Source organism: Myodes glareolus, chromosome 12, assembly GCF_982192425.1.
Source record: "Myodes glareolus chromosome 12, mMyoGla1.1, whole genome shotgun sequence".
NCBI lineage: Eukaryota > Metazoa > Chordata > Mammalia > Rodentia > Cricetidae > Myodes > Myodes glareolus.
The window spans coordinates 38,261,172-38,333,260 of record NC_142037.1 but is presented as its reverse complement, the minus strand read 5'-3'; the positions used below and the strand labels follow the sequence as shown (position 1 = coordinate 38,333,260).

The 72,089-nt window shown below is 42.8% G+C and overlaps 1 long non-coding RNA gene across 1 annotated transcript; it reads left to right on the top strand.

Annotated features, from left to right (window-relative positions):
- The first annotated feature begins 22,340 nt into the window (after positions 1-22,340).
- On the top strand, positions 22,341-53,816 carry LOC125392454 (uncharacterized). The gene is made up of 3 exons (XR_007229530.3): positions 22,341-22,449; positions 52,993-53,148; positions 53,556-53,816. It is a non-coding gene; the product is annotated as an uncharacterized LOC125392454 (long non-coding RNA).
- Positions 53,817-72,089: the final 18,273 nt, after the last annotated feature.

Below are 72,089 nucleotides of genomic sequence, written 5' to 3'. Positions count from 1 at the left end.
TGCTGAACTAACATTCAGGAAGCCCCTAGGTCATCAGCAGTTTATATAACTGTAGTAGTAGTGCACGTGCCTATAATTCCAGCGCTTTGTAGGCAGATGCAGGGGGATCGAAGGTTCAAGGTTATCTTCAGCTACATAGAGAGCTTAAAACCTGCCTGGCTCAAAAATAAAACTCCCTTGCTGGGTGGTGGTGGCACATGCATTTAGTCTGAGCACTCTGTAGGCAGAAGCAGATAGACTCCTGAGTTTGAGGCTAGCCTGGTGTACTACACAAGTTCCAAAACAGTCAGGGCTACCCAGAGAAATCCTGTCTCAAAGAAACCAGAACCCAAACCCAAACCAAAAATAACCAACAAACAAAGCAAACCTCCCCAATTTACAGCCACCACTACTTAACAATCCCATACAAAAAAATCACACTACTTAGAATATAATAAAAACTATAAAATTAGTATATTCTCACTATCAGGTAACATGGTTTTCAATATTACAAAAACATATCCTTCCCACAAGGGGTATATACATATATTACTTTTAGGTCCTCGTTCCCCAAGTCACATGTATATGGTGTCAGCAATTATTTATTGACTTGAATTTTTTACTTAGAACTTTAGCCCAAATGCTGGTATCATCTCTCCCATGTTTAACACAAAGAATCAGAAAACACCATTGAAGGCTTCTTGGATTCCCAATGATCCCCACTCAACTCTTCTACAAACAAGATTGACCATTCTGGAAGTCAGAGGGCTTCCTCCTTCCAGTCTAATGGGGACATGGAGACCCAGTGATCCTGTAAGAAACAGGACACTGAAGGTTCTCAATGGAGTATGGATTAGTCTTTTTTAATTGGTACACACATACCACCAGTACCACCCGTACCAGCACCACCAGCACCAGCAGCAGCAGCACCATTGTCACCACCATTACCATCACAATCACCATCACCAGCCCTACCACCAGCACCAGGAGCACCAGAACCAGCACCAGCACCAACACCACCATCGCTATCACCAGCACCAGCACCAGTACCACCAGCACCACCACCACCACCACCAGCACCAGCACCAGCACCAGCACCACCAGCACCACCAGCACCACCACCAGCACCACTACCAGCACCACCACCAGCACCACCAGAACTACCACCAGCACCACCATTACCAGCACCAGCACCAGCACCACCATTACCAGCACCAGCACCACCATTACCAGCACCAGTACCACCACCAGCACCATGAACTGCAGTTTTAACTTTGATGCTTATTATAATTTTGATGGCTAGAAGTCCCAGATCAAGGCACTGTCAGGGTTAATTTCTGGAGCAGCCTCCACCAGGCATGTAGTTGGCTGCCTTCTCCCTGTGTTCTTAGTTTTTTGCAGACAATGGGGGGCAGGATGGCCATGTGTGAGATGCCAGAGAGGTAGCTTCTTCCACCTTGTGTGGCTTTCTCAGGTGGTGACAAGGATCCTCTACCCTGACAAGGTGACAAGGTGACAGAGTGACTCCCGGCCCACTAACATTTTAATGACTCGTAACCCAATGGAGAGGGGCAGGGATATGACCTCGCAGGAGGAGAGGTTGCGGGGGGGGGGGGGGGCGCGTAAGACACCATACAAAGAAAACTTTGTCTAGTCCATCTCTGCTCAAGATCAAAGTGTTTCTGGGATAAGGAGAAGACAGACAGCAGATGGAGCAAAGAAGCCTGAACAAGGCCATTGTCGTGCAGACAGGAGGGGATTGAGAGCTGCAGGGGTTAAGGCTTGCTCACCATCTCTCCCTAGTGCCACAGTAGTGTAGCTCCTGGTGCATTTCAGGTACTCAGACAGCCAGAAGGCACATTTCAGACACACTGTTGGGGGGTGGGGGTGGGGTGACACCAAAGGGAAGCCAGTGGACACCACAGTGTCAAGTGTAGAAGCTACGTAAAAGATGTTATCCATGGGTGAGCAGTCAGACAGCTGTGGGGCCACCCCTGGTTCCAAAGGATTAGCCAGGGGACCCCAGGACAAAAGCACATTCCTCTGTGTCTCACTTTCTCATCTGAGAAAAGTGCATAGAACGCTACTGACTTTTAGATTGCTTTTGAGTTACAGGTAATCTAGTTCAGCATGGCCCTGAGACAGGACATACGGTGCAGAGCAGAGAGGAGGGATGGGGAAGAGGGCTTAGACAGAGAGGTGAGGTACCACAGTTCATCTTCATGGCCTACTTGATGAGACCTTTACTCACCAGGAAGTAAACCACTAGGGGTATCTGTGAGGGGATGAGACGGGATGACACACACTGAATGTCAATGTGGACTGGGATCCTGGATTGAATAAAAAGAAGCAAATAAGGTAAGTAGCCATTCCTTCTTCTCTGCTTCTTCATTGAAGCTGGGTGAATAGAGAGAAAGCAGAGGAGAAATAAGAAAAAATTAAAAAGAGAAGTTAAGAAAAAAGTTAAAAAGAGAAACAGCTTTGTAATAGGGGACAAGGGGTGTGTGTGTGTGTGTGTGTGTGTGTGTGTGTGTGTGTGTGTGAACACCACAGGAGCTAGACTGATAACTAAGGTAATAGAGACGTACTCTAGGCCTTGACAAAGGCCCAGGCCCCAGGACTGAAGGGTTGGCCCCTTGGGCTGGCTCCTAGCTCTCAGCAGAAGGAGGCCCAGGGATGCTCTTATGCTTCCTGATACCCGCAGCTGTGCCCGTCTGGCTCAGGATGGCTCAGCTCCACGGAAACCCTGGTCCCAGTAAGATGCAAGAGTCTGTCAACACAGGGTTCACCAGGCTTGGCTATGGATACATGCTGGGAAGGAGACAGAGGCAGGGTAAACACTTCCCTTCATCTGAGGCAGGGAAGAAATGAAAACAGTTGGGGAGCCACTGAAAGGCAGATTTTATGCTAATTCCAAATAAAGAGTTTGATTAAACAACTGTTCTCTGAGCTGATTTCGGATGTTGTGGGGACTGATACACCTTGGCGAAGCTCATTGTGTCTGCCTCCCCCCAACTGTGCCGTGTCTGATTCACCCCGTTAATGACCTGAATGCCAAGTAGAATCGGTCATCCTCCCAGGCAGATGCCTCCTCAGTAGGCCTTTCTCTTGTGCTACAGGATTTTTTTTTTTTTGCCTAGAAAATCAGGATGAGACGTGCCTGCCGCCTGACCCCAACTTCTCTCGTAAACCCACAGGAAGCTGTGTGATCACGGCTGCTCGTGGAATATCTGGGTCAGGGCTATTTTCATAACGTAGCAAAGCTCTATTTGTGTCTTTTACTCCGATTCCTCCTGGAGGGCGTGCTAGAGTTTTCGAGGGGCTACGTGGCGTGCAGTGTTATCACGGGCCGCGAGCCAAAGCAGATGCGCAGATGCTGCTGTGCTCCGTGTAGCCACACGCTAACTACACTTGTGTTTACTTACTGATTTGTGTGTGTGTGTGTGTGTGTGTGTGTGTGTGTGTGTGTGTGTGAGAGAGAGAGAGAGAGAGAGAGAGAGAGCAAGGGCCACGGTGTGGGGATGGGGTCAAATGACTATGAATAGGAGTTAGCTCTCTCCTGCCACCACGTGGGTACTGGGAATTGAACTTGGAGGCAAATGCTTTTATCTGCTGAGACATCTCATTGACCCAAACAGAAAGACAATAATGTATAAAAATGAAACATGCTGCCACTCTTGCATCTTTTGTTTTGACGACAATTATTTTTTTTAAAGGTGTTTTTTTTTTTTAAAAAAAGTTATTCTTACTATACAGATACAGTTTAAGTGACGTTTTTCCATCAGGGAATGGCAATGCTCTCCCTAAGAGCCATAGATTATCTAATGAAAAACCCTGACACCAGGTTTTAGAAGTCCCTTATGAGTGGTTGACAGGGGAGTTGAAGAGACTCCTCAAATGTTGTAAGCTTTTGCTGTTGCCCTTAGTTATCTTCCAGAGGCTGAAGATAAATTCCTATTGGTAAAGACACCATGCATTTTGGAATCAGGACCTGGAGGATTCCAGCTGGATCTGACCCCAAATTTTTCTCCCTGAGGACTGGCTTTCATGGTACCAGAAGGTCATGCATGCTTTCATGCTTTCTGAACTACAATGGGCACCATGGCACGATTGCCCTATGACATCTGCTTTAGTGAACCAGCATAATTTCTCACTGTACTCTACGCATTTATCTTATGCCCATAGATGAGTGTAGATCTTGTCCCTCAACAAAGAGATCTCTCTTCACACAACAGATAGAGACAAAAACTAACAACAACAACAACAAAATCGGACAACCCACAACTGGTCAAAATGCAGAGGACAAGTGATCATGTGAATGCCAATCTATTTCTCCTGCATCCAGAGGCTCAGGGACCCTTGCAGCTGAAGGGATGGAAAGATTGCCAGAGCCAGAGGACCATGAAGTCTCCTGTGAGATTTTATCTCCTAGAAATGACAGGGATGAATTCTCAGCAGCATGGCTGCCGACATAAAACATGAATAAGGGACACGCTAACAGGGAAGGAGGAAATCTCATGGGGTCCCAACCCCAACAAAGAAGACAGGCAGTAAAGGAAAGCTGAGACGAGGAGAGAATAGTTTTCCCAACTGGTTATCCAATATCAAACGGTCAGCCCTGAAATCATATGCTTCAATTAATATGATATGGACTGAGTAGATTGTATTTATAAATTTAAGAATATATATTTAAATCTGTATATTAGAGAGATGTGCAAATTAGAGAAAGAGGGAGGGAGAATGCAAGGTAGTGTGTGTACATGGGACAGATCAAATTGGGGGGAAGGAAAAGAGGAAAATTATGTAATTATAATTTAATTTTAAAAAATAAAATGTTTTTTTTAAAAAACGAAATAGTTATTTTAATTGGAAATCTGATGAAATAAAATTTAGTTTGCCAAGCTCAAAGAAGTCCTCAATAATTTTAAAAAGTGTGACAAGGTCTATTTTGTGTTTTGAGACAGGGTGTCTTGTGAAGCTCTTCATTGCTTTGGGATTCCTCTGTCAGCAGGTAGGTTTTTGTGTGTGTGTGTGGGGGGGGAAGGATTCGAGACAGGGATTCTCGGTGTAGCCCTGGGTATCCTGGAACTCTCTTTGTAGACCATGCTGGCTTCGGACTCAGAGATCAGCTGGCCTCTGTCCCGTGTGTCCCATCCCGTCCCGTTGTCCGTCCCCCCCCACCACTCCGCCTGTGCTGGAATTGGCAAGCCAGTGGTTTTTAAATGACTACCATGACTACCATGAGGATGTCTTCAACAGCTAGCCCTCCCTGGGAGCTTCACCTGGTTTGCAGCTTCCCTCCATCCCCAACCCCCACTCCCATGCCATTTCCCACTTCCAGAGCTTGGGACTCACTTTAAGACTCACTGGTCCTTGCTCTTGTCATCAGCGGAGGAAAAAAAACCCAGATATGAGCCGAGATTTGCCAGTTTGCCTAGCTTCGAGGCTTGCGTTTTAAAATGGAAATGTCAATATTTGCCTCCAGGATTATCAGGAGCAGAATGAGTTGTGACTGAAGCTCCCGGAACAGGGCTGAAGGGTGCTGGGTTCTGGTTTCCTGCTGTTCTGTGGGCCTCGGGCTTCAAGAAGCCGTCGTCATTATTGCCTGCCATCTTGGGCTGCAAGGGTCCTAACCACCCCCCTGGTTTTCCCTCAACTCTCTCAGTACAGGTGTGGTTCCCCAGACTCCCAAAACTTTTATTTTATTTTATTGCTTCCTTGAGCATTTCAGTGGTGAGATGACTCAGTGGGGAAAGGGGCTTGCAGCTAAATCTGGAAACCCAAGTTCAAGCCCTGGAAGAGAAGAGAACAGATCACCTGAAGGTGGGGTATGTGTGTGCACACATGTACCCACCCAGCCCAAACAAACAAGCAAGCAAGCAAACAACTAATTAAATGCAAAAATAATAAAGACCTTTAGAAAATATTACTCCTTAGAGCACTTCCAGGGCACAGTGTGCTAAGTGCAGAGAATTTCATCTACCTCCTGCTTTCTTCATGATCAAGCTCCTGCACCGCAGTGGCACAGTGTTACCATCGATGAATCTGCTGTAGATCATCACCCGTTTATGAGGAATCTGCCGTGCTGGATCATCACCCGTTTACAAGGAATCTGCCGTACTGGATCATCACCCATTTACAAGGAATCTGCCGTGCTGGGTCATCACCCGTTTCCCAGGGAATCTGCCGTGGTAGATCATCACCCATTTTCCAGAGTTCACACCCCTTAGGGCTTTTCAATTTATTCACACGATTATTCCATGTGCGTGCTTGCTAGGTCCTGCCAAGGCCAGAGGATGTCAGGTGTCTCTCTCAGGAACTCCACCCACCTCCTTGGAGACAGGATCTCTGGTTAACCAATAAGTAGTTCACCAGTTAGAATGAACTGGCTGGCCAGCAAGTCACAGACATCCCTCTTTCTCCACCGCTCCAGCACTGTAAATGAGAACCACCACGCTTGACTTTTTGTATGGGTTCTGGGTATCAACTCAGGTTACTAAAGGAAGCAAGTTCTGCACCAATGGAATTGTCTTCCCTAAACCCTGGAGATAGGATTTCACATTGCAGCCCAGGAAGAACTTGAACCTTTGATTTTCCTGCCTGCCACCCAAGTGTTGAGATTAAAAGCCTGTGCCACCTACTCTGCCTCATTAAGACTCTGGAAATGCTAAACTGGGTTTGTGACCTTGGAGGACACCCAGTTGGCACAGATAAATGCCTCCAGTGGAGAGGGGAGTGTGGTTCGCATACTCTCTTCAGCTTGATGGGACCATCCAGCCTTGTCCCAGGGGCCCCAAGGCCATAGGGCCAGCTCTGAGAGAGCAGACCTGGTATGGGGGCTGAGAAGCAGGAACCCTGCTGGGCACTTTCTGGGCAGTAGGAAGGCCATCACCATTACTTAGGCTGTGGGGCGACACAGGGCACATTTGGCCACTTTGAGTAACTTGATGGCCACATGAGAGGAAGCATAGTCCCAGCAGCCTTGGGCCGGGTAGAAACTTGCAGCTGAGCAGTGGTCAGAGGGAGCCTAGGAACAAAAGAACCAAAGGAGTGGAGGGGCTCCGGAGTCTTTGAGCGAGGGATGGAGAGTGTGAGGGACAGCCTCGGGAGGAAATAGCGTTTCACTGGCTGCTAGTTAAAGGAGGCAGAAACAGTGGCCAAGGTTACCCAGCAAGTGCTGCATGCTGGGAGCTGTGCTGGCCAGTACCTGACTGAGCCTATTTGACTCCATAGTCCTAAGAGGCAGACTCATGTCTTACTCCCGCTCTACTGGACAGGAAACGGATACTGAAGTTCCCATAGGTTAATTTTGTTCCCATCCTCAGAAACTAGCAAATAAGATGTCGTATTTGTTCGTTTGGTTGTGCTGAAGTCTTGTGTATCTCAAGCTGCCCTCAAATTCAGAGCGTGGCTGAGGATGACTTTGAACTCCTGATCTTCCTGCTTCTACCACCCAGGAGGTGGGATTTCAGTCTGTGCCACCATGCCTGGTTTATTCCACGCGCACGCGCAGTAAAGACAAGTATTCTGCTGGGAGACATTCCCAGCTCCAGATCTTGGTGTCTTGGGCAGGTCTGTTCATAATCATCTTTTGTCTTAAGACAACTGTCCTGGAATAAAAGGACTCTCAGCGGTCAGAGTGGGAGGTTCCCGTGGGTGGTGGTGGACTGGGGTTGAAAGGGACAGAATGAGAAGTTTGCTGTTTGCAGGCCACGGCTAGGCTCAGGTGATATACCAGTATCGACCACGAGGGGGACCCCCGGGGCATTCAGGCCCCTCTGTTTTCGCACCCAGCAGCTTCCGGCGGCAGACGCTCCTGAGACAGAAATCCCTTGCTGGATTGTGTTGGAGCCAGAGACTGGGTTGTCGTTGTCACTAATACAGTTTGCTCCATAAAATTGCATTTGTTGTTGGTATTTGGATTCCAGCGCCCTCAGAATGAGGCCCCCGAGGCATGCGGAGGGTTGCTTCCCATACATAAGGGATTATTTATCACATTATCCTTATTTGAAGTGATGATTCTCATTCACCAAATTGATTTTCAAATTCCAAGAGCTTGATAACTGCTAACCATAGCCCCTTTACCAGCAGCTTCTGAAACATGCCATTGTCTTTCCTCTGCCACCCTAAAAGGCTGTACAAACACCCCTCTGGAGTAAACTGATTTGTGTACCAGGCCACCCGGAAGAATCCCCTGGTGGAAGGTGAATCTCTCAGTAGAACACAGCCAGCCTGAGGATTTTGGAGCAGCAGAGAATTCCAAGAACTGATCGAGGAAGATGTTCCAGTCAGATGTCTTTCCCTTCCTTTAGGTTCTGGAAAGTGGTCTGGGATAGACCCTGGGGCAGAAGTAGACACAGCTCACACAGGTTCATCAAGTTGGAGGGCCCTTTGCATAGAGTCTAGCCAGCGCCTCACCTGTGTGTCTATGGAACCTTGCACATGGATTTTCCATGTTTGCTTTGCAGTGTCTTAGAGGCAGTATGTGTCTGAGACTGCTTTCACGCCAGTTCTGGTCCCTTCAGACCTCTTCTCCAGGCTCACATTGCTCACCAGCTGGCTACAACCTCAGGCTGTATTATCTGGGGGTTTGGGCCCTGGCCTAAGGGTTTATAGTTTATAGCTCATTCATCAGTCTATCAACAAGTAGCACTTCTTCCTAGGTTGGCACAAGAGTGGCGTTATAAAATGTTTGAAACAGAAAGACCAAGGCAACTCACTGTAGAGAGTTTGCGCATGCCCAGTGTGTGCCAGATTCAGGCTTCAACTCCCAGCAAAACACACACACACAAACACACACACACACACACACACACACACATAAATGTGCATGCCTACACAAACACACAGAAACATAATATAAACATACACAAATACACACACAACATACACATTTATATACATATACTTCAGAATTTATTTATACATGCACACAGTAACCCAGGCAGGGCCTCAAGTTGCAATATCTTTGTACTTTCAGGGAAATTGTTCAATTAACACCCTATAACCTATAATTAATACTCTGATCAATGATGCTATCATTCTCAATATATAGTACTATTTTTTCCTCAATAGCTACCGAATTGAGTGTTGCTATAAACTCCTCAATTCATAACACAGTCTCATATATATTAACATGTGGCTTACTCTTTACAATGGCCTGGTTTCAGACTGAGGAGTCTCAGGCTCGGATGCTCTGTGAAGGTTGATCATCATTGTCAAGTTTACTGGATTTGGAATCGCCATGGAAACACCTCTGAGGAGGTTTCCAGAAAGGTTTTGCTGAGGAAGAAAGAGCCTCTTTAAATGTGGATGATGCCAGCTCCACTGCAGGGGGAACAAAAGGAGAACGAGCCAAGGAGACCCATTCACCTCCTCCTTCTGGACTGGGTGCAGCATGGCCAGCTACGTCGCTCTCCTGCTGTCATCAGGAGCCATTCTTACTCTCTCCACCACACCTTCCTGCCATAATGTAGGTTATCCTCAAACCATCAGCCCAAAAAAAACTCCTCCCCCATTCCTCCCTCCCTCCCTCTCTCCTTCCCTCCCTTCCTCTCTCCCCCATCCATCCCTTCTTCCTTCCCTTCCTTCCCTCCCTCCCTCCCTCCCTCCTTCCCTTCCTCCCTCCCTCCCTCCCTCCCTCCCTCCCTCCCTCCCTCCCTCCCTCCCTCCCTTCCTCCCTCCCTCCCTTCTCTTACTTTTGTCAGATATTTTGTTAGCACAGTGGGATGAGCAGCTAACACATGGCTCTAGACTATGGAGCTCCTCAGCAGATGGTGCTGCAGCCAACCAGGTCTTCCCGTGGATCATGGGTGTGTCTTCTGCACACTGTATTGCAGGACTGCAAACACTGAGGTGCTGTGGTGATATAAAAGAAATGCTGCTCCTCCCCTCTCCCCCTTCCCTCTCTCTGTTTCTCTTTCTTTCTCTGCCTCTCTCTGCTCTTCCCCCTTCTCTCCTTCTCTGGCTTCCCTTTCTCCTCCATAACCTACTGAATAAACTATATCCAAATCCTCAAAAAAAATTCATACCTTGTGCCAGGCATTGAACTAGGCACTTCCTATGCAATCCTTATGCCCACTTCCTTTAGTGGTAAATAGCCCAATTCTCATTTTGTTGATGGGGAATTTGTGCTCACCGTGGTGATCCGGCAAACTCAGAATTACACAGTCTCATATCTGCTTACTTGAAGCTCTAGCTCAGCTCTCTCCGACTCCTAAGCTCAGCGAGGTTACCTATTAGTCACTTTCCCTCTAGTCAAAATTTAGGACCACTGTGGCTATCTTTGTACGGGTATTGACATTTTATTGTATCTTTACTTATTGAATGAAAGGACCTGTTCCAGGACTAAAGCAAGTTCCAGTCACCGGGAACCTGATGGGACAGAATCTCCAGAGTGGTGGGCAGTCTTCTGGGTTTCTGAAGGATGGATCATAGGATTGACTGGCCCCGTGGCTGCTGGGAGCACCACTTCAATTCTCCAGGGAGAAGGAGGAGCTCATCTGGAGAGAGCTGGTCAGCAGTGCGTTAGAGAAATCAGCAGTTTCAGTGGCCTTGCCCCACAGGAGCTGTGTGACTACGACAGCTTCCTCAGTGTCTCAGGGTCTCTACTTCTGATCTGTTTTAGTTACTGTTCCTGTTGCTGTGAAGAGACGCTATTACCATGGCAACTCTTGTAAGGAAAGCATTTAATTGAGGGAGCTCACTTACAGTCTCAGAGGTTCAGCCCATTATTATTATGGCAGGGAGCATGTTAGCGTGCGGGCAGTTGTGGTGCTGGAGAAGGAGCTGAGAGTCCTACATCCTAGCTTGCAAGCAACAGGAAGTCAACTGATTGCCACATCAAGGGAAGCTTGAGCAAAAGAGACCTCAAAACCTGCCCCCATAGTGACACACTTTCTCCAACCAGGCCACACCTCCTAATAGGGCCACTCCTTTAGAGGGCCATTTGTTTTTCAAATCAGATCACCTTGAAAAACAGGCATTAAATAGATAAAGGTGTGTGAACTGCAGGGAAGAAGCAGGAAGGCCTTGATCTTGTTTCCTAGAGAATCCTTTAGATTCTTCTGCTGCACAATCGTCACTGACGCGTGGAGGGGTGACTACCAAGAAAGATGTGTCACCTTCAGAGGACTTTGCTGGGAGATGCACCTGCTCCCAGCGCCTCACCGCAAAACTTCTTGAGAGGGGAGAACTAGACCAGGTGTGAAGGAACAGGTCCTCAGCAGCTGAGCAGTAAGCAGTGAGCTCTTTCAGGTCCCCAGGAACCGAGGCTCGGCAGACAGCAGCACACATCCATAGTCCAGCTTCGTAGATGCCCAGCTTTCTGGTCAGCCCAAGCCCCCCCCCACCCCCGCAAGCCTCACTGCCCTTATTTGTACGAGGAGGTCACCCAGTTTGCAGAGCTCCCATGAGGATGGCAGACAATGTCCACGAAATGCCTTGTAGAGATCATGTCTGTGGAGCCTGTCTGTCTTTTTTTTAAAATTATATTTATTTATTATGTATACAATATTCTGTAAATTATATTTGTAAATTATATTCTGTAAATTATATTTATTTATTATGTATACAATATTCTGTCTGTGTGTATGCCTGCAGGCCAGAAGAGGGCATTACAGATGGTTGTGAGCCACCATGTGGTTGCTGGGAATTGAACTCAGGACCTTTGGAAGAGCAGGCAATGCTCTTAACCTCTGAGCCATCTCTCCAGCCCGCCTGTCTGTCTTCTTTTCTGCCTCTTTCAGGTTCACATTGAGTGGTGTGTGTCATATCTGTGCCGGCAGAAGTGTATCCCATCTTCAGAAGGCTCTGAATAGGGAGAGGCCATGCCAGCTCCGCAGGATCCTCTGGATCCCTCATCAGACCCTCTGTCCCGCAGCTTCTCCCACTTGGACATTTAGAAAGATGACAAAGGCATGTGACATAAGAAAGAATGGCCAAAGCCACATGCCCAGGGTGTTCAGACACTTGTGAGGTGACCTCTGCAGGATTCTGCCAGCAAACTCCTGTTACTTCCCACAGGGGACTAGAGAGCTGTTCCCATATAAGGTTCCTGCAGAATGTGTTTCTACCACATTCTGTAGACCGCTACCCTGACTGGTGGGTTCCTGCTCACTATTCTACTTGCTCCCAGAGTACTGTTTTCCGAGTCTTCTTTTCTACAGCTGCTCACTGCCCGGTTAACGCCCGAGTGGTTCCCGTAAAAGGCTTTGTATATCCCTTGGCAGTTTGCATCCCCTGGAAGTGTGAGCTCCAGCTTGGCTGTTGCTGGCTTCTCAGACTGGATGGACAAAGCCCCCACTCAGCCACACCCTCCTGCTTCCTTTCGGATGATTCTGGGAAGCATCAGCAGGTCAGCAGGAGTGTTAATCACTTCCTATCCAGGTCGGCGGGAGGATTAATCACTTCCTGTCCAGTTTTCTGTGGTTTGCATATAGGCTACAATGTTAGAGAAAGAATCAAAGGAGATACACTATTTCCACTAGCTGGTGTGCAGGCGTGTGTGTGTGTGTGTGTGTGTGTGTGTGTGTGTGTATGTGTGCATGCATGCATGCACATGTATGTGTGAATTGGTGATAGAGAGAGGGTACTCTCAACAACTCTGGCTGCAGGAAGGACAGCACCAAGTAAGGTGAAATATGCATATGTGTGGTTGTGACCCCATCCCCATGCTCGAGGAATTTATCCTATTTATAGCTCTGTAACGCACATGCACACGTACACACACACACACACACACACACACACGGGAAGGCAGAAATCAAATTTGGACAGCCTTCTCAACAAGCAAAATAGGTAAATCAGTGGCTCTGTGGCTTCAGGGAGGTTACTCACAGCTGAATTGAGGGGCATTGGAGGATCTGCAGGAAAGGAGGAAATAGCAAAGTCAACAGGAAGAATTCTAGGCAGAAGTATCTCACCTAGAGGTGGGAACTGGCCCAGTGTGGGCAAGGCATGAACACCATGCAGCCTATTTGACTTCTATGTTTGGAGTCAGAATAGTAGGCAAGGTTGGAAAGATATAGAGTCTGAGCTTCATCTTTTAGACAGTACAGTCTAAAAGTCCTAAGACAGCTTTTGAACAAACAAAGGGTGCATAGAATGGGGTGTTGCTGGGAAATGACGGTGGCCATGGTATTTGCAGGGAACTCAACAAGAAGTAACAGCAGGATCAGAGAGGAAGTCCCTATAGGACTGTTGCCATGACTCCCCACGAAATCCTAAGACCCTAGACTAGGATACTGGTAGAGTGGAAGAGTCAGGGCATAAGTGGAGAGGCAGCAGACAGTGGACAGCCAGCACTGCCTGGTGGAAAAGCATTAGAGCTTGTTTGCAAGACAGTTAAGCAGGTTAAGCATGAGGTTTAATAAGGGTCCAACCAGTAGCAGTTGGGGAGCTGCAGGACTGTCAAGGAATGTGGCTGAATTAGACCACAAAAGCGGTCTTGGTATCCTTTGCATAGGGCAGACAAGTGAGGTGACTTTTCTTTAGGTCCTGTCTGTGTGAGAGCTGAGACAGAGGAAGAGGCTGCAAGACCTATGGAAAATCCTGAACTAACCAAGCGGTATTGAAGGAGCAGGGTTGAAAAGGTGGGTACGGAAGGAGGACATTTTAGAGAAGCACAGTGGGCCTTTGGTGTCAGGATGGAATTGGGGTACAGAGAAGGGAGGTGTTATGTCCAGAAAAGACAGCTGGGCAGTCTTTTTTTCTGTGAGGCTGGTCTTCTAAGAAGGCAGATGTGACATTGTCAACACTAGTTGGGAATGACATTGATTTGGGCACCCAAGCAGGCCAGAAAGGTCAGGACATGTAGTCAGAAGATTGCAATTCTCCAAGTGTGGTGACCCATTCTAGTAACCTCAGCATTCAAGGAGGCTGAGGCAGGAGGACTGTGAGTCTGAGCCAGCCTGGAACAGGCTGGATTATATGACAGTGGTTTCACAGAAGCTCACAATTGGAACAGGACCCAGGATCTCAGGAAGGATCAGAAGACAGGAAAAAGCTCAGAGCTGGGCCAAGAGAAGCGATGGGACTTCCACTAGGCAGTACAAGGCAAATAAATGGCCATGACTTCTCCTTTGTTTCCTAAGACCTCACGGTTCACAGAGGAAACCTTCAGAACCACTGATGAAGCAGACAGACTTCAAGCACTCCTTCTCCACTTAGCCTGGGCAAGCTCTGGATCTCTATGGGTGGACTGGATCTGAAAATTCCCTTCCTAGAATGAAGTTTCAAAGTCAATGCTGGAAGACTTGGCCTACTACAAATAAAACAGGATTCTGATTGGCAGTCTGAAAAAAACAAACAACCTACAGGTCCATTAACAAGGGAAGAATTGAACAGATTGTGGCTAGCCAAAGTGTGAACTATGTTAGACATGACCAGCAAGAATTCTGCACAGAAATCGACCAGCACAGGGGTGTGCATGCCTCTCTTGTTAAGGACCTGGGGCAAGATTCAGGGTAATGCATCTGACACCATACTTAGAACAAACAAAGTGAAGCCTGTGTTATTTTTGAGTATGTTGATATAAGAGGTAAAATAAGAAGACTGCACACACCAGATCAGATTGGTTTTTTGGGGCCCTTCAATTTAAAAAAAGGTAGATGATGACTATATTTTATCTTTTAGTGTGGGGGTGGCTGGGGATACTTCTGCATTGGGTAAGTAATTATAAGACAGTACCTTTCTTGTTATGCTTTTTTTAAAAAAAATTGAAAATAGCTAGATTAATCAAAAGTTGCAAAGTAGCACAGAGACTTTTTTCCTTCAGTGGCAGCTCTTTCATAACGACAGAGTGGGAATGGGCACCAGCGAGAGAGCTCACTAGCTTCATGGACATGTGTAGCTATCAGTGTGTGCGGTGTTATCACGTGTGGAGATTTATGTAGCTGTTACCATCACACATTCAGGAGACACAATGGCATCACCAACACTTCAGATTCCTGCCCCATCTGCTCTGTTTCTGGCAGCCAGTAATCTCCTTTCCATCTCTATGAATGTATCATTTCAGAAATTATACATGAATGGAATCATAGCGTGTATGACTCAACATATGTATGACTCATAGTATGTAACCTCTTTTAAATAGCTTTTGATTTCATTCGGTGTGGTTTATTTGCAAACCTTTCAAGCTGTTGCATACATCAATACTCCATTTCTTTCTGCATCTGTGTGGTAGCTCATGCTAGGCATGTATTCTTGTTTGTTTAAGCATTTGCCCCATGAGGGACACATCGGTTATTTCCATTTGTGGAAGTTTGGTTATTACAAATAATGCAGATTGGAATACTTGTGTGCACATTTTAATGTGCACATAATTTTTCATTTCTCTGGTACAGATGCCCAAGAATGAGACTGCTGGTTTAATAAGACAATTGTGTGCTTTGCTATTTTTAATGATGTTTTTAGTGATTCTTTGACAAGTTCAAGTGTGCATGTAATATATTCTGGTCACATTCATGTTCACTTACACATCCCTACCAAATTGCTGCCCTCCTTCTATGGTACCCATCCCGATTTCTTTTTGTTTTGTTTATGGTTTATCGTTGTGACTCACTGGTTTAACTAGAGCTGGTTTTGTGGGCATGGGTGTGAACCTATCTCCTATGAACATGAATAACTCACCAGTGGCTGCTTCTCCACCTGAAGTCCTTGACTGCCATCAGCTCCCAGGGAGAGTGAAGCCCCATGAGTCCATCCCCATCCATGACTAAATGTTCACAGTTCAGCCTTGTGCAGGCAACTGCTAATGTTGTGACTTCATGAGTGCTATGCCATCAAGACAGCATTTCCCGGCCCTCCTTCCTGTCCACTGCCCTCATTCACTTCTAATAGCCTCTCGCTCTCTTTTTTCTTTGATGTTCCTTTGGAGGGGGTGATAGTGGTGTTCGGTTTAATGCTAAGACCCAAATGTCAATTGCTCTCAGCACCTTAAACAGTCAGTACCTACACTAAGTACCATTTGCTGAAAAGGGAAGTTTGATTCAGGCTGAGAACAGCACTGGTCTATAATTAGCATAAATATTTAAGAGAAAGTTTGACAACATGACCTACAAACATAGTAGGTCACCCTTAGTGCCTGTGAATTTCCCAGCCACGAGCCCTTGGCCAAGTCCACAATATCAGACAGACATAGTTTCTTCTAAACAAGTGGGTTTCAGATTCTATATTAAGTCAGTTGGTTACCCTCATGGTAGTCATGGTACTAGGGCACCAGGGAGGCCTTCTTGCCTGCTAAGTTGATAGTGGAGCCTTTCTTCCTCAGCTGTCTACACAGCAAGTCCTGGGCTAAAGCCTCCTTCATCATGGTGGATGATCTTTTGGATGTGTTTTTAGATCCAGTTGGCAAGGGTTTTATTGAGAATTTTTTGTATCTGTGCTCATAAGAGAAACTGGTGCGTAGTTCTTTCCTTGTTAGTTCTTCATACCGTCTCATAAAAAAATTGGGTGAGGTTCCTTCTGTTTCTGTTTTGTGGAGTAATTTGAAGAGTACTGGGGTTAACTTTTCTTTCAAAGCCTGTTAGGATTCTGTGCTAAAGCCAACTGACTGTTTCTTGGCTTTTATTGGTTGGGAGACTTTTAATTACGCTTTTAACTAACTAGGAGTTATAGGTCTGTTTAAATTGCTTCTAATCTTGACTTTGGCAGGTGATGTATATGGAGAAAAGTATCCATTTCTTTTGGAGTTTCTCTAAAGTATGTATGATTCTCGGGATTTCCTTGGTATCTGTTGTTATATCCCACTGTTCATTCCCAAGTTTGTTAATTTGAATCTTCTCTCTCTACCTTTTAGTTATTTAGCTAAGGTTTTCTCAATCTTATCAATTTTCTCAAAGAACTAACTCTTTGTTTCATTGATTCTTTGAATTATTTTGTTTGTTTCTATTTTATTGGTTTAAGCCATGAGTTTAATTATTTCTTGCTATCCACTCCTTTTGGGTATTATTTCTTCTTTTTGTTTGAGAGTTTTCAGGTGTGCTGTTAAGTTACTAGTATGAGATATCTCTGATATTTTTATATAGGCTATAAAATTACCTCTTTGAACAGCCTTAATCATGTCCCATAAGTTTGGGGATGTTGCATTTTCATTTTCATTCAATTTCAAAAAGATTTTAATTTCTTTCCTAATTTCTGCCTTAACTCCTTGTTTACCCAGTAGCTAGTTGTTTGATTTCCATGAGTTTGTAAGCTTTCTGTTGTTGTTAATAGCTAGCTTTAATCTTTGGTGGTCAGACATGATGTTATTTCAATATTCTTGGATATGTCGAGACTTGTTTTGTGTCTGAGTATGTGGCCAATTTTGGAAAAATTCATAAGGTGCTGAGAAAAAGGTACACTCTTTTATATTCAGGTAAAATAGTCTGTAAATATTTGTTATGCCCATGTGGTTTATGATGTCAGTTAGCTCCAGCACTAATACTACTACCTCCTCCTCCTCTTCCTTCTTCTTCCTCCTCTTCCTCCTCCTCCTCCTTCTTCCCCAGCACTTTTTTTTTTGGTCTGGATGACCTGCTTATTGGTGAGAATGGAGTAATGAATTCACCCATTATCAGTGTGTGAGGGGTGATAAATGATTTAAGCTGTAGTAGTGTTTCCATTATGAACTTGGATACACTTGTGTTTGGTGCATAGATGTTAAGAATTGCAATATCCTCTTGGTGTATTTTTCCTTTGATGAGTATGTAGTGTCCTTCCATATCTCTTCTGATTAGTTTTGGTTTGGAGTCTATTTTGTCAGATATTAAAATGGCTATACCAGTTTTCTTGGAATATAATTTTCCATCCTTTTATTCTGAGGTGATGGCTGTTATTGACGTTAAACTGTGTTTCTTAGATGCAACAGAAGGATGGATCCTGTTTTTTAACCCATTGTATTATTTCACATCTTTTTATTGATTAATTGAGACAATTGTTGAGAGTTATTAACGAGCAGTATTTTTTTACTCCTATATTTGTTGTTATTGTGATGTGATGTTTTTCCTCCACTTGTTCAATTTACTGATCAGATATTATTTAGTCCTTTGGGTTTCTTGGGTGTGGTTAGTCTCTTCAGGTTGAAGCTTTCCTTCTAGAGCCTTCTGTAGGGCTGGATTTGTAGATACATGCTGATTGAGTTTGGTTTTATTGTGGAATGTTTTTCTTTCTCCATCTATTGTGATTGAGTGTCTTTTCTGGGTATAGTAGCCAAAGCCAGTGTCTGTGTTCTCTCTGAGTTTATAGACTATTCATGCAGGCCCTCTGGCTTTTAGAGACTCCACTGAAAAGTCAACTATTAGTCTAATAGGTTTGTCTTTATATGTTATTTGGTTGTGCTGGCTGATTTTGTGTGTCAACTTAACACAAACTAGAGTCATCAGAGAGGAAGGAGCCTCAGTTGAGGAAATGCCTCCATAAGATACAGCTGTAAGGCCTTTTCTCAATTAGTGATCAATGAGGAAGAGCCCAGTCCATTGTGGGTGGTGCCATCCCTGGGTTGATGGTACTGGGTTCTATAAGAAAGCAGACTGAGCAAACCAGAGCAAGCAAGCCAGTTAGTAGCAACCCTCCATGGCCTTTGCATCAGCTCCTGCCTCTAGGTTCCTGCCCTGCTTGAGTTCCTGTCTTGACTTCCTTCAGTGATGAACAGCAATGCTAACGTGTAAGCCAAATAAACCTGTTCCTCCCCGACTTGCTTTTTGGTCCTGGTGTTTTGTTGCAGCAATAGAAACTCTGACTAAGACATTGGTCTTCTTTCCTCGCAGACCTTAATATTCCTTCTTCGTTCTGTACATGTAGTATTTTGGTATTATGTGCTATGGGGATTTTTTTCTGTTCTAGTCTATTTGGTGCTCCATATGCTTCTTGTATCTTGATAGGCATCTTCTTCTCTAGGTTAGGGAAGCAGTCGTCCATGATTTTGTTGAAAATATTTTCTGTGCCTTTGACCTGGGTGTCTTGATTTGATCTTTTCATCATGTGCCAGATTTTCTGGATGTTTCATGCTTTGATTTATTTTAGATTTAACATTCTCTTTGACCAAAGTATCCATTTCTTTTACCTTGTCTTTAATCCCCGAAATTCTCTTTTCTGTCACTTGTATTATGTTAGTGAGGTTTGCTTCTGAGTTTCCTATTTGAGTTCCAAAATTTTCTATTTCCAGTTTTCCCTCAGTTTTATTGTTATTTTTTTTTTTGGTTTTTCTTACTGATTCTTTTTCCACTTACAAGGTCTGAAGTGTTTCCTACATTTCATTCCACTCATTCTCATAGATTTCTTTAATTGGTTTATTCAGTCCCTGCTTAAGGACCTTGAACATATTCATAAAGGCTGTTTTGAAATCCTTGCCTTGTGCTTCAGCCATATCACATTTCACAGGGCCTACTGTGGTAGGGTTGCTGGGTTTTAGTGGAGACGAATTGTCCTGGCTGTTATTGACTTTATTTTTATGCAGGTAATCTGCTACAGAACTGGGGATGAGACTTGGGGATTGGATTTGGAGGAGGGGAGGGACAAACTAGTCTGTTTTATCTTTTTTTTTTTCTAGTCAAGGTCTCTCTGTGTTGCTCTAGCTTGCCTAGAGCTCACTGTGTAGACCAGGCTGGCTTTGAACTCACAGAGATCCACCTGTCTCTGGATTCAGAGAGGTTTTTAAGTGAGACCAGGTCCCACACCAATGTTTGTCCTGGCTGATTGATCTATAAAATTTTAAATTAAAAGGGATATATATATATATATATATACACACACACATACATATATCCATATAATATATGAGAGAGAGAGAGAGAGAGAGAGAGAGAGAGAGAGAGAGAGAGAGCATTTTCTATTTGACTGTGGAAGGGTAATGGGTTTGAAGTTGAAGTTTATCACCCACTAGAGAGATTCGGTTTTAGAAAAGTACACTCATGCTCAGATGTCATATCTGCTTTGTCAACAGGCTCCACATGGTTCTCTTCGCTGCCAAAGAAGCATGGTGTGAACAAAGATGGAAAGAGAATCCAACCCTTCCCCAGCATCCACGTGAGTGTGAGATGTCTCCCTTGTGAGCCCTCTGTGTCCTTTCACCAACTAGGTAGAGCCATGGGTGCTAACATCAGCCAAAGTCATTTCATCTCTTACGATTTTTTTTTTCATATATAAAAGCAGAGCAGAACTGAAATATTTCATATTGGGTTCTCGTCTTCCCCATAATATAACTGTATCAGAACTCAGACAAAATGAAGATGGAAGTATTAATATCCATGAAGATAAAACCAACAGAATTATGTTATATTTGACAGAAATAACTTTTGTTTTTAAGGCAAACAAGCTCTTTCTCCAGCAGGAGAAGTCACTGGCTCTTCTGTCACAAGCGAAAGACTAAGGCAGCAGGATTTTATTACTTTGCAAAGCTGCTCCTTATGGCAAGAGAGCGATGGGCCCGAACTTGCTGTGTCAGGTGTTTGTTCAGGTTCATGACGAGCATTGAAAGACGCCAAGGCAGACAGTTACCCCAACCCAATTCGGAGACCCACAAGCAGGCTCTAAGACCAAAAAGCATAGATGAGAACACAGCAGAAGATTGCTTTCCATGAGCACGTATAACCCATTTCTAAAGGGAGATACCGTGTGTAATCAGTTACACCTACAGCCGGAGATTAATGGAGAAGATTCATGACTCATATGGGAGGAAATGGCACCAGCGCTAGAACTGTCACGATCTGGGTGATTGGAATAAGGCCCCTGAGACTCAGCAGGATGTTTGGCGTGGGAGGGGTGAGCTGAGAGGCGGGTAGGTATACCCCGGTCCTTTCTGTTATGTATATTTTTAACCCTTTCTAGAGTTGCCTTACTGTGTAGGCAGTCAATCACTGGAAAGGGCTCCTGAAGTCCAGTCAAAGTGAGGAAGGAGAGATTATATAAGTAAGGGAGAGGTCAAGATCAAGATGGAAAGACCCACAGACACAGCTGACCTGAGCTAGTGGAAGCTCATGGGCCCTGGACTGACAGCTGGGGAGCCTGCAGGGACCAAACTAGGCCCTCTGCATGTGGGTGACAGTTGTTGTGGCTTGATCTGTTTGTGGGGCCCCTGACATGCAAGGTCTGAAAAAAGCCCCTTTCTTCTCGGACCTGCCTAATTTCCATTTATCTCATAGCGATAATTGGTCCCCTCTCCAGGGGACCCTGCTTGCTGCTGCTCCTCTAGTTCAATCCAGTTAACATTGATGTACACACAATTTCTTGCTCTGCTTTTCTTTGTCTTCCCCTGGAGTATATAACTACTCACAAAGGAAGGCGGTCTGCACAGATCCTGGCTGACCAATGGGATCCATCCTGGGCCTTCACGGATATTTGAGAGGTGAGCGGATTCCGGAATCCCGAAGGAACTCGGAAATAAAGAGCATCCTTCAGGAAGGCGTGGTCAAGACCATGGCTGATGTTAGAACTCCAGTTCTGTCTCTTTGGCTGTTAAATGGCATTTGAATATGCTAAACTTTAATTATTCCACTTGCAAAATAACAACCCTGGCAACGATAACAACCTAGGAAGATAATTATTTGATATTATTGCAGATACGTCAGTACTAAAATAGAGAGTGAGACAGTATAATTATTTAAACTAGAATTTGGCACATTCTAAAGGCTGAGCTAATATTAACAATACTCTCACCCCCTTGGTGCCAGCCTAATTCTCTCTCTGCTGGGGTACATTCTGAAGAAGAAAGTCATTACTACGTTTAGAAAACCCCACAATTCTCATTTGATAAGGATAAAACGGAATTTTTCCTAAAGCAGCCTCCAACATCCCCGGAGCATGTAGATTCATTTACAGAGATGACTAAATATTTATCACGCTGCCGTTGGCATGAGTCCCAGCGCCTGAGGGTCTCATTACCAGAAATGCTTATGAATGGTTTCTGGGGAGCCACGATTTTACCGTCATTAAACTCACCACTAGGTGGCTGCCGTGCGAGGGTCCCCCGGAAGTGAAGGCAAACACACCCTTTTGGCAGCAGCACCAAAGGGCTTTTTGCTGTTCATACCCAAACATCTGACTCACTCAGTGAGTGTCATCCTGGAAAATGACAAGCACCGACTTTGGCAGTCAGTGAAATATAGCATCCCTGGGGCCAGAGTAGTAAAACGGGTCTGGAAGCCTGAGAGCAACATCCACGGAAATAGGAGAATCAGGGCTGCTGACAAATGAGATACACACTCTTCTAAACAACTTAAGTCTTTATGATAAATCAGGTCCCAAGATAAAGAAGCCTCATACAGTCACGCGTCTCCCTTGCGCAAAAGCCTGCAATGACCATCACGCGGTTCTCAATTAGTATGGGGGTGGGGGAGTATCACGTGGCGTCAGAATCTCTAGCGAGAAGTAGAAAAAGGACATCCGGTAAATCTCTGTTCACAATACCAACGGAGAAAAGCAGCTCTTGGTGGAATCTGTTGGTGATATACAGAGGGGCAGAGGGCAAAAGCATCGAAGGAGATTTTCAAACAGGTAGCGGAAACACGGCTGTTAAGGCAAGGACCATGAAAGTAACATTTACTAAGCGCTGACTGTACACAGCAGCACCGGCCTTATATGCGGTCTCACTCGCCCTTTCTACCCCACGGTGAGGCGGCAGTGATTCTGACCCCCATTCGACAACTAGGGAGTCCGAGGCTCTGGAGAGATTAATTCGTTTTAAGACGCAACTTGATTCCATAGCCAAGGTTCCGATCTCAGCGATCCGGCTCCAGGGCTATGGTAACAGAAATGCGAGGTGGCCGGTGGTATTCATGCGCGGCGTTTCGGGGACTCTTTGCTTCATCTCCTCCCAGACCTCTTGATATTCTATCAGGCTGCAGTGGAGAAGCTCTATGGGCTTCCCAGGAGGCTACAAGCGCTGAGGTTGGGCTGCAGACGGGGCCACCCAAAAGATAAACAACAGCTCCATTTTATTATTTTGAGGGTGTGTGTGCGGGGTGGGGGGAGTCACCACAGTTTCTTGCACCCCAAGGATTTGTGTGCATCTCCTTCGCCACTAGTCATAAGGAACGTTTGTCCTTTCAACTCAGCCCAGACGCTGGCTCTTTCACAGAACCAGACCTGACCACCATCAGAGGTCCATTGTTTTTCTTCACACACAGAGGAACCAGAGAAATCACCAAGTGCTTCTCTTCCAGTGCACAGCCAGTTCGTAGGTCTGTCATTCGTAAAGGATCCGAGCTGGCCCCTTTTGTCTCTGGCTCCTTGGTCCTGCCCAGTGCCAGGCGCAGACGGGTTCTCAGGGGCTCTTCGTTGAGTGGAAGGACTCTTAGCTCCCCTGTTTGCTCCCAAGGTGAAGAAACAAAGCCACACAATTTGTACTTAAAGCAGGAGCAGGCTCTTCAAGTTCTGGCTTCAGGTCACAGCCCTCGGTAGCTGAGGTAGCTGACCCCTGAGCAGCTACCTCCGAGACTGGACAAAAGTCTAGGATACACCTACTTTTGTTTCGGTTCCTCGTCAAAGGGAAGTGTGGGGATAGCACCCTCTCAGCTTCCTTGGGAGCCTGTGACCATTCTCCTGGAGGTCCCTGTTTATAGCAAGGTGACATGAAGACAGACCTTTCCCCCACCCCCAGCTGCCATGGTGGTTCTTCCTCCAGTGCTAAGCAATAGCCGGAATTCTTCCTAAGAAGGTGACAGCCCACACAGGTTCGTATTGGTCACGATGAACTCTCGGGTCATTTGTTTTCCTGTGGTGGCGTACTCAAACTTGTTCCTGCTCTTCTAAACCCTCACAGATGTGGATGCACACATTCCCAAACCTATCCAGATGCAGGGTTATTGTGTCAACGTGTGATGCTCAGAGTATCAGTTTAGAGTTGTCTATAGACCCAAACCGCTGCTCGAAGCTCATCTAGCCGCAATCAGCCTCTGCCCTCTGCCGAGACCCCCCTCCCCGCGGTCGAGCGCAGAGCTAGTTACTAAGATGCTTCCTCCAAAGGCAAAGCAAACACACATTTTCAGTCCTGGGCGTCAAGGGACAACTGTCGACAGACTTTCTGCCTTTAGAAAGCCAGAGAGAACAGCACCATGAATGCCTGCTCCCTATCCCCGAGTGTTGTCACATCTTAAGCTTATGTTATATCATCCCACAATGATTTCCAAAGAAATCATTGTAATCTCTGTAAATCAGAGACACAGTTGAGGATTCCTAGGAGGAGGAGCTCTACAGCCCCCTCCCACCTGCCGCTCTCTCTCCCCCTCTATTATTACTGACTGCCAGAGCCTCTACCCACTGTTTAAATGTTGATTTCTGTTGCGCCTCCCAATGTTTTAAAACACTGGCTACCTAGCTGTGGAATCCTAAATAGAAATATTTCATTAAACTACTCTAATATAGAAATAGATCCTCCTACACTCGTAATTCTGTAAATTTTGTTCACTTAATAATATTACTTTGGAGAATGGAAAATATTGATGTGGGTGTTCAGGAGACACCTCAGTAGGCAATGCGCCTGTTGTGAGGCCTGGGGTTTGAATTCAGACCCCCCCCCCCCCCGCAAGAACCCACCTACAGAAGCCAGCTGCTGTGTGTACATCTGTAACACCAGCTCCGGAGAGGCAGAGACAGGACGTGTTCATCCCCGAAACTGGAGCAGATGATTTCTCACCTGCTCTGTGGTTAGCGACATCTGATTATTCTCCATTGCTTTCTCTGTAATTTCGTTTCTTAAGCATTTATTTATGTTTATTTTATGTGCATTGGTGTTTCGCCTACATGGTCGTCTGTGTGAGGGTGCCAGATCTCCTGGAACTGGAGTTACAGACGGGTGTGAGCTGCCATGTGGGTGCTGGAAGTGGAACCTGCATCCTCTGGAAGAGCAGCCAGTGCTCCTAACCTCTGAGCTGTCTCTCCAGCCCCTTTCTCTGTAATTTCTTCAGTGTTTTTATCACGAAGGCTTATCAGACTTCGTCCAAGGTGGCTTTTTAACATCTCTTGAGATGATTATGCGATCTCTGTTCTTGAATCTGTTTATATGCTGTGTAACTCTTATTGGTTTTTCAAGTGTTGAAGCATATTTTCATAACTGGAATGAAACCATCTCTTTTTGTGTGTTAAATGATCCCAGTGTGCTATTGAATTTGATTTGCAAGTATTTTATCGAGAATTTTAACATCCACACTCCTCAGGGAGAGTGGCTCACATAGTGGTGTTAATGAGTTTGTCCCCCACTGCCCCATAGGCTCAGGCATTTGAACACTTGGTTCCCAGTTGGTGGCCTTGTTTGGGAAGGTTTCGGAGGTTTGGCCTCGTTGGAGGGAGTGCGTCCCAGGAGGTAGACTTTGAGATGAAAAGCTTTGTATCCATTGTGCTTCCCTCTCTGATTTGTGTTTGGGTCTGGAAACATGAGCTCTTAGCTCTTCATTCCTGCAGCCATACCTCCCCACCATGATGGTCTCTCATCTCCTTGGAACCATAAGCCCAAATGACTTCTCTTTTTTCCTGCAAGTTGTCTTGGTTGTGGTGTTTTTATTACAAGAACAGAAAAGTAACTAACATAGCCTATTCTTTTCTTTTCTTTTCTTTTGCCTTGTTCTTGTCCAGTTGTTTCCATGGTAATAGTGGCAATGCCAACTGAATGTGATAGCATTTATTCCCTCCAGTTTTACGGAACAGCTTGAGGAGAATTGATGTTAGTTCTTTCCCCGGGTGGTCTTTCTGTCCCCCAGGTCTCAGTTGGCAAGTTTTCTACTGGCATTGTAAAGCTCGTGGCACTGCTAGTCCCTCAAATGAATACATGGATCGTTGCATTTCCGATTCAAAGAGGCCACCTCTAGCTGGAGACAGATGGCTTCCATAAGCCTGTCCTGAGAGTACAGCCCTCCTACTACCACAACACACAGTATGATGGTTTGAGGAACAGGTCCTAAAGGCTCATATGTTGGGATGCTTGATCCCCAGTTAGTGGAGTTATTTGGGAAGGATTAGGAGTTGTTGCCTTGTTGAAGGAGGCGTGGCCTTGTTAGAGGAGGTGTGTCGCTCAGGGTAAGTTTTGTGGTTTCAAAAGCCCATGCCAAGCCAAGTGTCTCTCTCTGCCTGCTACCTGCAGATTGGGATGTAGCTCTCAATGACTACTCCAGTATTTTATCTGCCTGCATGCGGCTGTGTTGATCATGGACCAACCACCTAAACATGTTAAGCAAGCCCCCAATTAAATGCTTTATTTTTGCCATGGTCACGGTGTCACATAACAGTAACTAAGTAACAGGACAGTGATTAAGACACACACTCTGCACTCCTAGGGCCCTTGTAAAAAGGAAATCTTTGCCTCTGGCTCAGTAGTGCCACCTAGACATTGGCTCAGCACAGGTCCTTAAAAAATGGCTTTTCATTACTGCTAATGGGGAGAGAGGATTTTCTTAAGTCCTGTATATTTTGAATCCTCAAGAATCCTGTCTTTTGAACTGTAATTCTGCTCAGTGATAGGTCCAGTGTGCTAATTGTATTTTTGACTCTTTGAGTGCCCCCTATGTTCCTCCCCCATCCCTCTGCTGTATGATCTCTCTCTTCCTCTCTCTCTCTCTCTCTCTCTCTCTCTCTCTCTCTCTCTCTCTCTCCTCCCTCTACTCTCTTCTCTTCTCTTTCTCTCTGCTCTCTAGATGTGTCTAGATCCTGAAAGGACACTGTGTATTTCCTGCCATTCTCTCTTCATTTTAGGCCATGGTTCTCACTCTCTGCAGCTGTCCTCACTACACATGTGGAGCCGAGCCCTCTGGAACAGACTCCATATTCTCTCATTCACTTCAACTTTCTAAAGTTTTCTTTCTTTCTTAGCTGATAAACACTCCTCACCCCTCCCAGAGGATGAAACTCTTCCACTATGCTGGGTTCATCCCCCGGAGATTTCAGCATTGACACATGGTTTTTCTTTACAATCCTGCCTTGCTCTTGAGTCCATGGCCTTTAAGAAAATCTTCTATCTAGATTTTTGATTTCTTGCCAACTTGATAGTATCAGACTTTTCAACTGTGACTGAACTGGCCATGGTGAACTAACATCTCACTGTGGTTTAATTTGATACTCCTTGATCATCAGTGAAGTTGATAACTTATCATTTTATGTTTAATGTTTGCACATGCATGTTCAGGCCACCATTTGCATATGGAAGTCAAATGATCAGTATGCTTGCTTCTTCCACCATGTATGTCCCAGGAATTGAACTCAGGCAGTCAGAGTTGGTGGCAGGTGCCTTTACCCACTGAGTCGTCTTGCTGGACCTGAGAAAGTGTTTTGCACATATATGACAAAAATTTCTCGTGTTTTGATTTGCTTCTCAATATCATCTACCCATTTCACCTGACTTTATCGGTTACCATTCTTTACAGGTTTCTAAGAGTTCTAGATACATTCTGGATGCACACTGTTGCCAATTGAAGGTGGTTCGAGTTGTGGTGTTCAACTTTGCTATTGAGCAGAACCTCGAATTTTAATATGCAAATATTTTATGCCCATGGTCTTTGTAAGAAATCCATTTTCAAGATCATAAGAGATTATCATAAAAATAATATTAGACTCAGTCCCCCTAAAATCTCGTTGATCTGCCTGTAACCTGTATTTCACGCTAGTACGTGGTCAGAATCTAATGTCACTCACTATTCCCAGTGCCATTTGCTGAGGACCCGTTATTCCTTCAGTGATTCATAATGACATCCTTCTCTTATGGAATTGCCATTTATAGTGCTCTGCTCATTCCAGGATGGAGTGGAATTGGTGAGTCATAGGGCACAGGCTTTGAAACTTTAGTAACTGTTGCCAAATTGCTCTCTAAAGTTCTTGCATTGATTTATTTTGTCACGACCAGTGGCAGAATTTCTATCTCTTCATGCCTTATCTAACTTTTTAAACACAATTCCATTGATTGACTGCTCTATCCTAGAGCTGATATCTTTTCCTTAGGTCAGCTATACCTTTACACTGTTGGGTAGGGAGACCCATCCCATAAAGGAAGAAACAGACGTGTGGGACAGAGCCAGGCCTCCTCGGCTGTGCCTCCTCCAGCCCCTCCCAACGCTGGCTAGAGAAAGGAGTGTTGTTAAGTGCTTTGGGGATTTTTGTGGCTTTTACTATGTAGCATGATCAGGTCACTGGGAAACTTAAATAAGCAAATCCTTGTGAAATACTTGTTGTGAAATAGGTGCTGGATGAAGGGCTGTTATCACAGTTATCACATTAACTGCTAATGACTGGTAATGGGCTGAGTCGGTCAAGTCAGAAGCCTGGGACTCATCATGACTCCTTTACAGCCCAGAACATGCCCTCACAGAGGATGCTTGTTCTCTCCGACCCAGCCATAATAGCCTGCCTCTGCCGCTTTGAGCTTAGCCTCTCACTGTCTTCGCGCTAATCATACTGAGCTATATCCACTGTTACCATGAACCGTGTTACTCCCCTCTCACTCCTCTGGCCTCACCTTGTCCTCAGACACACACACACACACACACACACACACACACACACACACACGTGCAGGAAACATGGCTGAATTAAGCTGGATAAGACAATACATGCCTGTCATCGAAGAACTTGGGAGGGAGACTGGGTTCAAGGATGGCTTGGGTTATATTGTGAGACTGCATGTTCCATCAAAACAAAACAAAAGATCTGACATTAAACCCCACTTTCCCACTCACTAGGTGCACTAATTAGCTTTATGTCAACTGGACACAAGCTAGAGTCATCAGAGTGGAGCGAGCCTTAATTTGAAAATGTCTCCATCAGATTTGGTTATAGGCAAGCCCGTAGAGAGTTCTCTTAATTAGTGTTCGATGGGAGGGAGCCCAGAGCAGGTTAAGCAAGTCATGGAGAGAAAGCCGGCAAGCTGCATTCCTCCATGGGCTCTTCCATCAGCTCCCGCTCCAGGCTCCTGTCTTCTTTGAGTTCTTGTCCTGACTTTTTTAAATAATGAACAGTGATATGGAAGTATAAGCCAAACAAACCCTTTCCTTCCCAAGTTGCTTTTGGTCATAGTGTTTTATCATCGCAATCATAACCCCAACTAAGACACTAGGTGTGTCTTTAGATGAGCTATGTGCCATCTCTTATCTGTTTTTCTGTTCTGCAAAATGGAATTCATGATAGTATCTTTCAGAGTGTTGCGAATATATTTAGTGTACAGTACAGAGCACACATGGACATTCCTTTAGCCGTATCTCTTCTTCATTTTATATTTATTTTCTTCATTCATAGCTAGGTTCTGCTAGGCTGCCTGCATGTTCAACCTCACCGCATTTTCTCTTAACAGTATCGTGAGTATCAGACATGTGATCTAGATTGGATTGGTCCCATCTCAGCTCTCAGACTCTATAAGGATGAGTCTCAATTCATTTAAGACTACCGTGTATTCTGTTCCTTTAGTTTATTTAGACATGGAGACTTGCCTTTCTTCCAGTCTGAGATTAAGAATGCTGCAGGCTGGCTCTGTGGGACTTCAATGCATGCAACAGCATTAAACAGGAAACAGTTTAGTGTAGGGTTTCCTGTATCTAGACTTGAGTCGATTTGCTGCAGTGTTAAGGTCAATATTCGATGGGTTTCTGCTATTCACCACAGAGTCTTCTATAGTACCTGAAAGGATTTGTGTGTACATCTGCTTCTTTGGGCCCTATGGCTTTGAATGAAGCTCATCCTGAGTCCTGAGCTGCCATGGTGGCTTCAACAGTGGCTCCACAGAAAATTGGACTCTCAGGATTCCACGAATGTGAACTTATCTGGGGAAAAGACACACACAAGAGAAGGGCTTGTGAATATTGGTGTAGGTATTGGAGTTATGCAGTGGTGAACCAAGGAATGTCTTGAGCTGCCGGAAACCATCTGAGGAAAGGAAACACTCTCTCCTTGACCCTACGGTGACTTAAGTGATACTTTGATTGTTGACATCTAGAGTCTGTAGTATTTTAGCCATCAAGTCCTAGGGAACTAAGACACCTATGTTAGGTAGGTAATTTGCCTTTCTGCCAGGATGAAGAGATGCTCATCTTTTAAGAATTTCTAGCCTGTCCCCAAGTTGTCTGCGCACCCTTCTGTGCAACCTTTTCTTCGCTATGATTCTCTCTGTAATACATGGTTCCCTTTCATATGATAGCTGCCCTGGTTAGGTGGTGGGGGTTTTGTTTGTTTGTTTGGTTCTGTTTGTTTGTTTTGTCAACTTGAAACAAGCTAGAGTTATCTGGGAAGGGGAACCTCAGTTGAGAAAAGGTCTCCATCAGATTTCCCACAAGCAATTTTTTAAAGGGCATTCCTTCATTAATGATTGATGTGGGATTAGTGTGCTTATTCCGCGGTCCTGGACTGTATAAGAATGCAGGATGAGCTAGTTACAAAGAGTGAGCCAGTAAGCCACATTCCTCCAGAGTCTCTGCTTCAACTCTTGCTTCCAAGTTCTTGCTCTGCTTGAGTTTCTGCACTAATTTCCCTGTAACATGAAGGGGCCTATTTGTTTGGGGGTTTTTCTGTCCTCCCACCAGGTCCCCACAATTGTTTAGTTCCAGAGGAAAATCACACAAGATCTCTATAAGTTATAAAGCTGATTGGCCCGTTAGGTCAGGCTTCTTATTGGCTAACTCTCACATCTTGATTAACCCATTATTTTGATCTTTTTTAGCCATGTGGCTCAGTACCTTTTTCAGTGGGGCAGCTTACATCCTGCTGTTTCCGTGATCTGGGCAGGAGTGGGTGGAATCAACTTCCTCCTCCCCAGAATTCTCCTGCTCTCCTTGCATCATTTCCACTTCCTGTCTGGTTTTCCCACCTACACCTCCTGCCTGGCCAATCAGCGTTTATTCAAAACATGATTGACAGAATACAGACAATTCTCCCACACTATTTCCCTTTCTAATGGACTGTAAGCTGTGAGATGAGACAAACCGTTTCCTTCTTAAGTTGTTTCTGGTCATAGTGTTTATCATAGCAAAAAAGCAAACCAGGATATTAGGTTTTGAAATTTTATCTCGGCCCCTCCTCTTTTCTTTGGTTAAATGTCAATCTAAACCAGGTGGCCCTATGTGCCACTTGGTCTTCAGTGTTCCTGTGTACACCTGTGGTCTCTGTGTCATTAGGACAGTGCCCCTTCTATTCTCAGAAGGGTTCTGATTTTAGACTGTTAATTTTGATCATCCTTACTAATAGTATTTATTGGCTTCCACCAAGCACAGCAATTGAGATGCCAGCTATTGATTCTGAATCACACTTTCTGGGTGGGGGGACACAGCATATTCAGAGCTCTGCTTCTTCCATGGCCAAGGTCACATGTCCCTTTTATCATGGTGACCTGGACTGGTCACTTGTCTTATTCACAGACTGGTCAGTAGCAAGTAGTTTCTGTCATATGTTTCAAGAGGAAGAGCTTGGTCTGTCACGTTCTTCTCTGAGAGATCTGTAGACTTGGGTGGCTTAGGGATATACAGCCATAATGAAAGCGCATGAGGCAACAGTCAGGACTTGAAGCACAATTCATTCACTCCCCCACTGAATGGGATGGAGAGAGTGGCAGATTCCTTCATAGGCTTGTGCACTTTGATTTATGGTCTTGTGAGCACATTTCACACAGTACCTTCTGACTGGAGCTCCCGAGTGGTGCTGTATGGCAGCTCTAATTGTCTTGCATCCTCTGTCTTTCTTTTTCAATTCTAGTACCTACAGGTATCCATCAGTGTTTCTTAAACTTTGCAAAACATTGAACTTACAAGGGAAGGATGATTTTAAAAATCTGATCCTGTGGTGTTGTAGGATATTTGTTTAACTGGGCAAAGGTGTGTTACTTTTTTTTATGTTGCTAAGTATTCACATTAACAATGTGACGTGTGTTACAATTGTTTCCGTTGCCCTTGTGAATGATGTAAAGATGTTTGACATTTGTTTATGCTACATTTGTTTAATTATATAAAGCTGTGTTGCTGTTTCACCTTGCCTGCCTAAAGTACCTGATTGGTCTAAAAAGCAGAATAGCCAATAGCTAGGCAGAAGAGAAATGGGTGGGGTTGATGGGCAGAGAGAGTAATAAATGGGAGAGATTGAGAAGAGAAGAAGAAAATGATGGAGAAAAGGAGGGACACCCCTGGGGCCAGAAGCCAGGAAGCTGCCGTAGAGACAGCAAAAGAGTAAGATACATAGAAAGAAAATAAAAGCCCAAGGCCAAATGTAGAAGAAGAGAAGCAGATGAAAATAAGAGCTAAGATAAGGCTGAGCATTCATAACTAGTAACAAGTCTTCCTGTTTGGGAGCAGGTTGGTGGACCAAAAAAAAAAAGCCTACCACACTAGGGGCTGGAGAGATGGCTCAGCGGTTAAAAGTGCTTGCTGTTCTGTGGAGGGTGCAAGTTTAATTCCCAGCACCTGCCAAGGGCATCTAACAACTGCCTCCAGCTCCTGCTTGAGACTCACTGCTCAGCCCCTCACTGCTCTTTTCAAAGTCGTTCCAGGGATGCAGTCAGCACATCCTTAGATACGGCCCATCTTTTTGTGAGTCGGCGCCATGCTCCTGGTGCCTTGGATGGTATGGTATAGTCCTTGACATCCTCTTCATTCCCCAGCTGTGTAGCGCTTATCTAGACAAGCTCCATGCACTTTGCCTGACATCTGAACGCTGTGCTACTTCTATCATTGGCTAATTTCATGAGCCTTTGCATAGCCCTTTGCCTGAGAATGAGAATTATGCAAAACAATCTTTCTTGTTTTTGTTCATCCATCCCTTCTGTATAATTCCTCTCGTTTCCAAATACAGATTGAGTCATGCTTAGTACCAACTGGACTGGAGTGCTTTTAAAATATGTAGCTGGAGTCGATTGTTGATTGTTATTGTGCCTTTTTTTTTAATCTTCTGGTATTCTTTCTATTGGTTCAGCCGGCTCATTTTCTCCCTTGGTTTTGTCCCTCTGCCTGTATATAAACATGCCAGTCCCAGCAGCTGCAGATGCCTGTGATTCATAAAAGAACACAAAGGACAGAAGAACCACATTTGGGAATGGCTGCTTCTACGACCAACTGCCTCATCCCCTGGAATTTTCTCTCTCCCAGTGCTGGAATTGAACTAGCACCTCACATGGGCTACACAGGTGTCACCACTGAGCTGTATTCCCAGCCCTCACTTCTCTCTATTTTGAGATAGACTCTTACTACGTTGCCCGACATGGCCTTGAACTCACTGGGCAATCTAGGCAGGATTTGAAACTTGAAATCTTTCTTTCTGCCTGGGTTTCCTAAGTAGTCAGTGTTACTAGCCACCAGACCCAGCTGGACCTTTCTTTAGTTAAATGGACACAAAAGGCAGACTTTTCTGCTCACAAGGTCATGTACTCTATAGGATAGAAGAATTATTATTTATTATAGTTATTATAGTTAATAACAACCACCCATCCAGCACCTGAGCACAACTTTTAAAAATGGTATCAAGTGATGTGACTCCCGAGAGGAAAATCTCCTACGAGCAAGAGTGACAGGTGGGATTCATTCTCCACCAGACACCATCGCTGTCGTCCCCATAATCCCCCTGCCCCAATGTAACACAGGGGAAAAAAGTAGGAATTAAACATGCTTGGTGGGTAGACTTGGATACCTGCTTCATCTATGGTACCCTGATTTCCACTGCACAGTAGGCGCCGGTAACTCTTGGCCTCTTTGATGGGCCCAGTGTTCTAAGCATTGAATACAGACGTCATCAAAACAAGAGGCTGTGAAACCGCCCTGCCTGGCATCCAGAAGCAAAGAGTTGTACCCATGTGTACTGAAACGCAGCACATCCGTCTTTCTTGTTCATCCTCTCTTTCCCTGCCTGGTGAACTCAGTTTCATTCTTTGAAACCCAGTGACACCTGTGTGGTGTTCCCAGGTTGAGAGGTAGGCCCTGGATGTGATGTTAGAGTTGCCTGCTTTGTTTTGAACCTGGTATATTTCTTGTCTTTTTTGTTTTTGTTTTTGTTTTGTTGTTGTTTGAAATCAGCATACAAAGTAATGACTTCATCATGGCATCCTCATACCTGTATGTAATTATGCTTTGTTCTCATTTGTTCGCCTTCTTCATGCATCTCTCTCTTCCTACTCCTGATGTTTTCCTCTCTTACCCCACTTTGTTCTCCTTTCTGCTTTCCTATCATATGTACCCCATTACCCTACCTATTTTCCATGTCCTTTGAGATCTCTTTCTCCCTACTTGTGATCACTTTTCTAGTTTTGTGACCTACACACACACCTCAAAATAAGAAATACGAATGACCAGTACATGCTTGATAAACCCTTCACTGTCTTTAGTCATCAGTTAAATGCAAATTAAAATTGCTTCAAGATTTTATCACATCCTAGTCAGAATGACTGTCATCAAGAACTCAAATGACGACAAAGGTCAGTGAGAACGTGTGGAACAAGGAGCCCTTTTTCACTGCTGGTGGGATTATAACTTTTGTAGCCACTGTAGCCGAGGTTCCTCAAAATAAAATGAAAACCAGACTATTACATGATCCAACTATATCACCCTAGTATAACCTCAGTATGGAGGTTCCTTAAAATGAAATGGAAACCAAACTATCACATGATCCAACTATATCACTCTAGTATAAACCAAAAGGTTCTAAGTCAGCATATGTATTTATATGTCTGTGTTTATAGCCACGCTGTTCACGATAACAAGAGATGGAAACAGCTTAGATGTCCATCAACAGATGAATGGGTAAAGAAAGCAAGATGTATATACATATGGGACTTTATGTGCCTCTAAAGACATTTGCGGAAAAATGAGTGCAACTGGAAATCATTTTCTTAAACAAAATAAGCCAGGATCAAAAAAGCAAACACACTATGTTTTCTCTCAGGTGTGGAACTTAAATTTAAAATCATTCATGTGTATGAATTTGGGATTCATTAAATCTGTTAGGTTTTGGTAGGATGACCATTTTCACACTACTGAAATCTTTTGATTCTTGAGCAGGAGTCTTTTCATCTTCTGGTGTCTTCCTCAATTTTTTTACTTCTGTGTTTTTATTTTCATTTCCTTGATTAGATTTGTACATGTTTCTGTGCATCTATTGTAAACAGGGTTGTTTCCTTGATTTTCTTTTCAGAATGCTTGTCATGAGTATATAGGAAGGATAACGATTTTTTGTGTGTTAATTTCATGTCTTGATACTTTTCTAAGAGTATTTATTAGCTCTAAGAGGTTTTTGGTTGTGTCTTTAGGATCACTTATGCATAGAATCATACCAGGGAATAGGGATACTTGTTGACCGAGACTGTCATTTATTTCCCGGAAGCCCTGACCTGAATAATCACACAGAAACTATATTAATTAAAATACTGCTTGGCCAATGACTCAGTCATATTTCTTGCTAGCCCTTATATCTTAAATTAACCCATTTCTACTAATTCTGTGTATCACCTACAGGTAAGTTCTGGTAAAGTGGGATTCTCCTCTGTATGCTGTGATTACCATTAATGAATAAAGAAAACTGGCTTGGCCTGATTGGGTAGAACAGAGCTAGGTGGGAAAAACTAAACTGAATGCTGGTAGAAAGGAGGCAGAGTCAGGGAGAGGACATGTACCCTGCCGGATACAGACACTAGAACTTTACCCAGTAAGCCATAGCCTCGTGGTGATACACAGATTACTAGAAATGGGTTAAATTAAGATATAAGAGTTAGCCAATAAGAAGCTAGAGTTAATGGTCCAAGTAGTAATTTAAATAATATAGTTTTTGTGTGATTATTTCACAAGTCTGGGCAGCTGAGAAATGAACAAGCAGCCTCCTCACAACATTCTGGCATCTGTCTCCTTCAGCAGTTACATGGCATCTCTTTGACTCTGCCTACTTTCTCTCTGTATCTTTTTTAAGGTTTTCTGCCTGGCTTTACTCTACTAAACCATTGGATGAAATAGCTTTTTTAATAACCAATGATAATAAAACATATTCATAGCATACAGAGGGGAATCCCACATCAGATACCTTAACACCATCATCTCCTATTTGTATTCTTTTCTTATCTTTTTGCTCTAGTTAAGACTCAAGCACTATATTGAACAGATGTGGAGAGAGTGAACAGCCTTGTCTTGTTCCTAATCTTAGAGGTAACATTTCACATTTCCCCCTATTTAGTGTGGTGTTGGCTGCAGGGCTTTTTTTAAAATTTTTTTTTTAATGTGAGGTATATTCCCTCTAATCTCAGCTCCTTTATGACTTTTATCATGAGGGAATGTTAGATTTTTATTAAAGATATTTTTGAACTAATTACAATGATCTCATGACTTCTGTCATTGTCTCTAAGTGCTGTATTACATTTATTGATTTGTGAATGCTGAATCACCATCATATCCATGGAATGTAGCCCTCTTGGTCATAGTGTATTTGTTTTTTACTTTAATTTACAAGAATTTTATGAGTATCACTGCCTCTATGTTCACCAGGGAAATTGGTATATAGCTGGGTTTCCATTTTTTCTTTGTTGCATTCTTATTTAATTTTGGTGCCAGGGTAATACTGGCATTGTACAGTGACTTTGGTAGTATCTCAATTTTTTCAATTTTATGGAACAATTTCAGGAGCATTGGTGTTACTTATTCTTGAAAGGTTTGGCTGAATTTGGCAGTAAATTAGTCTGAATATGAACTTTTCTTCACTTTTTGTTACTGCTTTAATCTCATAATTGTTATAATTCTGTTGAAGTTGTTTGTATATTATAGGTTTAATTTCAATGGGGCATATGCATCTAAAAATTATTCATTTTTTGTGGATTTTTCAGTTTTGGGGAGTCTAAGTTTTCAAAGTCTTCCCTGACGACTGTCTGGATTTTGTCTGAACCTATGGTATCCTCCCTTTTTATATCTAGTTTTATTGATTTGAATCTTCTTTTTCTTTTGGGTAGTTAGCCTAATGGCTTGTTACTCATATTTATTTTTGAGATAAAGACAAAGAACTAACCCTTTGCCTACATGTTATCCTTTCTGCCTCCATTTCATTAATTTTTGTTCTCATATTAATTGTTGTTAATATTGTTTCTCAATGTGGATTGCTGTTGGTTCCATAGGACCTCAATGTGAAGTGCTGGGATCCTGGTTTTAGATCATTCTAACTTTTTATAACTGTTCATAACTATAAAATTTCTTCTTAGAATTCTCATAGCTATGTCCAAAAGGTATCAGTAACTTGTACTTTAATTTTCTTCTGAATCTAGGCCTATCTTAATTTTCTTCTTGATTTCTTCAATAACACACTAATCATTTAAGAGAAGGTTCTTCAGTCTCCTTGTATTTATGTGGTTTCTCTAGCTATTTTGGGCTGTCGATGTCTAGTTTTATTGCACTATGACCTGGTGTTTCCAGAGATTATTTTGATTCTTTTGTATTTGCAAGGCTTCATGAGTGACCTAAACTGTGGTTGATTTCTAGAAAAGATTTTATAGGTTGCTAAACAAACATATGTGTTCTGTTTCTGTTAGTTGGAATATTCTGCAAATATCCATCACTTCCATTTGATCTATGTTGCAATTGACTCTGACACTTCTTTCAGTTTGCGTAACTTACCTAAAGATGAACTGGAGTATTGAAATCACCTACCATTATTTTATCAGGATATATATTAATTTGTTAATCAATATTTGTTTTATGAAGCTCCAATGACTGGTGCATACTGTTGTTGTGTCTTTTTTTTAAGATGTTACATAAAAAGATAGATTATAAATTTAATTCATTCCAATGAATTGCTTCTATTTTTTTATTTTTTTAAATTTATTTATTTATTTTTTTGTTGTGTCTTTTTGATGTATTTTTTTCTACTTTCATTAATGTCTTGGCCTTCTTAATTGCTTGAGAATAATTTTGGTTTAAAGGTTATTTTATCAAATATCAGAATATATATGACAACTTGTTTTATATTTCTATTTTATGGGTTGATTGTTTTGCACCCTTTGACTTTCAGTCCTTAGTTGTCTTTACCAGTATAGTATATGCCTTCAAGATGGCATAAGGTTGAATCTACATTTTCAATCTCTCCAGTCTGTCTGTCTGTTTTTTATTGATGAATTCTAGCCACTTACACTTAAGGTTATTATTGATATGTATCAATAATATTTATTAATTCTTATAGTTTGGATTGTTTTCTGGTTGGTGGATTATTGTGTTCCTTTCTTCCCTACTCCTATCAGTGATCTGATGGATCACTGTACTGGGTATGATGGATTCCTTCCTGGACCTCTTTGTTTAACCCTCCCTCTCATGAAATCTATCCATTCTTGTGCCCTTGGGACTGCAGCAGCCTTGCTCCCCCTCCTCCTGCCACCCTGTGCCTAGTTCCTCTAAATACCTTCTGTACTCCTTGTCTGGTAGTCATGAGTTTTTCATTTGTTCTGAAATATCCTTAGTTCTCTGCCAATTCTGAAAGACTTACAAAGGAAACACTTCCCTTGTATATTGTCTTTCACGTTTGCTTGCCTTCTGTTTTTCTGCCATGTTGTGATGCTGTATGAGGCCCCGCTAGGTTCAGCTGCCCCATCTCAGATTTCAAATCTCCAGAACTTTGAATGCAACAAACTTCTTCTTCTTCTTCTTCTTCTTCTTCTTCTTCTTCTTCTTCTTCTTCTTCTTCTTCTTCTTCTTCTTCTTCTTCTTCTTCTTCTTCTTCTTCTTCTTCTTCTTCTTCTTCTTCTCCTTCTCCTTCTTTTCTTCTTCTTCTTCTTCTTCTTCTTCTTCTTCTTCTTCTTCTTCTTCTTCTTTTCTTCTTCTCTTCTTCTTCTTCTTCTTCTTCTTCTTCTTCTTCTTCTTCTTCTTCTTCTTCTTCTTCTTTTCTTTTTTTTTTGAAACTACCCAGTTTCATGATGTTTTCTGTTTTGGCAACAGAAGAAGGGATTCAAACATCATATTTCTTACTAAACTAAAACTATTTGGAGCTGAGACTATGTTTTCTTTTCAAGTCTTACTACATTGTCCATAAAAACACCTGTTGGCACAGAACTAGTAATAAATGGCATATTCAGAAGGCTGGGTAAGATACACTAAGACTAGACAGGAGTAAACATTTGTTTGTGACCCTATGTGACCAGAACTTATACATATTTTAATGATGCTTTCTGAAAACATTGTTAGGAAAATATAACCAAGACACTAAGCTTTCAAAGCATTAAGGATCTTTCAAGCTAATGAAAGGCAGGTTTGGCAATCCTAATGGGGTCTCTGACACCAATCACATTCTCTTTTCTTTCGGTGACAGCCAGAGTTACCTTAAAAGCTTATTGAAGTGGAAATCCATCTCAACGCTATGTTATTGATAGATGTTGGTCTACATGTTGAGCTTATTAGTGTACACAATAATATCCTGTGTAGTGAGATTTAGCCAAATTGTCGAATAAAATCCAACTGAAAAGATGTAATTGTGACTCATATGGATTATTTTGCTTAATTCTGTAGTCTACGGAGTCAGCTATAGCCTGAACAGAGATAGCATAAATGCAAACTAAAGATCCCATGCTAAAGGTTTTCATCCCTTAGGAACTCTGACATTGCTGGTACCCTCCCCGAACTGTTGCTTCTTTATCCACCTGCTGAAAGACAGCAAACAGATAAAGGCATCTTTTTGGTGTTATTGTAAATGGAATCCTTGGCATAATTTACTTTTTATATTGTTCATTGTTTGTGTAAAAAATAACCAGGTTTTTATCTGTGAGTTTTATTTTCTTTACTGCTGGTATAGCTGTGTCATGTGGGAGTTCTGTCTGTAGTTTCATGAAGAACCCTCCTGATTATCTGAGAGCAGTTGGGTCCAGTTCATATGTCCACCAGCGGTGTATAAGGGTTCCTTTGCTCCTGAGTCATCAGATGCATTTATTCTTATTTCGCTTTTAATGCTAGCCATGCCGACTGGGCTAAGAGGAAATCTTGTTGTAGCTTTGACTTGCGTTTAGCTGGTGGATAAGAATGTTGAACATTTTTGCCTATGTTTATTGGCCCATTTATAGTTGATCTTTGGAGAACTCTCTGTTCATTTCATTGGCCTATTTTGAGATTACTTTGTTTATTTTATTACTTAGTTTGGGGAGTTCTTTATAGATTTCAGATATTAGCCTATGTCAGGCATACACCTTTAACAGATTTTACCCTGTTCTGTAATGTGTCACTTCATTAAATTCTTTCTTTTGCTGTACAGAGATCTTTTAATGTCATGCAACCTGGGATTATTTCCTGAAACATTTGAGTCTTTTTCAGAAAGTCTCTTCCTATTCCTATATCTTAAGTATTGCCCCTTGCTTTCCTGTGCTGATTTCAGATCTCACATGAAAGGGCTTTGATCCACTTTGAATTAATCTTTGTGGAGTGGAAGATAAGGATCTAGTTTAATTCTTCTACATGCAGACATCCAATATTCTCAACCGTTTGCAGAATAGGCTCACTTTTCTCCAGTGTGTGTTTTGGCATACATATCACGTTTGGTGAACATGCCTTTGGCCGTATGAATTTAATTCTGGGTGCTTCATTGATTAGTAAATCTGTGCCAGGACATAGCAAGCTTAATTACTGTGGTTTTACAGCATCTAAAACTTTTCTCTAGAAACTTTTATTTATTTATATGTGGGTGGATGTTTTGCCTTCATGTCTGAGTACCACTTGTGTGCCTGGTGCCTGTGGAGACCAGAAAAGGAGATCTGATCAACTGGCCCTGGAGTCAGACTTTGTGAGCTGCCGTACGGATACTGGAGGTCACACAATGGTCCTCCGTTTTTTTGTTGTTGTTGTTGTTGTTGTTGTTGTTGTTTTGTTTTGTTTTTTTGGTGTGTGTGTGTGTTTGCAAATTTTATTTTATTTAATTAGCATTTTTCATTTATTTTACATACTAATGACAGTTTTCCCTCCCTCCTCTCCTCCCATCATCCCCTCATCTACCATCCTCCCTGTCCACTCCTCCTCCATCTCCATTTAGAAAGGGGCGGGTCTTCCATGGTTCTGAACAAAGCAGAACACATCAAGTTGAAATAGGACTCAGCTCCTCCCCCTGCATCAAGGCTGGGCGAAGTCATTCAGCATGGGAAACAGGTTCCTAAAAGCCAGCTAAGTGCCAGAGATAGGTACTGATCTCACTGCTAGGAGCCGTACAAACAGACTAAGTTACACAACTGTCACATACATGCAGAGGCCCTAGGTTGGTCCCATGCAGGCTCTCTACTAGTTGGTCCAGAGTCCATGTGCTTCTGTGAGCTCAGGTCTACTGTCTCTGTGGGTTCCTCTGTCATGACCTTGACCCATCTGACTTACACAATCCCTCCCCCATTTCTTCAGGAGGACTCCAGGAGCTCGGCCCAATGCTCAGCTGTGGATCTTTTTACCTATTTCTACCAGTTACTGGCTATAGGTTCTCTGATGACAATTACGGTAATCACCAATGTGATCATAGCTTATGACTAGTTCAGGCACCCTCTCCACTACTGCTAGGATTCTTAGTTGCAGTCATCCTTGTGGATTCCTGGGAGTTTCCCTGGTATCAAGTTTCCCCCAACCCTGAATTCTCCCCCACCCCCACACTGCTCTCACCCCCTCTGTCCCACCCCAACCTGCTTCCCACACCCAGTCTTCCCAACACACTCCCTCAAGTTTCCATTCCTCCATCCTCTCCATCCCTGCCCCCAGTTAACCAGGGAGATCTATTCTATTTCCCCTTCCCAGGAAAATCCACACATCCATCTGTGGTCTATCTTTGTCATCTAGCCTCTCTGGGGCTATGGATTGTAGGCTGGCTATCCTGTACTTTACTCCTAATATCCACTTATAAGTGAACACATACCAGTTTTTTCTTTCTGGGTCTGGGTGACCTCACTCAGAGTGTTTGTTTTCTAGTTCCATCCATTTGCTTGCAAATTTCATGAGGTCATTGTTTTTTACAGCTGGGCAATACTCCATTGTGTGAATGTACCACATTTTTCTCATCCATTTTTCAGTTGGGGACATCTAGGTTGTGTCTAGGTTCTGGGTATTATGAATAATGCTGTAATGAGCATAGTTGAGCAAGTAAGTGTCCTTGTGGTATGACTGAGCGTCCTTTGGGTATTTGCCTAAGAGTGGTATTGCTGGGTCTTAAGGTAGATTCAGTTCTCTTTTTCTGAGAAACCGCCATTCTGATTTCACAGTGACTGTACCAGTTTGCATTCCCACCAGTAATGGAGGGGTGTTTTCTTTACCCCACATCCTTTCTAGCATAAGCTGTCATCAGTGTTTTGATCTTAGCCATTCTGACAGTTGATATCTCAGAGTCATTTTGATTTGCATTTCCTTGATGGCTAAGGATGACGAGCAATTTCTTAAGTGTCTTTTGGCCATTTGAGATTCTTCTGTTGAGAATTCTATGTTTAGAACTCAATCCCATTTTAAAAAATTGAATCGTTTGCTATTTTGATGTCTAGTTTCCTGAATTCTTTATATATTTTGGAGATCAGTCCTCTGCCAGATGTAGTGTTGGTGAAGATCTTTCCCCATTCTGTAGGCTGCCATTTTGTCTTATTGACCATGTCCTTTGCTTCTCAGATGTTTTTCAGTTTCAGGAGGTCCCATTTATAAATTGTCAATCTCAGTTTCTGTGCTACTGGTGTTATATTCAGGAAGTAGTTTGCTGTGCCAATGTGTTCAAAACTACCTCCCATGTTCTCTTCTATCAGGTTCAGTGTAACTGGATTTATGTTGAGGTCAAGTTCACTTGGACTTGAGTTTTGTGCAGGGTGATAGATATGGATCTATTTGCATTCTTCTACACGTCAACAGCCACTTATGCCAGCACCATTTGGTGAAGATGCTTCCTTTTTTCCCGTTGTATAATTTTGGCTTCCTTGTAAAAACTCAAGTGTTCATAGGTGTGTGGATTTATGTCAGGGTCTTCAATTCAATTCCATTGATCCTTGTGTCTGTTTTGAATGCCAATACCAAGCTGTTTTTATTACTATAGTTCTATAGTAGAGCTTAAAGTCAGGAATGGTGATGCCCCCAGAAGTTCCATTATTGTACAGGATTGTTTTAGCTATCCTGGATTTTTTGTTTTTCCATATGAAGTTGAGTATTGTTCTTTCAAGGTCTGTGAAGAATTGTGTTGGGATTTTGATGGGGATTGCCTTGAATCTGAGGATTGTTTTTGGTAAGATTGCCATTTTTGCTATGTTAATCCTACCTATCCATGACCATGGGAGATCTTTCCATTTTCTGAAGTTTTCTTCAGTTTTTTTCTTCAGAGACTTAAAGTTCTTGTCATACAGATCATGTCACTTGTTTGGGTAGAGTTATCCCAAGATATTTTATATTATTTGTGGCTATTGTAGAGAGTGTTGTTTCTCTGATTTCTTGTTCAGACTGTTTATCGTTTGTATGTGGGATGGTTACTGATTTTATTGAGCTAATAGTGTTTTCTGTTATATGACTGAAGCTTCTTTTCAGCTGTAGGGGTTCCTCAAGAGAATTTTTGGGGTCGCTTATGTGTACAATCAGATCATTGGCAAATAGTGAAAGTTTGACTTTTTCCTCCCTTTGTTTGTATCCCCTTGATCTCCTTTTGTTGTCCTACTGCTTTAGCCAGAACTTCTAGAATTAAATTGAATAGTTATGTAGAGATTGGACAGCCTTGTCTTGTTCCTGACTTTAGTTCCTGATCTTCAGTGATTTTAGGAATTGCTTTGAGTTTCTCTCCATTTAATTTGGTGTCGACCGTCAGTTTGCAGCAAGTACTCTAAACCTCTGAGAGTTCTCTCCAACTCCTCTAAGCAGTTTTCTTTGGGTCTTATAAGTATAGGATTGTGCCATCTGCAATGGGGAGACTGACTTCTTCCGCTTCTATTCGCACTCCTTTTGTTTACTGTTCTGTTTCACAGCTTTAGCTAAAGCCTCAAACACTGTACTGAAGAGAGGAGAGGCTGAGCACCCTTTTCTCATTCAGACTTTAGGGGAAATACATGCTCTTCAGTTTTCCTCCATTTGGTATAATGTTGGCTATTGCTGTCATATATCCTCTGTTATGTTGGGGTATGGGCTTTATATTTATAGATCTTTATAAACTTTTATGACAAAGGGAATTTGGACTTTATCACAGGCTTTTTTTTAAAAAAAATCTCTTGAGAAGATCATTTGATTTCTGACCTTGAGTCTATTTATGTGCTGTATTATACTTATTGATTTGAGAATGCCAAATCATCTGTGCATCCCTGGATTAAAGCCTTCTTAGTCATGATGAGACCTTTAATGCATTGCTTAACTCAGTTTGTCTCCTATTGAGAACTTTTGCCTCCATGTTCATCACAGAGGTTAGTCTGCTTCTTGTTTCTTTATCCAATTCTAGAGTCAGGCCAATGCTAACTTGGTAAAAGAGTTTGGTAGCATCCCCTCTGTTTCTTTTTTCTTTCTCCAGCTGTTGATTTCTAATTTTAGTCCGTTGTGATCAGGCGGGATATAAGAAAATGACTCACTTCCTTGTATGCTAAGATTTGCTGGCCAGTGAGCCCCAGGCATCTGTCTATTTCTATGTCCTTGCAGATGGGCTTACAAATACATACCACTAATACCTTGCTTTTCAGTGTTAGTGCTGGGAATAGAACTCAGACCGCAGGCTTGCATGCAAACACTTTATTAACTGAGCTTTCTCCTGATCTATGCATTTTGATTGGGGAATTGAGAGTATTACATTCATAATCATTATTTAAAGGCAGCTATTAAATCCCATCATTTTTCTGTTTTGTAATATTTGATACTTTTCTAATCTCCATTTGCTTATCTAGTATTTTAGAAGAAATAATTTTTTACTTAGGACCTTATGGATATGTTGTCTCCTTGGAATGTTAGTCTTCCTTCAAGTATGTTCAGGAGTACTGTCCTAAAAGTCATATATGTGTTTAATCATGAAAAGCTTTTCTTCTTTAACTAGGAAGGACAACTTTGCATGGTAAAATAACCATAGTTGATGATTATTGTCATTCAGATTTTGAAATATAAATTTCCATTGGGTTTCATTTTGAGAACTACTTAACTTGAGTGGGTTTGTCTCATAGTCTTCTCGCCTGCAGATTTCAGCCAGCTTTCTTGGTTCCTTATGCTTCTTGTTTTAACTAAAATATGATAGGGAGGGGTTCTTTCCTGATCTTCTCTGTGGCTTTCTAAATAGTGCTAGGGAAGTGGCTCAGTTGGTAAGATAGCACCTATCTTGCTAGCTTGACAACTTGAGTTTGGATTCCTGGAACTTACTTAAAAAAAAGAAAAAGAAAAAGAAAAACCAAAGCAGGTACAGTAACTTGTTTCTGTAATCCCAGCACTTCTATGGTGAGATGGGAAACAAAGACAGGAGGTTCAGCCAGAAGAACATGGGTCAGTCAGCCTGGAGTATGCAGGGTATGGTCAGTTACAAGAGAGATCCTGCCTTGAAACCAGATGGGAGATGAAATCCAATGCCCCAACATTGCGTTTTGACTTCCACACATGCACCTGCACATGTGTGTTCTTGCACACACACATGCATGCACATGACTAATTAAATATCTCTTGTAGCTGGATGACAACCTCTTTCCCTAGATTGAGGAAATTTTCTATGGTTTTATTGAATATATTTTCTATGCCTTTATCTTCTTCTGTGCCCATGCTTTGTAAATTTGATCTTTTCCTTTGATCTATACTTCTGGCATATTTGTTCATACTTATTATTTTATCTTTGTCATTACTTAATGTTCTAATTCATCTATTTTGCCTTCGTGTTCTCATATTTTGTCTTCTACTTGATACATTTTATTGGTGGTTTCCTGTTGATTTTTTTCAAGCAACTTGTTTTCATTTTCAAAATTTCAATTTAACTTTCTCAGAATTTTATTTTTTTTTGTTGAATCCACTGTATTCATATTCTGTATTGTTTCCTATATTTCACTCAGCTATTTGTATCCTCTCTTCATTCATTCATTCATTCATCCATCCTGGAAATTATGTTCTCTTTTATTTTGTTTAACACCACACTCATTATTTTGAATTATTCATTTATGATTTTGCATCGTTTCTCTTATTGGAATATATTACTGTTGAATCAATAATTTTGGGAGAAAACATTTTCTTGGTTTCTTACCTGGCTTGTGCTGCAGTGTTTTGGCTTGTGAATCTGGGATTAAGTCATTAGTAAGGCTTTCTTTCTTTTTTTCTTTTACTGCCTACATCATTTTGGTTGAATTATTCTCAATATTCAGGTGGGGCTTGCATTGGGGTGTATTCCTTCTCTCAGCCCACATGATTAGGCCATCAAACATCATCTCTAGAGCCACTTTAAACACAGAATACTAATGGAGAAAGCAAGCACAAAGATTGGGTAAGCCGTCTGTGAGAATATGGAAATAATCCATTAGAGTAATTGCCCTGGTGTGTGACAAAACTATCCCTGGGGAGATGCCACACACACCTCTGCTCAGTCCAGATAGGGAGCCCATGACAGACCAAAGTATGGATACCACCAAAGTTCAATTTGGTGAACCAATGAATTTTATTGGGATTACTTACAGGCATATGGGTGAGGGGTTACTTACAGGAACAGAAATGACTCAAGGACAGCCGCCATGACCCTAGCATGGATGGCAGCTCACAAAGTCGGGAACCTGGGCACACTACACAGTCTGCAAGCAGCTCAACAGGTTGGAGAGTGTCCCTTTCAAGCGACTCAGTTGGTCTAAACCTCTTCCAGGCAGTTTGGCTTGTTTCTGCTTCTTTAGGCATATGATCTGGTCTCAGAGTCTTTGCCACTTGGCTTGTCTGAGTGCTTGCTATTTTGAGTTGTTAACTTCCTGTTTTAAGGAGCTTACCTGAAGGATGGGATGTTTTAACCTCAGAAGAAACTGTTACACACACAGTCTTCACATAAAGTCTTTATGACTGAGTAAAGACACAGAGTTAATACACTGTGTACTGAATGATAAGATACTAAGGGTTAAAATATAGTGAAACAATCATTATAAGTTTCACAACTACTGTTAGAGGATCAGATAACATGGAGAGGGTAAAGGGATAGAAGAGTAGAAGAGTAAAGACAAAGGGAGAAATTATCTCCAAATAAAGGTAGAACATAAAGAGAACAAGATATAAAACACAGTGAGACTACACCAAATCATCCCAGATCTTGGGGTTCAGAAGCAGAGAGAATTCCAGCTCCAGGCCAACCTGGACTCTTTGGAAGAGCCTATCTTAGATAATAAGTAAAAAAGTGAACAGGATAACTACATTGAAATTAGATATTGAACAGAGAAAGTACCAATGAGAAACAGAACTGGGTGGGGTTATGGTGCAGAAGTGTCCTAGTCACTAACAGAATTGCAGATGCAGAATCTTGTCCAGTCCTTCATGTGGGTGAAGATCCAGCATTCCCCCTGCCCCCGTGACCCTTGTGTAGGTGTGAGTGCCGGACATGCTCTGTGCTGCATCTTGCCCGGGTGCAGCTGCAGGGCCTGCCTCTGTGACCTCCTCAAGTCTAACAACCAGATGTCCACCCAGAGGAGCATGAGGTGATTTTGGCTCCTTCCTATCCAGAGGTGTTCTGCAGGTCGTGTCTCAGAGGAGAGTTCTATGATGTCGGCTCTGGTCTCCCAGAGCAAGCCATCCATAGAAAGACCTTTGCTTCTAGTACCCTGTGTCCTTTGACTTACTTAGCCTGGGTCTTTAAAAAATGGCTTCTTGCCACTGATTCAATCCACAGATGAGAAGAAAGAATGTTTCCAGACTCAATATGACCCCGAGATCCTTACCTAGTTGGACTGAAAATATGTGGAATTATTGCATTTATTAATTCCCATGAATTGAACCATCCTTGCTTTTCAGGTACAAGGTCCACTTGGCCATCACATTGGTGTTGGTGTAACACTAGCCTTACACAATGAGTTTGGGAGTCTTTCAGGGTTTGAGAATGATTGGGATTCCTTGTCTTTTCAATGTTTCTGGTCATTTGTATGTATGTGACATCAGTTGTAATGTCTCCCTCTTCATTACTAACTTTAGAAATGAAAATTTCTCTCCTTTTTTTATTTAATCGAGGTCTTGTCAATTTTTCTCTTTTGGTCCTTCTTTAAAAAAAAAAAACTTGCCTGCTCAGGATCTACAGGCACCTTCCATGCCACACCCAAGAGCTCTACCCAGCCCCCGCACATCCTGCCTGCAGAGACCATTACAGAAAACTACAACCAATCAGAATGCAGAAAACAAGTGGCCATGTAGTGGTACACCCAGCTAGTACATCTACAACATAATTCTTGCACCTAAGGCTCAGGGAACATGGAGGAGAGGTGACCAAAAGATTTTAAGAGCCAGAGGGATAAGAAGTCTGCTGTGAGGTTGAATCTCCTAGAGATACAGGGAAGCTGCATACTTGAGCTCCCACAACATGGGTGTTAAAACAAGACACGAACAAGGAAGACATCAACAGACACCTGACCTGAAGGACAGAAAGCTCACAGGAATCCATCCCATACATTTTTTCTTAAATGTATGGCCACCCCCACTCACTCTCCATTATTTAAAATCTTTTCATCTTTTATATTCATAGCCTCTAACATGAACGTATTACATAGAACATGTATTTGGCTCTTGTTATCTGTAATTCATTATTCAAATTTATTTCTTTTATTTGGAGCATTAATGTTCTTAGTTACAGTTTTCTGGTAGGAAGGGATTTATGGTTGTCATTGCAAATTGTTTTCTATTCCGCAGATCCTTGTTCTGTCTTACTGTATTTATTTATGTTTTGTTGAAAGTTTCCGAGTGAGACTTTATTTCGTGCTTGTTTCTGTTTGACTATATTCTATGGATTTTCTTTGTAGTTACCAATGCATTTTACATAAATTACATCTTTGAGTCTTATTGCTTCCACTTGAAGCTAATAACATCAACTGAGCATTCAATTATGTTTAAAAATTCTAATTCCATATCTTTCTTCCCCCTTTTAGTTATTGTTGATGACAAAAATTCCCTTTTTAAGTTGTGTACCAACACGAGTCTACACATACATTTTGGTTTAAAAAATATTCTATATCAGATTTGCTAGTGATTCACTCACCAATACTATAGGACTATACAACTCATTTTCTGAGAGTTTTAGATTTTGACCTGGTTTTGTGTTGGTCTATGTAACTTTTGTTTCAAATTTTTTGACTCCCTTCAGCTTTCTTTAGGGCAGGGAAGTGAGAGGAACTCCCTCAGTTTCTGTTTAAAAGGAAAATCTTCAGTTCTTCCATATTCTTGAAAGAGGACTTAGCCAGCCTTGATTCTCTTAATCAGGAGGGACTTTTTATCTTTCAGAGCTTTGAATATATAACTTTATCCCCTCCTCGCAAGGGGAACTTCTGGGAACTGACAGTTTAACAGGAGCTCCATTACATAGTGAGTCACTTTTCTCTGGCTGTTTTCAAAGCTTCTCATTGTCTGTGGCTTCTGACAATTTAATTATGACATGCCTTGCGAGTCCCATTAGATTTACGCTCTTTAGACTGGAATTCGTTAGGCTTCCCAAATTTGTGTATTCAATCCCTCATCAGGTTTGGGGAAATGTCTACGATGATTTTTTTTGAATGTGTTGCCTGCTCCTTTTTTCTTTCCTCATCCTGGAAAGGCCATTCACAGCACTGTTGTCCTCAGTGCTGCCCGGAAGTCCCCCTGGAAGTGGGCTCTGTTATTTTCCCTGCAGATCTGTTCCCCCTCTTTGACCCTTTAAGACATCCTCTTCTCTAGCTCGGTGATTGTTTTTGAAGTCTGCCATGGAGACCATCAAGTGAGCTTTTCTTGTCTGTTCCTGCACTCTTCAGATCAGAACTTTCCTCTTGTTCTTTTCATAGCTGTTCTGAATTGGGAATTTTACTTTGTTCATGAGTTAGTTTCTGGATCTCATTGACTTACATATCTATGTTTTCCTTTACTGAACATGTTTAGGGTTGTTATTGTTCACTATTCATCTGGCAACTTACAGCTCTCTCTCTCACGTGCTCTTTCTCTCTCCCTTAAAAAAGTACATTTTCAGAAATTTAACTTGTTCCTTAAAATGTGTCACTGTTTCCTATTTCTTTGCGTGTCTCAGCATTTTTGTTATTGTGATTTTGACAATTAAAAATTACACATGTCTCCCGGACTTTGTGATTCTTTTTAAATAAGAGGAATTTTCCCTACTCAGCTAGACATTCTGGAAATCTCTCAGGATTTTTCTGTACTCATTTCTTCTCTGAGCTGCGGGTATAGTCTATTTGGGGAGGTTTCCCTGTTTCTACCAGGAATTCCCTCTGATGTCTGTGATTCCGTAGCCCACCTGGCACTGTGGTAAGCCATGATCCAGGTGTCCCATGTATTTCTGCCACACGGTAGAATCTGGCTGACCACCCTCATTCTCTCTGACATCCCAGATCTGGTGGGCTGTTTCTACTGGTGTGGTCCTGTGACACATGACAGAATCCAGCCCTGGTTCGGAAAGTCTGACATCTAGGAGTTGGAGGTTTCTTCTCTATTACCTGGTACTGTATGCAGGGTGTCCTAGGGAGAAACAACTGAGGACATCACAGATTTTCCACAGGGCTTCATCATCATCTGGGGTGTAGGAATATTTACTTGGTTTCTGGAATTTTCACAGGTATCTTTAGAACGTTGTTATTAAATTCATGTTCTGGTGGGGGGAGGAGATGCAGGCACTCTCTGCTCATCATCTTGCTGATGTAATTCTTCTGACTTTTATAGACAGAAATACAGCGATTTGTAGCAGTTTTCCCAAAATAAGAGCACACAACATGAGGATTTTTTTTTTTTATGATTCATATCGTCCACTACCTTTGCTGACAATGGTACTGAGCCTGATGTCTTTAAAATGACCGCTTTGAGACAGGAAACTGTTCGCCCTGTTTCTATCTTGCTCCCTCTATCTAAAATCATTTGTTTCAACTGAGAGCAGATTCCCCCTTTCCAATGGACAGCTAGTCTAAGCACAAGGCCGTTACATCCTGTCTAAGCAGGTAGGGGAATGGCAGGAAGAGGAGCCATGTTAGATCCCTACAGGCTATAGCAACCTCTAGGAGGCTCTTCTCCAGATGGAAAGAGCAGGAGGAGTGGAACACCAATGAGCAAGAGATGACAGTTTGTAAGCAAAATGACACAAGGCCCTGAGCCCTGCCAAGGAGCCATTTGTAAAGCATGAACTGCCAAATGCACTCGTATGGGCCCCGTGGCACAGAGGAGCAAGACTCTCGGCTGTCTGCAGCATTTCTTAGCCATGACTAAGTCCCTGAATTGGCTGCCAGTTAGTTCTACAAGTTGGTGAGACTCCGGAAACTTAGGTCACAGAAAAGCATGTCAGGGAAAGAAACAAGTGAAACCGATCTTCCGACGAGCTTTCTGGAATAGTCAGTTCTGAGGCCTGGCAGCCTTAATATCCTCTGTCAGCGAGACAGGCCACTCTCTAGCAGCTGGTGGGGTGGACAGGAACCACTGAGCCCAGGGTGCTCCACTTGCTATAAAGAGGGCTGCTGCAGTGGAGCTGGAGCCGCGCAACAGGGCACTTGCTGGTTCTTCCCTGGGTCATTCAATAGCACACGCTCCCTCACAAGTTTGTTAGGAATTGTCGAGAAAGGTAATCCAATCCCTGCTCTGGAATAGAGGAGTCTGTAGACTCTATACTGTGATTCCAACGTCCAGGAAAGAAGGGGCTGTTTAGTTTGTCACTGTATCTATGGTCCCACAGGTGCCAGAATATAATTTTGTATAGAGGCAAAGCCCAGTGGAATGACCAACTATGGGATAGTCTGTAAGTGGGTGTGGACCTTTCTTGCATCTATTTCATGTGGTCTAGATGACAATCCTTTCTGATTATATGCCTCTAGACAATTTGCAATTTCTCAAAACTCTCTCTCTCTCTCTCCTTCCCTTCTTTCCTCCCTCCCTTCTTCCCCCCTGTTTTGTTTAGCTCTATTTCCATCCGTAAGGCAGAAATCCTACGTGCAGGGCTCTTGGAAGGATGTTGAGGTGATTTGTCAAGGTTTTAATAGGCTGAGTGTTGCTGTTTTTGCGGTGACCGTTGGAACAGAGCTAATAATGAGGGCAGGGAGATGGCGCTCTGTTTTAGGTTGGATGGAAATGGTACAAAATGGCCAAGTGAGAGTCTGAGGAGCACAGCCATGAAACAAGATGAGATGGAAGGTACGTAGACACCCAAAGCCCCAGGCCTTTTTCTCCTGTGATCTGTGTAACTACCCTTTGTGCCTTGAGCCCCACACGAGGGAAGTTCTCCTGAGGTGTAGAGTGTCTTGCTTCTGTCTGATCCCTGTGCACTTTATATTGTATATTGCCCACAGCAAGCAGTAAACATTTGTTGGAGTTCTTTTTTTTTTAAATGAAGGAATGATTTGATGAAGGGTGACATCAGTGCAGTGGCCGGAGAGGAACGAAGAGCAGAAATTGCTCTCTGAATGTAATTTGTCCAGGCAGAATCCAAACCCTTCTTGTCATTTCCTGATTTAAAAACTCTGCTGGCTCATTACTGCTCAAGAAATAAAGTTCCAACGTATTAGAAAGGAGCAGAAAGGTCCTTTAACAAACCAGATCCAACCTAAGTCGCTAATCTTATCTCTCATTGTGGTACTTCTCTGACCTCTGGCACGGCCATGGTCCAAGGATTCCGAGTGCGAGCGTGTTAGTCTCTTTCCGGGCCTTTTCCTTACCCCGCAAAACTCCCGTGTCCTTTAGAGCGTCAGCATCAATCCTTCGAGCGCTGTAACATGCTCCCTCATGTTTCATTGCATACAGTCATTCATTTTTTTTCATTCTTTTGTTCTTTCATTCAGCAACGTTTTCCTCAGTGAGTCAAACACTGGCAGGAGTCCTGTCCTCATGACACACTCATTCTGAGGGGGGTATTTACAAAGGAGAGGCATGTCAGTGGTGTTAGGAGGGGGTAGAAGTGAGGGTTAAGGATGAATCGAAGAAGGTTACGAGTCTTTTTATTTATATAAAATATGATCCATCAGTCAGAATTGGCTGGATATGTTGCAATAACAAACAATCCCTAAAATCTTAGTGGTTTGTAACAAGATTTTGCTTCCAGTTCATACTTTATGTCCACCGAAGAGGATCTGGGATTTGGATTCCTGACTCCTCACTCTGAAGACAGACTCTAGGGGAAATTTCTAGCTGCCCTCCTGGAGGAGAAAGAAACAATGAGACATACCACCAACTCTTAAAAGTTTTACCCGGAAATGGCGTAAGTTGGATATCCTCACATTTCCTTAGCCTAAACAGAACCTATGATCAACCTGAGTTAAATAGGACATAGAACATTTCTCCCACCCCCATGAAAGGAGAATGAACAAGACGTGTGAACAACCCTAATGCTTGGTACACGTGGGCAGTGAAAACCTCCCTGAAAAGGAGATGTTTGAGCCAAATATCATGAAAGTAGGGAGTTAGCTAGCAGGTTGGAGTAATTGTCAAGCCCCACTTCTCAGACTAAGCAGCCTGGGGTTTTCTTTGAGTCCTTTGTCTATTTGTGGCCCACAGCCAGTCCATCTCAGTAGCTGGTATCAGAACAACTGGAACTGCCTTTGTTACTGGCTCAACATCTTCTGGGGAAACAGCTGCCTTCTAGTTTCTGTTTGCTTCTCTCTGCAGCCTGGCCTCCTCACATCGCCACAGGGATCCTTCTCGAATCCACATTGTCATGATGGATGTTTCCTGCCCAGAGCCTGTGGATTTCTGCCCCGATTTGAGTGAAAGTTGAAGTTTTTCTAGGGTCTCACACAATCCATGCCCCACCTACCCTGGTATCTCTGCAGCCTTCACCATTGCTTTCATTCCCAGTCACTTTGTGCCAGACACTGACCATGCTATGCTTTGTCTGCTCCGCCTTTGAGATACAGTTAAAAAAACGTCTATGCTATTGTTCTATTTGTTTTTCCCAAGGACTTATTTTGTTCTCATGTTATTCATTTGTGACTCTTAGTAAAAACATCATGTATGGCACAGTGATTATCTTTGTATATTGGAGTGGAGAATGGAAGACTGGCTGGCTGGATAGGGAGATGATAGACAAAAACATGGATGGATTGGATAAAAGTGTAGTTGTATGGAGGGATGGATTAAGTAGATAAAGAGGCAACCTTCCCTCCTTGGAGCTGTGGTGTTCACTGTGGGATTCTCTGACTTGTTATTAACCAGCCTCTCAGAATTATGAGGACAGCCTGACTGCAGAGGGCCCAGTCTGAATTTAATCTGCATTTTAAGGAGATCAAAAATACTCAAAATATTTTCTTTCCTTCTGAAACAGATTCAAATTTTGAAGTCATTTTATTTTCTTGTAAGATGAGTCAACCCTAAGAGAGAAACAGACTCTGCTGGTCAACTTTAGGTCATTTCTGAACCCTGTCCTTTGTCTCCCTTAACTCAGGAGGCAGGAAAGAAGACATAAGTAGCCTATTAATGCATGGCATTGGAGTCAAACATGTTAGAGTCTTTCCAGACTTTGTTTAAACTAATACATTTTATGCTCAAGGCTTGCGGTTAGCTTCCTCAGAGATGAATATGAAATCTGCCCACTTCCGCCCATGTGGCTGGCCCTCAGGGACCTAAAGCAATGGAGTGTGTCCCAGAAACGCATACACCTGAAGCATAGGTTGTGACGTTTGCTGTGAAGACAAATGGTAATATTTAGCGTAAGTCTAGAAAAACAAGACAGAGAAGATACCAGAACAAACCCCGGCTGCACCTGTTTACACAGACGACAATTCCTTTCCTTCTTGGAGAGAAGAACATGATTCCTCTCCAGTCAGAAGCAAAGCAGTCATTTGGTTTTGCTACATTTCATGGAGATGGGTTTCTGTGGTTTGTTCTTCTGCTGTGTTTTAAAGTTCCCCCTCCTAGTGCTAATTGAAAGGAAGTGAGAGACCCGTGAGCAGGGATATAGAGAGGTTACCCGGCGAGTACAGAAGCCTTATGTCTTATAGGATCTTCAGGCTGGCTGATGGAAGACTCAAGGCCACACCAGATGATGTGTAGATCCTTCCACCATACATAAGGACATTTTCTATGACTGTCTTAGAGTCATCTTTCATAGCCCAACTAGATGGTAAGCTTCTGTTCAGAAGGGTTTATAGTACCTACTTTTAAAACACACCAATGCATCATATGCTTGAGTATTTATGTAGGCCGAAGTACTTAGAAAAAGCATGGAACAACTGAAAGAGGGACAAACGGGAAGCAAGGGCAGAGGGGCCAAGCAGCTGCTGGAATGCTGTGATTTGTTCTTTCGAGAGGACAAATGGAACTTATGATTCATACACACCCATTTAGTCTGTTTTTGAAATATCAACAACGTACACAAGCCTAGATGATTTTTCACTTGTTGTGAAAAGAACAAACAAAAGAAAGAGATATTTGGGGTTCCAGCTTCCTGAAAGAACAGCCTAGAGAGTAGGGTCTGCCAGTAAACTAGGTGAGGTCACCGTGTAAATGAAGGGGTGATTTCAGTTTAAAGAACTCGGGACACAGTCGTAGAGCAGGAGTTAAAGAAGCTTTACAAGGGATGGAACACCCATGTGCACAAGGCTACGAGGTCCGGGCTCATTTTCTCTCTAGTTATAGAAGATTTTCAATGCGATCTCTGTTGTGCTGGCGGTTTTGTGTCAACTTGACATGAGCTAGAGTTATTTTAGAAAAGAAACCTCAATTAAGAAAATATTCCTACCTTGTGAGCATGCGAGAGCTGTCCCCATTTCTCATTTGTCTCATAGTGGCATGGAATAGGAGAGATGCCCCCCCCCACCCGTTCCAATCAACTCCTGAGGCAGGTGGGGGTGCTGGCCATGAGGTCATAAGAGTGGAACAGCTGTCCCTGCCCTGCACTAACTGCAGCACTTAGGAACGGGCCCCTGCGCCTTGCCAGGGCAACACAGTAGAACTGACCCTGTTCGTGGAGGTATGAGTGAGCCAGCCCTGAGGTGAACATGGGAGAGCTGTCCCCACCTGTGGCAGCATGGATGGAAGAGAGCTGGCCCCGAAGAGGTAGGTGTGGGAGAACCAACCCTGAAGACATGAAATAGCCCCACCCCTTGCTCATGGCTGCAAGGGGTGAACTAGCCAGGGCAATGCTGGAGACTTCACCCTGGTGGTGCAGACAGGGGAGAGCTGGTGGGCTGGCCAACCCTGCAACTACGCAGGCCCAGAACCAAGGCCCACCCCAATATCCTGCCCATCTGTGATCTCCTGGAGCCTGGGAAGGGGCCTGGGTCAGTCCTGCGGACTCAGGGCTGCAAGATCTCCCGGGACAGGACAACAGCGGGCTGTCCAGGAAGAGTCCCAGTGAGGACCCAGCATCAATGATACAGCAGAGACATGGGGACTCGAACCAGAGCAATGATCTTAGGGATAAACGCCTGCATGTGAAAATCTTTGAATAAACAGCTGCTTGGCTCTATCACACTGCAGCTTCCATGATGAAATTCTCCCTTTCCTCTTGTCCCTTTCTCCTCTTAAATGATTTTATTTTGTGGGGAAGGGATATGGGTGAGATTCAGAGACATGTGGAGACATGATATGGAAGACACAAAGAATAAATAAAAAGAAAGTTAAAAAACAAAGAAGGAAATATTCCCACCAGACTGCCAGTGGGCAAGCCTGAGCTGTACTTTCTTGATTGATGATTGATGTCAGAGGGTCCAGTTCATTCTGGGAAGGGCTCCCCACATGGGCTGGTGATCCTGGGCATATAAGAAGGCAAACTGAGTAAGGAAGAAGGAGCAAGCCAACAAACAGTATTCCTACAAGGCCTTTGCTTCAGTTCCTGCCTTGGGGTTCCTGTGCTGAATTCCCTTTTGGTTCTTGTGTTTATCACGGCAATATAAACTCTAACTCAGATATCTGTTCTCCTGAGAGCTCTGTTTTCGTGGCAGTCTGTAGTTTGCTAACATCTTCCTGACCATTAATCATCTGAGAACCAATCTGAGAGCCTCTCATTAGCAGACAGCCCACTGACCCAGCCTGCCTTGTTGTTCCTTGTTGTTCTATTTCTGAAAAAGATTTGAAATCGCTCATATTTCACCTGGGCCCACTGTGAAGTACACATTCTCATTTGTCTGACCCTGCTCTGGGCAACTCTAAAGTTACGTGGAACTGGGAATTACAGATACCTGACATTATAACAAAAACAACTTAGGAGACTAAACATAAAATACAAGCACAAAAGATCACCACGGCTAGTCTGGACTATGTGAATAAGGACAGAAGGCTCTTCAGTAGGTTAATCAGGGAATCCAACAGACCCAAATATGTATCAGAACCAGGTTCAGATCCTTTTTTTTTTTCCTACTGGTTTGTTAAATGTAGCATCTCTTCGGCTCATTTATCCCTAAACTGAAGTTGAATACACTTGCCATGCCAGATTTCCTGTGCTGAGGTAATAAATGTTTTTGAAAATATGTGAACATGATACATCAGGGTGAGGTCTGTGACAATGGCCATAATTTTTTCTGAGCAAAAGAGAGAAGAGTTAGAGGGTCAGAAGTGATCAATGTTATTCACAGCAGAGGACTTCCCAAGGGGCTATCACAAAGCTGCCACGTTTTATTAGTTTGTCTAGAGATGAGGGAGGCTGCTGGTAACACCGGACATAAACACCTGAATAAAGGCGTTATAAAGAAATAACGGAGGCCATTGTGTTTCTATGGAGAAGAAAAAGCAAAGAGTCATCTCAAGTTTACCTTGGAGAACCGATGAATTGATCATAGCTAGTTACAGGAGCAAAGGCAAGAAGTTGCTTCTAGAGGGCTAGTTAACCTAAAGGCAGCTGTACCACCGAGAAGGCTGTCCCAGCAGAAGTGATGGCTTAGCTTGTTGACATCTCCAGAACTGTGAGGAAGGCATTTCTCTTGCTGATGCTGCCCAGTCTGGGATACCTCGTTAAGGAGGCCCAAGACATCAAAGGTAGAGCATTGCTCCTGACTTCCTTCTCTGGTGGAAGAGGGCAAGAACCCAGGAAGTGGACTCTAAGAACCTCTGAACAAGTCTATTCTCACGTGCATGCTCACAATGTATAAGAAACTAGGGCAATAACAATGGGGTGGGTCTGGGCTCTCACTGAGTTTCCTGTGTGTGGAACTCAAGAGGAATTTGTTGGGCTTAGGACTCTCATAACCCGTTCCAGAGAATGAGAGCTAAACTCGGTGCGTGGACATTAGTGTTGCCTAGGGACAGGGTTTAATGTCCTGAATAAGTTAGCTGTTTCTTTTCTCTTAGCAAATAGCCACCAGGTCCCTTGAGAAGCCACAGACTGATCTATACAGTACAAATGTGATAATTACATGCTCTTGCTTAAGTAACACAACCTACCTAACTCTTTTTTCAAGGCCTGGTAGGCTTTAAGTTGGTTCCCTCTTTTTAAAAAAATGTATATATAATTTTTGATGCCTCAAGTACAGCCTTTGTTCATAATACTTAATGCTTGAGAGTTTGGCCAATGATATAGAAGTGTTTTTTAAAAATGTGGTCTTTTTTTAAGATTTATTTATTTATTATGTATACAACATTCCTTCCATGTATGCTTGCATGCCAGAAGAGGGCACCAGATCTCATTATAGATGGCTGTGAGCCACAATGTGGCTGCTGGGAACTGAACTCAGGACCTCTGGAAGAACAGTCAGCACTCTTAACCTCTGAGCCATCTCTCCAGTCCTAAAATGCAGTCTTTATTTTTGTTCTTAGGTTGGTATTTTTCAGTGTGTCTCTGGATTCTGGTATCATTATAACCTGGGGAGTTATTTGAAATGCTAATCTTTGGTTCCCACCCACATTTACTGAGTCCTGAACTTTAGGGATGGGGCCCAGGCATCTATCCTGTTTTTATTTATCTCTTGTGCCTTAATAAACTTCCTGGTGTTTATAATGGTCTCAGAACCACTGAATTGCTACTCAAACAGCTCATATATCCCCACATCCTCCTGGCCCTACTGATCTTGATGCCTGTAATGTTGGCCATATCTGCTCTGCCTCTGCCTCGCATGGCTATTGTTCTGCTTGCCTTCTCCACCCCATGATCCTAAGCACTCCATGTAGAGATGGAGACTTCATTTCAGTTGGGGCATTTCTTATTAGAATCTCTGGCCTATAATACTTTCCAAATACTGATAACATTTTCTTTACCAAGCATCCCATTTCTCAAAGCGGGTGAATGAGTGCAAGCTGAGACTTCATGGAACATTGTTGGCCTGTGGGTAAATACTATCAGTCCCTCCAAGGTGTCTACTTCCCAAACCTTCACTTCCATGCTCAGTATAACACTAAAGAATTTCCATCCACTAACTTTCAACAAATGAAGACCTGCTAACCCGAGGCGCTAGTGAACCAATAAAAGGAATATTTAGAAACACTCCCAGTGCTTTAGCTCATCGACTGAATCTACAGCCTTTCATAAATGACATATCTTAATCTGTTTCCGTTGCTATGGAAACAGTTATTTATAAATTACTATTTATAAAGAAACAGCCTATTACTGGTGGCTCTTGTTTCTGTGTTCTCACATGACAGAAGAGATGGAAAGGTGGGGTAGCTGTCCAGAGAGTCTCTCATGGGAAGTTAAGCACTTCCTGAAAGGCCCTGGTCTCTTGGTAGCGCCACCCTGGGGCTTTGAAGGCCCCCATCCAATCTCACAACTAATCCCAGTTGTCAGCCCTGAAGAGGTAGAAACAGGTGGGACCTTGAAGCGATAACTGGGCCCTGCATGCTCCCTCACTAATGGATAAATCTGTTAACAGGTTAATGGGCTGGGGGATGAATGGATTATCATGGGAATGGCTGTTTTACAGGACTGAGCTGCCTCTGGTTGGCTTGCCTGCTCTGGCCATATGATTCCCCCCCTCCCCCCGACCAAACCATGACTCGGCAGGAAGACTCCCACTGGGTGCCCAATGGATATTGCCACACTCTTAAACTTCCAAAACCACAAGTGAAATAACTCCTTTTTTTTCTTTATAAATGACCCACCATGTGGTTTGCAGTCACAGCAACAGAAAACAGACTTAAGCAAGGTTTCAGTTCCAGCATTTGAATTTTGCAGGGATACGTAATTGTCTAACATGTAAGAGAAATCTAGCTTGATCTAAAATTGTATTCTTTGTTCCTTAGTCTAGCACTCCCACACCCACTTCCACAGGTATTCACAGTATTTGCCAACAAACTGACAGATGTTCTGACTGCTTAGTCATCCCTTTCTTCCCAGCCTGATTGTGTACTGGATCCCTGGTGGTGCTGGGTGGGTTCTGACCCCCGTTGGAAGCCTAAAACGTCATGAGGAAGAGGGAAGATGAGGTTTGAGAACTGGCAGATACTTTCCAGGTGACTGATGCCGACAGGATCAGTTTTAAACTGTGAAAGCGAGGTAGGAATACCTTCTCACCCTGGCAAGGAAGAGTTGGTTCCAGGGGACACATACTCACATCTGCGTGTCCTTCAGACTGGCCCCTCCCTCACGGTCCTCCACAGCTTTCCTCCTTATGCAGGATTCTTCCAATGCATGACACATGACTCCAGTGGCAAACGTTAATGCGTTCTTACCCAGCCCCTTATGTGTGTGAGCTGCCACGGGGCTTCATTTCGGCATCACAGCTTCTGCATCCCCAGGGAAAAGGCTGAGGGTCTTGTACTGTGTTCCTGGACACTGCAGGGTAGCAAAGCTTCATTGCATTATGATCCTTCTCCCCACTTCTGTGTTTAGCGTTGTGACCTGGACCTTGAAGAACTTTTTGGGCTCAAACTCTCACAGAGACCCTGTGCCATGTGTCTAGGTTTCTGCTGGGAGATGTTCTTTCAGAAAGTCAAATGTGGTCCTCAGTACAGTGTGGGCCCAAGAAGTATCTGATACTACTTTTTGTTTTGAGGTTCCCCGCCCCCCTCAATTCCTGCATCTCTCATGCTTTGACCTCTCCTTTCCTCCATGAGCTAAGGTCATCTCCATCCTTAACTTGTGTTCAGATGGGCCCAATTTCTCTTTAGGCTTGCTCGGACCACTCTGCAACATCTGACTCAGTGAAATACAAATCAAAGAACTGGAGAGGATTTTAATTTAGGAACCAACAGTGTCAACAATGCATTTAAGTATGGGAGGGTGAGCATTTCAATGTTTGTCACAGTGGCTTGTCATCATGAGTCATACTTCACAAGCCTCCATTTAGCTCCACATCACCAGAACATTTTAATCCAGCAAGAAGCGAACTTTAGTCATTGTCCCAAAGCAACATAAATAGATGTGTTGTCACCAGCTCAGAGGTCAGCATTTTCCTGCTTTAGTTCTTGGGAAGTTGTCTCAAAGATGATCTACACAGTTCCCCATGTCAAAAGTTCTGCTCAGGAACCTGCTTCCAGGAGCTGAGATCTTGCCTGGCATAAGGGCATGCTTGACTGAGACTTAGTCCCAAGCCTGAGACCCCTTCACAACCCTGCAGCCCATTTCTCCATGGAAAACTCGGGACTTTCAATGGTTTCTTAAAGGATATCCAAGGACATGTCTGCTACTGAAGAGATCTATTCCAGCAACACACTTTGTATTAAGAAACGTATCAGGTTTAAAACTAAAGCCCGGCCTGTCGGGATGCATCCCATCAAATCTGTAGGGTTTCCAATAACGTCCTAATAACCAATGTAAATGGAAACCCCTTGATTGTCCTACTGACTTCCTTTAGTAGGTAGGCATGAACAAGAGAAGCAGGAGAGAAGAGAGAAAATGCTAGCTCCAAACCTTTGCTCTCATCATACTAGCCATGGAACTCTAGGAAAATTGCTTCATTTCTCTGAGGCTAACGTTTATTTGCTGTGAACTAGGTAAGTGATGTATGAGGAGTTTCCAAGGATGATCATAAGGTAGGGATTTACTAGGTCTTCAGTAACCAGTAGTTATTATCACACATGGAAGAATTTTTAACCACACACACACACACACACACACACACACACACACACACACCCTGGTCTTCTCTTTCTATCTCATGTTTGCCTTCTCTCATTCATCTACTCTTCAGTATTAATGAAACATTTATTATATATCAGTTATTTCATTAGGTACTATATTTTTTAAAAAGTATAGTCTAGTAGATACAGCAACATATAAGCTCTAATGATAACTCAGTATGGTGGTTTAAATAGGAATGGTTCCCATGAACTCATGTGTTTGAATGGTTGGCCAATGGAGTGACACTACTGGGAGATATGGCCTTATTGGGGTGGCCATGGAGGAAGTGTGTCCCTGTGAGGGTAGGTGTGAAGGTCTCATGTGCTCAAGCTCTGCCCAATGTGGTGAGCAGTTTACTTCCTATTGTCTGTGGATCAAGATGTAGAACTTTTAGCTACCTGTCCAGTACCATGTCTGCATGTATGCCACAATGCTTCTTTCCATGATGATAATAGACTAATCTTCTGAACTATAAGCCAGCCCCAGTTAAATGTTTTCCTTTATAAGAGTGCCATGGTCATTGTATCTCTTAATGAAGGCCTAACTAAGACACTCAGTATAGTAACTGTGTAACTACTGTAGTAGACACTTGTATATTCATGGCCTAGACATTGGACACAACGACTTAACATATTCATAGGAATATGTAAAAGTTTGAGCTTTGCACTGAAGAATGGGTCAATTTTTTCCAAGCAAACAAAGAGGAAAAGATGTCTTCATAAAAGAAGAGTTTTCTACAGAATGGATGAAAATCACTTACCATGTAGCAACATCATGAGACTCAACAAAAAATATTTTACCATTTAATTCAACCTTGAAACAAACATACTATGATTGTTGTTGTTTGCAAAGTTTGGGGTATGAAGCCTTTCTCACACAGAATAAAAATGATCCCTGAGCATCACTCATGAAAGTCGATATAAGGAGTTTTCAAGGGGTTGGAGGGTTGGCTTTGTGATTCCAAGCACTTGCTGCTCTTTCAGAGGACTCAGGTTCAGTTCCCAGCACCCACACAAGGCTCACAACCACCTGCAAGCCCAGCTCTAAGGTAACCGATATCCTCTTCTGGTCTCTGCAGGCACCTGCATGCATGTGGTGCATGTAAACACATGAGGGTACATATGTGTTAGAGAAAATGTTTAATATTTATGCAACACAAAGAGAAACTAGAGTAGCTCAATCTTAGTTTAAAAAGAAGTTTTAACATGGAACTAATATCAATGGTTCTGATCTAAGGACAGGATGAATGCAAAGTGTAGCCAACCTAGAAACCTCAACTGTCAACGAAGCCGGTCATGGTGGTGATGACAGTGACAAGGAGTCTAGAGCTATATAAAATTCTTTTTTCCTTTTGGCATTAAAAGCAATTAAATTATTTTTAAGCTGAATTTTATAACTTTATGAACCATAAATGCCAAAACATTCTAATTCCATTTGGAAATAGAAGGACATCAAGTGAGCAGGTTGTGTGTGAAGACTGCGAAACAGGAGACTCTCTTGAGATGCCCAGGAAAGCACTGTTGTCAAAACAAACAGAAACAACAACAAAAACCCAGAGCTGTTTAGACTCTGTGCTGTTTAAGTACATTTTAATGAACTTCCAAGTGCAAGCTTCCCATCAACGTGCGATTCAAGTACATTAAGCTAATCCAGGGCTTCTAAGCTTTTAGTGCATTTAATATGTTTTGGTTTTTCATAAACCAGATCTAACAGCATCTTTTGTTCCTCTTTGCTCACCAAAGGACTCTGTGCCCTAAAACAACAATCATAGCATTTTCAGGTTGTTCTTTTAATCTGGAAATATTATGGCAAACTTGCTCATTTTCGAAATTCCTACCACCAACTAGTTAATTCTTTGGTATAAAGCTTAGTTTGCTAGAAAGTTCCTTATGCAAATCGGGAATTGTGGTCCATGTCAATCATCCTAGCAATCAGAAAGTCTGGGCAGAATGATGAGAAATTTGAGGTCATTGTTAGCTACATAGGGGAGTTCTAGACAACCTGGGTTAGAGACGCTGACTGTCTCAACTAACCTTCATGGTATGGGTTAGAGACGCTGTCTCAACAACTAAACCCCCTCATGATGTGGGTTAGAGATGCTGACTGTCTCAACAACTAAACCTCTTCATAATGTGGGTTCAAGATACTGACTGTCTCAACAACTAAACCCCTCATGATGTGTCACGGTAATGGACTGGGCACGAAGGGGTGGAGCTCAGTGGTGAAAGGTCTTGTCTAGACCAGAGAATGCAGCGGAATGAGCAGCCATTTTCATCACATCTGAGGAGGCTACCCAGATCTACCAGACAGATTCGATGATACGAATTTTACAAGAGAGGTGGTAGACAGAGCATGATCTCCCGAAATAGAAATGATATAATTGAACATTTTTCTTGATGTACATTCTGTATCTGTATTCCATCTTGTCAAAATTTGTCCATGTTGATTATTATTTTGTTCATATGGGTGTGTGTGTGTGTGTGTGTGTGTGTGTGTGTGTGCTTATGCGTGTACAAGCTCATGTGGAAGCCCACACTTTGATTCCAGGTGTCTTTATCTCTCTCCACTCTACTTTTATCTATCCATCCATCCATCCATCCATCCATCCATCCATCCATCCATCTATCTATCTATCTATCTATCTATCTATCTATCTATCTACCTACCTATCCATCCATCCATCTATCTGTCTATCTATTTACTGGGATTGGATCTATCACCGAACCAATTTATAGACTGGCTAGACCAGATAGTCAGTAAGACCCTCAGGATTCTGCTGTCTCTGCCTCTTATGGCTGGCATTTCAGGAGCAAGTCAAAATCAAAGTGTATATCGTTTTATTTATTTTTATTCTAAAGAGTATATTTTTATTAATTCTCTGAGAATTGAATGCAATTTATTTTGACCACATTCAGCCCACCTCTTCCTCAATTCCTTCCAGATTTGCTCCCCACTCCCAACTTTGCGTCCTCCTTTCTATCTCACCCATCAAGTGCAGTTTGTGCTGTGCACATAATGGCCCTGTGCCCTTGACGAAGATTTGCTCTCCGTTCCCCAGGAGTCACCGACTCCTACAGCTGCTCAGCGAAGGGTAGTGACTCTGCAGTGGTAGTCACTTCTCTTGCTTGTGCAGCAGAATCTTTAGCCATTGATTAATCTCCTCAGCCCTGCGACTAATGAAAATAAAGTAGCTGCTGAGAACAAGGCCAAGAGTTGCTTTCTTTTTCTCTTTGAGATGGAATTTCACTATACAATACACGCGGGATTTAAACTTGTGATCTTCAGTTTCATGGATGGAATTACAATGTGCACCATCATGCCTGTCTAAAGAGCGGCTTTTAAAGAAATACATAACAGGCTGCTCTGAAGTTTTGATTTGGAATATGGAAAAAAGCACTTTCACAAATCTAATGGAGTTATGGCTTCCTAGACAAGTACCATTTCAGCACTTTTGCCAAAGTGTGACTTTAGTAAAAATCTCATGTCATTAAGAACCCAGGCGTTAGATAAGAATAGATTATTCTATATGGCACCCATGGATTAAAAAGCTCCCTAAGTTGATATTTAAAATCTCAATTTCAATTTTCTTTTACAAGTTTTTGTGGCTGTACTTTCCACTGTAGGAATATATGTTTCATTTATCTGATTCTCATATCTGAGGGTTTCGTAAGATCCATCAGAGAGCAATGGAAAAATCCTGAACATATTTAAAAGGAAATGCGTGCTCTGATGGTTTCAAGAAGGAGTTTACCGTGTTGCCTTTCTTCAGTGATTATAACTAATAACTTCAGTTTTATATCCACCTCAAAGTTACCTCCTAACTATATAAAATTAACTTGCTGTCTGAACATGTGAAACCTCTGAAGTATTAAAACTACCCTTCCAGCATGATTATTAGTTAGCAATAAGATATCTTTGGTAATTTTTGTATTCTTGGGCAATGCTTTTAAAAAGAGTATTATGAAAATACAACAAGTTATATAGACGTGAAACCATTTATACATAGGTACAAATCGCTGAAAATTTATGCAGTGAGCCTGAGACAGAAATGCATTTTAGTGATGTGGCATTTTATTTTGAATCATCAATAGCATTCAATGGCACCATGTCGCATGTTTCTTGAAAAATAGCTTTAAATTTATATAATAATTGAGAAATTCACATTTATATCATGTAGCATATTGGTGTGGATGTTTAATGAATAAAGAACTAATACTTAAAAGGAGTTAAATGATATTATTCATATTATTCAGATCTTACAGTGAGTATAACCACATCGATCAGGTTTATTTTATTGTATTACTTTAGCTCTTTTGAGGCAGAGTCTTATGTAGCCCAGGTTGGCCTCAATCTCTCTCTATATCTAGGTCCTAGCTTTGAACTTATGGGTTTTTTTTTTTCTCCATCGCTCAAGTGCCTGGATTACGGGCATGCACCATCACACCTGGCTTTGGTTTACATTTGAATACTTCATTTGAAGTATCTTCTCAGTCTCTAGAAATGGCAGTGCTTTAATTTCTTTACTAACTGAAATGATTACTTAAATATATATCTAACTACAGGTATTTATACCTCAAGTGTTTACATCAAGATTTCTTGACCCTTTTAATGCCTTATTTGAGTCTGGTGAATCAAGTAACAAAATCTATTTTTTAAAGATTTATTTATTGCTATTCTGTATGTATGAGCATGTGCCTAATTGAATGTCCGTCTACATGCATGCTTGTGCCACTGAGGCCAGAAGAGGGCACTGGAGACACCAGAACTAGAGTTACACATGGCTGTAAGCCTCAGTGTGGGTGATGGAAACTAACCTCAGGTGTTTCCAAGAGCAGCAAGTGCTCCTAACCTGTGAACTGTCTCTCCCGTCTCATTTCTCTTTATTGCTTAAGAAACAACAGACTAAATAATAACATTATGCTTATTCTTTGGTTTTCAGGTCCAGGTCATCATTCCTACAGTTGGACAGCAGAGTATCAATTGTGATTGTGTGGGGGTTCTTGGGGGAAGCGGGCAGGTTTCAAGACAGGGTTTCTCGGTGTAGTCCTGGCTGTACTGGAACCCTATAGACCAGACTGGCCTCAAACTCAGAGATTTGCCTGCCTCTGCCTCTTGAGTGCTAGCATTAAAGGCATGCACCTCTACTACCCAGAGATTATGCGGTTTTCAAGGCATGCTTAGTTCATAAGGTAAGTCTGGGGCTAGAGGGATTGCCCCACCGCTAACACCAGTCGCTGTTCTTTGTGAGAACCTGAGCTTAGTTCCAAGCACCTCCCTGGATGTCCCACATCCCCCTGTAGCTCCTACTCGAAGGTCTTTTGGCTTCCCTGGGTACCTAGGCATGTGTGGTTCATGCAGACACGGGCACAAAAATAAGAGTCGGTTTTTTAAAAGTTAACTTGCACATGTAAAACATATTTAATCACTGATCTAAACGGAACAGATTTATAATGACAAACATTTTTTAGAGCTTACCAAGGAACTATGTTTCATAGTAAGCAAGATATTGTCTATATTTAGGTAGTAAATTTATTTTTTTTAAATTGAGCACAGTAGTCTTCTCCAAGCATTTAAAGAGTTCATGAAAATCAACCTTGAGATTCTACTTGTGTGTCTTTTAAGAAAAAAAAAGCAATATAACAAACTAGAGTTAAGAAAGTGGTGGTATGACCTTCTTTAGAAGTCACACAAATACAGAAGAGTTGAATGCCAACTTCTCTATCTGCTAAAGGATGAAAAGATAATCATGACATTCCAGCCTTGTACATTATAAAATACGTGAGGACTGAGTTGCATTTTGTACCTCTCTTAGAGCTATATTGAATTTCACTCCTGTGAAGCACACTGGAATCCAAAAGACGTTGATGTGTAATCCATTGTACTAGAACTAGACAGGACTAAGTACACAGTCTAGAAGCTGCATAGAACACACAGACACACATTATGCACGTGGCAGGTTTCGAGGACAAGTCCCCCAGAGACTCAGAATTTAACATATTTGTTTCAAAGCAATTAATAGAGAAACCAATTTCCAAAAAGGCTTCTGCATAAGAACGATGCATTTCTTTTTTTTTTCTTAAAAGTTTATTAAAATATAAAAGTTTCCATTTTCGCCCCTCCCTCCCAACACCTTCCCACTCCCCCCACTCCCTCTCATCTTCCCTCTCCATCCCTAAGAGCAGTCAGGGTTTCCTGCCCTGTGGGTAGTTCAAGTTCCTCACCGCTCCCTCCAGGACCAGGAAGGTGAGTATCCAATCAGACTGGATCCCCAAAAATCCAGAATATGCAGAAGAAACAAGTCCCAGAGTCATTGTCAGTGGCTTTTTAGAAAGACTTCGGGCCAGCCATATTCAGAGAATCCAGCCTCCTCCAGAGAATCTGGTTGGATCAAGCGCTCCTTCAGTCCCAGTCAACTGGCCTTGGTGAACTCTCATTAGATCAGTCGCCTTGTATCAGTGGGTGATCGCTCCCCTTGCGGTTCTGATTTCCTTTTTCATGTTCTTCCTCCTTCTGCTCCTCCTTTGGACCTTGGGGGACTCAGTCTGGTGCTCCAGTGTGGGTCTCTGTCTGCATCGCCACCCATCGCCGGATGAAGGTTCCCTCTGATCTTGCCCTCCCTGCTCACGTTCTTCTTCCTTCTGCTTCTCGCTTGGACCTAGGGAGTTAAGTTCAGTGTTCCAATGTGGGTCCCCGTCTCTATCTCCATCTATTGCCAGATGAAGGATCTATGGTGATAAGCAAAATATTCATCAGTATGGTTATGGGCCAAGGCCAAGGAACGATGCATTTCACAAGGTTCAAAATGAAGCTTCCCACATGAGGTAACATGACTCTCTTTGATTTGCAGAGTAATCCCAAGGTGAATAGAAGACTTAAAACGGTAGAACATTATCATACTTCTTTCAATAAACTCACCTTTAGTGCTCCCACACAAGCTGTAATGCCAGCAGTTCCCAGATTCTCCAGTATGTAAAATAAAATATCCTAAAGCTACCCATTTTCATTAACACGCTTCTCTGCTGCTCTGCATTTCACCGTTTAGCAATGCGACAGGAGGCTGCTTAGTTTAACCTGCATCTACTTTGAGACTTTTGAAATGCATGACACAGCTAATGCTAAGTGCTTCAACAATTCTCCCATTTGAAATCAGCATGCATAGACCTCTCCGTGCCACAAGGACACACGTCTATAGCCAAGCTAGGACGAAAAGCAATGCATTCTTTGGGTGACAGCGACAATGTCAGGATGCCTGCGTGTCACGAGGCAATATCAGATTTAACCCTATTTATGCATTAATTTCATAGGTGCCACTGTGATCAACGGACGATGTCTCTTTATTAACTTCAGCAGTTCAAGAAGTCACACACATTCTCAATCTGGCAGATGAACATGTCTCACTCCGGCATTTCGTAGACTTGCAGGTGCTTAGAATATGCAATTATGATGGACTTTAACACAAACAAAAGGGGAATTCTTTGTGAAAATATGTACATATTCAAGAGTGAGCTTTTTAGACGCAACCTTGGCAAGAAAAAGCCAGTGGTACATAAACCCATTTTCTAAGCCTATTTCCACACAAAATAATTGAAGATGTAATTGCAATGTTCTTACACGGTGTTTATTTAAACAAAAAGTAATTAAAAAGGCACGTGAACACTACAGAACTACACAAATTGAGATATTTTGTTAAGTGTGGCTAAACCTTAGAATCTAGAACAGGCAAGCAAAATATTTGGAAAGCTGCACGCTGCTCTGATTTCTGCCATGGCTCGCACACTGGGAAACAGCATACAGGCCTTGCTTGAGGAGCTCAGGAGCAAAACAGTGCCTGGTGTACTCTTCACAGAAATAACATGAATGCAAATACAGTTGAGGGACAGACAACGGCTCTGTTTGCACACTGGAAATTTGTCTGCCCCTGTCTAATCCACCTGATGATAAACGTGCGGCCTCTGGAAGAGTAAATAACGGTTCAGGTGGATCTTAGTAAACCCTAGGGCCCTTTGTCTGCTCCAAATCCATTCTTGGTTGATGCTGCAGAACCATAGTGTGTGAGTTTTCTGCCCATAATTGTCATGGTACCATGTACACAAATGCCATGGTGCAATCATTCCTCACAAATTTCCCCACTGTTATTTTTTTTTTGGTTGTTTTTTTTGTTGTTGTTGTTGTTTTTGATTTTTTTGAGACAGGGTTTCTCTGGAACTAGCTCTTGTAGACCAGACTGGCCTTGAACTCACAGAGATCCGCCTACCTCTGTTGGGATTAAAGGCACGTGCTGCCACCACCGCCCATCAGATATGGGAGCAGGGAAGAAGATATCTTAATTAAGAAAGGCATTGTGGGGTTGGCAAGAGGCTGGACTCTACAGGGGGTCCCAGATATCCACAGGGATGTCCCCAGCTAGGATCTTGGGCAGTGGAGGAGAGGGTGCCTGAACTGGCCTTGTCTGTAGTCAGACTGATGACAATCTTGAATATCACCCTAGAACCTTCGTCCAGCGACAGATGGAGATAGAGACAGAGTCCCACATGGGAGTACTGGACTGAGCTCCCAAGGTCCAGTTGAAGAGCAGAAGGAGGGAGAAGATGACTAAGGAAGTCAGGACCACGAGGGGTTGGTCCACCCACTGATACAGTGTTCTTAAACTAATGGGAGCTCACCAAAGCCTGCTGAACTGGGACTGAACGAGCACGGGATCAAACTGAACCCTTTGAATGTGGCTGACAATTGGGACAGACTGAGAAGCCAATGATAATGGCACTGGAATTTGTCTCTATGGCATGTACTAGCTTTTTGGGATCCTAGTCTATTTGGATGCACATCTTCCTACATCTGGGTGGAGGGGGGAAGGCCTTGGACTTCCCACAGGCAGGGTATCCTGCCCTCTCTTAGGACTGGAGGGGGAGGGGAGGAGGGTGAGTGGGGGAGCAGGAGGGAAGTAGAGGGGAGGAAGTGGAAATTTTGATATTATATATTAATATAATTTAATAAATTATATTAATAATTAATATATATAATATATTATTATATATTAATTATATATTAATATAATTTAATAAAAAAAGAAAATGTGAAAAAAAACAAAACAAATTTCCCCATTGTTTAATACATCCAGCTCAGAAGAATTTGGAAGTCTTAGTTTTAGTTTAAGATTTTTTACCTAGTTCCCATAGTTCTATCTGCAGAGCACTGAATGAATTTCATCCCTAGACCGTTTACTATATTGCTCCACAACTGTTTATCCCATAAACAATCTAGACGGCCAGCGATCCATAACTCACTTCTATCTGGATGGCTTCCTCCTCTTGATTCCGTCACTTTCCTCATCTGAGCTAGGTTTATCAATGGTTGAAGTATCACCTTGTTCATTTCCCTGAGACTGATTTTTCTTCCTAAACAGATTCATACCAAGCTCTTGTTCATTTAGCTCAAGAGGTAGCTGAGGTACATTTTCCTCAACATTTCTGGTGGATTTGTACCAGGGATTAGGGAATAATTCCTTCCTTGGACAGTCATCATTACCTTCAAAGTGCACCACACGGATGGTATAGAAGATATGGAGATACCTTGTCACTGTAGTTAGCTTGATCAGGTAGCCTGGACAGATAAAGCAGGTAATGTCTGAAATCTTTTTTTTTTTTTCATTTTGTGTGGCTGTGGGGGAATGAACCATCTGCACATGTGGAGGTCAGAGAACAACTTGATGAACCTACTGTGTGGGTTCCAAGGATCAAACTCAGGCCTTGCAGGCTTGCCAGTGAGAGCCCCTACCTACTGAACTGTCTCACCCGCCCCAAGATTGAAATCTTTCACCAAGCATTTCTTTGGGTAGCTATTTGTGATTAGATGACTTTAAAGAAATACTAATCCAATGAATCTAGATTCCATCCAGATGGTAGAGTGTTGATCTCAGTATAACATGTCCAGAGACATGAACACTAACATCTAGATTTGGCCTGAAATCATTCCTTGGGCATCCTGTCATTTTTCATCCAGTGGCCACACCTCTGATCCTTCCAGCTGGCACACTAGCAGTACAGAGAAAGAGCATGCGTAGCAGATGTGGTATGCCTTAGCCTCCGTGCATACGTGAATGCACATTCTCTCCGCCCCCCCCCCCCCCCGTGCAGCGCAACTAGTGTTCATAGAGAAAGCAAAACAAACTAGCCCAACATCTCATTGCTACTACAAAGCAGAGCAAACATCCAAGC